Below are 72089 nucleotides of genomic sequence, written 5' to 3' on the forward strand. Positions count from 1 at the left end.
ATAGGATATAGTCGACCGATAGACAAATAAAGTAAAAGTTGAAAGAAATTACTCCATACATGCAAATTAACTAGAATATAAGCAATATTTTATATTAATATTATAAACAATTATTTGGGCACTTGCATGTAGCACACTAACCGCGGGTCAAGCTTGAGATATGAAACAAACAAACTCCCCTTATTGAGCCGGCAACGGCAAATACAACATTAGACTAAATATCCGTTAGAATCACGCCACTGCGGCTTCCCTTTATAAGCATCCCATTTGGAACCAAAATTTTCGATGCTGATCACAGCAATCCCATTTGGGAAATTCTTTTCGAATTCATTTCGCAGAATGTACTTCGGGAAAGATCCCGAAGCACCAAGGAACAGAATCAGCTCAAGCCTGGGCAGTCGGAATCTAGCATAGGTTAAGATATAATGCCTTGCTAGATAAAAGAACGGGATACAAATTAAATCAAATAAATTTTTCACTTTACCGATCGTTTTCGGGAGCTTAATTTAATGTTTTAAATCTTGGTTTTAATACAAACAAGAACTTTTAGATTTCGATGTATTAATACTCTATTTATTTAACTGATTTGGTTTATATATATACAAATGGCATATGTGACAGATTTAGAATTAAAGTCGCGGGAGCGCGGCTCAACGCTTGATTCTGCGGAGCGTCCGAGAGATACCGCGAGGGACAACGATAGCGCATGAAGGCAGATGCAGGTGGCCTCAGCAGCATAATGAAGGGGAAGCAGGCACAATTTGTTGACTGGCCGCCTTGTAGTTCCGGACGCCGTCCTTAGCAGCTTACTCCGCCATAGTCGTCTTCATCCTCGTCTGGGTAATATATGATCCACAGCGCTGCACGAAGTGACGACGGCGAAGACGAGAACCCCCATATGACGGTTACTCCCACCTGGAACTTATTTAGAAGTTTTTCGAAAAGATCTGGAGGAAATATTGAATCTCAACCTAAAAATTCATTTGCCGAGTGACATAGAGGATGCAAACGCCATCCTCCTAAATAAAATCCACTTTGCTGCCCTTGTTGCCACTCCAAGAAACTCTACTCAAAACCGACTTCCGGAATCCAATCTCCCATCTACGATTGTTACCTTGAAGTGGGCAGCAGCCATAGAAGCCCTTACAGCGAAGGTGGATACCCACCAAGCCATGTTTAAAGAGCTGCAAGACACTTACCAGTTCCTTAGACAACTATGCTTCAAATTTATTAACTCTAAACGTCCACAATCTAAACCTTGGATTATGGAATGCTCATGGAATTGCTACGCATACGGGAGAATTGAAACAATTCCTTCAAGAACACAATCTCGACCTGATGCTAATCACCGAGACATGGCTTCAACCCAATAGACAAATCTTTATACCCGGCTACAACCTTCATAAAGCGGATCACCCTAGCGATAATAATAGAGGAGGTGCAGCGGTCCTAGTAAAACAGGAACTTCTAGAGCAGATGCGAGAGGCTCCTGCCTCTTGGAAGCTGTCCGGAATTCCCCAACCCAAATCCGAGCGACCGGCCATCCAACACATTACCCATATGCGCAAAGCTTCACTCCAAGTGCCATTGATTTCCTTCTTTTTAATGGTATTCGTTCCAATGAGCTGAGTATCAAAATAGAATATCGACTCTCCTCGGACCATCTTCCTCTAATAGTCAAATATAACTCTACGGCGAAGACGAGAACCCCCACAAGACGGTTACTCCCACCTGGAACTAATTTAGAAGTTTTTCGAAAAGATCTGGAGGAAACATTGGATCTCAACCTAGAAATTCAATCGCCGAGTGACATAAAGGATGCGAACGCCATCTTCCTAAATAAAATCCACTCTGCTGCCCTTGTTGGCACTCCAAGAAACTCTACTCAAAACCGACTACCGGAATCCGATCTCCCACCTACGATTGTTACCTTGCTAACACTCAAGAGAAGGCTACGAAGACAATTTTGTCGAACTAGGGACCCCGTCGTCAACAGAAAATATCGGAGGATTTCCAATCGGTTGGCAAAACTACTGAATCTGAACAAGCGAAAGCAGACCGATCTCTTACTAGAAGACATGTCAACGGATGCTTCATCTAACCACTCTCTATGGAAGATAGCGAGTAAATTTAAAAAACAGGTGTCTCCAAAATTTCCTATTAGGAGAGATGATGGCTCTTGGGCTAGATCGCCAAGTGAGCGCGCGGAAGCGTTTGCATACAACCTTCAAAATCGATTCCAGGAGTTTGAGTTTTCTTCAGCCGCCACTAGAAATGACGTACAGGAAGGAATAGATCAGCCGGGAAAAATGTGCCGCCCAATACGAGCCATCACTGTAGAGGAAGTGTCGACCCACATTAAGTCGCTAAAACCAAAGAATGCGCCAGGGGATGACGGAATAGATAACTATAAATTGAAGGCGCTACGCTTCAAAGCTGTCTTATTTTTGGTACTTATTTTTGATGCCGTGTTGAGGCTAGAATACTTTCCGAAACAATGAAAAAAAGCAAGAATCTGTATGATCCTTAAAACTGGTAAAAGTCCAAATAACTTAGACTCATAAACCTATCAGCCTTCAGTTACCTTCAGTAGCAAAATTATTCAAACGGCGCTTGTTTATCGGATATTCTGAAGAGCATACCTCCCTTTAAATTTGGATTTCGCAAATCTCACGGAACGCCTGAACAACTGAACAGAGTGGTAAACTTCATTCAGTTTACTAGAAATGACGTACAGGAAGGAATAGATCAGCCGGGAAAAATGTGCCGCCCAATACGAGCCATCACTGTAGAGGAAGTGTCGACCCACATTAAGTCGCTAAAACCAAAGAATGCGCCAGGGGATGACGGAATTGATAACTATAAATTGAAGGCGCTACGCTTCAAAGCTGTCTTATTTTTGGTACTTATTTTTGATGCCGTGTTGAGGCTAGAATACTTTCCGAAACAATGAAAAAAAGCAAGAATCTGTATGATCCTTAAAACTGGTAAAAGTCCAAATAGTTCAGTTACCTTCAGTAGCAAAATTATTCGAACGGCGCTTGTTTATCGGATATTCTGAAGAGCATACCTCCCTTTAAATTTGGATTTCGCAAATCTCACGGAACGCCTGAACAACTGAACAGAGTGGTAAACTTCATTCTGGAAGGATTCGAAGCCAAGGAATGTGTAGTGGCTTCATACCTTGATATAAAGCAAGCCTTCGACAGAGTGTGGCACTTAAAGACGCTTCTTCCACCCCAACTGTGGTTTTTAGTACGAAGCTTTTGTGGAACAAAGATTGTTCGCTGTAGTTTTGGATGGCGCTACGTCCAACACCAAAGAAATCCGTGCAGGAGTTCCACTGGGTAGCGCTTTTTCCCCACTTCTCTATTCACTGTTCACATATGACATGCCTGCAAGTCCGAACTGCCAGAATTTAATAACAGCAACCTTTGCTGAAGCCACTGCCATCCTAGCGAGGAACAGATGCATTTTCGCGGCCACGAATGCTATACAAGAGTACCTTGAAAGATTTGAACAGTGGGCCAAAAATTGGAACATTGGAATAAATCCCAACAAATGCACCAATGTGACCTATGCCCTGCGTCCACAATCCTGACCAGGAGTGTTACTCCTGGGGCAACAAGTGCCCCACGTAGCAGGTTACAAGTACCTTGGAGTTTATCTAGACAACCGGCTCAACTTCCGTACACACATAATGTCCATTACGAGGGCCATTAATGTGAAACTGAAAAGGTTAAGATGGCTTCTTAATTGTCGAAACAAACTATCCCTTAGAAATAAGATATTAATATATAAAGTACTAATTGCTCCCTCGTGGTGTTATGGGCTGCAAGTATACGGCATTGCAGCAAAATCAAACATGGATAAAATTCGAATTATGCAAGCCAAAACACTGCGTATGATTACCGGAGCCCCATAGTACATGCGCACCTCTAACTTAGAGATGGACCTGATGGTACTTGTTGAGCTATCAGAATTTTGATAGCGACCGAATTAATACACAATCCACAATTCGATTTCAATATTTTTATTGGGTCAATTTAACCCCAAAACAAATTCCGCCGCCGGACCGCAGCGGCTAGTTACACTGGGAGAATTAAATTGAAATAATTATGTTATTTGATGCTGGCACAAGTCCCAACAGTACTCAAAGTAGGCGACGTACTAAACGAGCAGGCTATAGCTGTAGGAAAATCAATATCCGATTAATTTAAGTTGTTTTATAATACTTTACTTTTATATTTACTTTTTAAATAAATTTTTTTGATTTTGTTGGTGGAATCTTCCGGCCCGAACGAGCCCGCGGCGAGATGTGGTGCACTTGTGAACCTTAATCCAATAAAACTCGGCAAGGCAGGAAGGCACGAACGAGTACATTGGATGTTGGCCAACACTAACTCAGCATTGCGATCCTGGGACACAACAGTGTTGATTGAGCGGGATTGCTTCACTACAGATACTGCCCCGATGGGACGTGAGAATCGTGCGGTTGAAACCTGCCATGCAAATTTCTCATGCAGCGAGTAAGACCGGGTCCCACTTGGTTAGCTGGTGGATACGCAGCCAAACAAATGTCAACGCTTTCGAGACCTTTGGTCTAACAATCGTGCCATGGACTCCCAAGATGGAAGGCTGTCGTTGTTTCCGGCGATAGTGTCTTCCCACTTGGCTTTTGTGGCAGGGACCAACTTCTGGAGGATAATCTTAATAAGCAAGCATCCTTGGATCTCGGCAGCTGATCCGGAACTGATCCGGGAGCTGATCCGGAGAGGCCGCATATGCCCATTGAACCGATCCGATAGCTCACGCAAATTACTCCTGGCTCGACCACACGAAGCTCAGGATCTCATTAATGTGAGACTGAAATATTACGCAGATTACTAAAACGATTGCGCAATAGGTCAAGTAATTTCCGGAGCTCTCATCGACTGCAAGGCTAACTCCTGCAGGCATAAAATGAGCAACCGGAGCTTTTCCATTTTCGTTAGGTGAGGATGGCTGTCAACCGTTGTCAATCGTGGGCGCAGAAATCCGGCCACTCGGCATAGCCGCCGCTGAATGTTGGCCTCGGCAACGGTGGCAACGAGGGGGCTGGGTTGTATGGCATTGCCGATACACTGGCACCGTCGAGAAGTGTGGAGTGGGCAGCGATTCTAATAGAGCGCTTGGCAACCTCCACCTGAATTTCCACCTGCACATGAGCCGCCAGCTGCGGGAATCTCCAATAAAGCTCACTCCCGATCTCGCTGAAGTTAAGCTCCTCCAACTCTTCTTGAAGCGCGGTGAACCGCTCACGCAAACATTTCTCCACTGACTCCAGCGCCATAATGGTACAATCCTCAGTCCGCGCCGCAGCCTTCACTTTATGATGCAGAGCCTCCATCTCCTGGTAGGTCACCTCTGCTCTTCTCCGCAGCATCCTTTCCCGGTTTGCGGCACCAGCTCCAATAGTCGCAGCTCCAGACTCCATTATTCGATTAAAATGCAACTTGTAACAACAAAAACAAGGGCGTTTCTTGGGACTTTTAATGCTGATCACAATAATCCGCCGGGATGACATCACCAATGTTGAGCTATCAGCGTTATCAGATAGCGGCCGAATTAACAAGACGAGGTTCAATTTTAATATTCAATTTATTGTGGTCAATTTAACCCCAAAACTATTTTCGCGGCCGATCCAAAACAATGCCGAAAAACAAGTGCATAAAACCTAAGAGCTTGCGCAGAAGCTCCACCAATGCTCCCAAAGTACATACGCTACAAATAACAGTAAAGCGCATGCGAAACTGGGAGACAAAAAAGAGAAGAATACATGCTGATAACAAAAGCTGCAGCTAAGCATTTTATGATTATTTTAAATTCATTTTTTTGGTCTCTGCTTGGCCCTACAGCTGTCTTATAACTGAATATAACTTAATTTCAACTGTATATAAACTTCGGCTCCTCCCGAAGTTAGGTTTCTTTTCTTGTGCATTTTCTTGTAAGTGTTTTACATTTACATTACATTAAAATTTTTAAAAGGCTTTTTTCACTAATTGTTTAATTTTGTTTGTTACAGCGATTTTGATGAAAATTCGAAAAATTTTACTCTAGAACTGATTATTAATTTGGACTTCCAAGCTTTTTCGGAAGACATTCAAGATATTTCAAATGCAGCTACCATGGAGTTGCAAATTGAAAATGGCATAAAAACTATAGCTTCAATTTGGAAAAAACAAGGCTTTGAAATGGCATTTTACCATGATGGTATATATCGAATAAAAAATGTCGATGATTGTTTTCAGCTCTTAGAAGAGCATATGGTTCAGATTTCTGCTATGAAGGCTACTCGTTTTGTCGAACCATTTATTGACATTGTTGATTACTGGGAAAAAACTTTGTCTTATATTAGCGAAACACTGGAGAAGGGCTTAACCGTTCAGAGACAATGGCTTTATTTAGAAAATATATTTCAAGGTGATGACATACGAAAACAACTTCCAGATGAGGCTAAACGATTTGCGACAATTACAGAAGAGTTTCGTACAATATCAAGTAAAATGTTTCAGGCGAAGACTGCCGTTAAAGCAACTCACTTAAGACCTCCACCATTTCTATTAAATCGTTTTAACCGCATGGATGAAAGGTTAGAACTAATACAAAGAGCTTTAGAGATATATCTTGAAGCTAAGCGTCAATTGTTTCCTCGGTTTTATTTTATTTCAAATGATGACTTGTTAGAAATCTTAGGAAATGCCAAAAGACCAGACCTTGTTCAAACACATTTAAAAAAACTCTTTGATAACTTATATAAATTAGAACTTAAACGTGTTGGAAAAACGCTGAGCAGATGGCAGGCTACTGGTATGTATGCAGATGATGGAGAGTTTGTTGAGTTTTTACAAGTCCTCTACATTGACGGGCCATCAGAACGTTGGCTCAAGCAAGTTGAAGAGTATATGTTTTCCGTTATGAGAGAATTGTTGAAGTTAACCCGAGGTTCGCTCAAAAAGCTTATTGGTAATAGAGAAAAATGGATATCCTTATGGCCAGGGCAAATGGTTCTTACCACAGCTCAGTTACAGTGGACCACAGAATGCACTCGTAGTCTCATTCATTGCAGTATGGTTGACCAAAAAAAACCACTTCGAAAACTTAAAAAAAAACAGATTAAAGTTCTTTCAAAGTTATCGGAAATGAGTCGAAAGGATCTTACAAAAATAATGCGACTTAAGGTAAACACATTAATCACTCTTGAAATACATGGGCGCGATGTCATAGAAAGAATGTATAAAGCGAATTGCAAAGATACTGGTCATTTTGAGTGGTTTTCACAATTGAGATTTTATTGGCATCGAGAGTCGGAACTTTGTGTAATTCGACAAACAAATACGGAACATTGGTATGGTTATGAATATACAGGTAATTCAGGAAGACTGGTTATAACACCTTTAACTGACCGATGCTACATAACTTTGACTACCGCGCTACATTTGCATAGAGGTGGAAGTCCAAAAGGGCCAGCAGGGACAGGTAAAACTGAAACAGTTAAAGATTTGGGGAAAGCTTTAGGAATGTGGGTTATAGTAACCAATTGCTCAGAGGGCTTAGACTATAAAAGCATTGGAAAAAATTTTTCTGGATTAGCACAAAGTGGATGCTGGGGCTGCTTTGATGAATTTAATCGAATTAATATTGAAGTACTTTCAGTTGTGGCCCAGCAGATCATGTCTATCATGGCCGCATTGTCAGCCAAATCTTCTGAGTTTATGTTTGAAGGTCAAATGATTAAGTTAAAGCATACCGTTGGTCTCTTTATTACCATGAATCCTGGATATGCCGGGCGAACGGAACTTCCTGATAATTTGAAATCTATGTTTCGACCTATTTCAATGATGGTACCAGATAATATAATAATTGCAGAAAATTTACTTTTTTCTGATGGATTTACTAATACTCGCAATTTGGCCCGAAAAGTATTTACTCTGTATGAGTTGGCTAAACAGCAACTATCTAAGCAGTACCACTACGACTTTGGGTTAAGATCTATGGTTGCCCTCCTTCGCTATGCGGGGCGTAAACGCCGCCAACTTCCAACAACTAATGAGGAAGAAATTGTTTATTTAGCAATGAAAGATATGAACGTGGCGCGATTAACAGCTAATGATTTGCCTTTGTTTAATGGAATTATGTCAGATATTTTTCCTGGGGTCAGTGTACCTATTATTGACTACAGCGAATTTAATGTCGCTATTCATGAGGAGTTTAAAGAAGCTGCTCTTCAGCCAATGCCAATAGCTGTAAAAAAGGTTATAGAGCTCTATGAGACTAAAAATTCTAGACACTCGGTTATGATAATTGGTGATACTGGAACAGCCAAATCTGTTACTTGGCGAGTATTGCAAGGAGCGTTTTGTAGAATGAACGCACAACGCTACCAAGGCTGGGAAGCTGTAGCTGTACATCCGGTAAATCCAAAAGCTTTAAATTTAGCTGAACTGTATGGAGAATACAATTTATCAACTGGTGAATGGCTTGATGGTGTACTTAGTTCAATAATGAGAATTATTTGCGCGGATGAAGACCCAATGCAAAAATGGTTATTATTTGATGGTCCTGTAGATGCCGTGTGGATTGAAAATATGAATTCAGTTATGGATGATAATAAGCTTCTTACTTTGGTGAATAGTGAACGCATAACTATGCCTGCACAAGTTTCACTTCTATTTGAAGTTGGTGACTTAGCTGTAGCATCACCTGCAACGGTTTCTCGATGTGGCATGGTATACAATGACTATAATGATTGGGGATGGAGGCCTTATGTAAACTCGTGGTTGCAGCGCCAAAAGGTTAAGGAGTTCGCAGACTTTTTGCGTACTCATTTTGAGTTTATGCTTGCAAAGATTCTTGAATATAAAAGAACTCGCTGTAAGGAACCCGTGAAAACTAATGAGCTAAATGGGGTTATGTCTCTGTGCAAATTACTTGAAATATTTGGAACTAAACAAAATGGGATAAATGCGCACAACATGGAATTGTTAGAAGAAATGACTAGGTTATGGTTTATGTTTTCTCTTGTATGGTCAATTTGTTCGAGCGTTGATGAAGATAGCCGTTTGAAACTTGATAGCTTTATTCGAGAAATTGAAAGTTGTTTTCCTATTAAAGATACTGTTTATGATTACTTTGTAGATCCAATTGAAAGAACATTTCTGCCATGGGATTGCAAGCTTTCCAGTTCTTGGAGATACGATGAAGAGTAAGTAGTTTCATTTAGATTTGGATCTACTGCTTTTTATACAATAAATTTTATTAATTAGGTCACCCTTTTATAAGATAATTGTACCTACTGGCGATACAGTTCGCTACGAATATGTTGTATCAAAACTTTTAGCGGAAGAGTACCCAGTAATGCTGGTTGGTAATGTAGGAACAGGGAAAACTTCAACAGCAGTTAGTGTCATGGAAGCATGTGACAAACATAAATTTTGTGTGCTTTCAGTTAATATGTCGGCACAAACTACAGCTGCCGGTTTACAGGAATCTATTGAAAATCGTACCGAAAAACGGACAAAAACACAATTTGTGCCCATTGGGGGCAAACGAATGATATGCTTTATGGATGACTTTAACATGCCTGCAAAAGATACTTATGGATCTCAGCCTCCACTAGAACTTATACGGCAGTGGATTGATTACAAATATTGGTTCAACAGGAAAACACAACAAAAAATTTATGTTCAAAACACATTACTAATGGCGGCTATGGGTCCGCCTGGAGGTGGACGTCAAAACATATCTCCGCGTACACAAAGCCGGTTTGTTTTGTTAAATTTGACTTTTCCTACCCAGGAAACAATTGTCCGAATTTTCGGTACCATGCTTTGCCAAAAACTGGAAGCTTTTTCTAATGAAGTTCGAGAAATGTGGCTTCCAATCACTTTATGCACAATTAACTTATACGTGGCTGTAATAGGTAAAATGTTACCTACTCCGAACAAATCCCACTACCTATTTAATTTAAGAGATATTTCTAAAGTATTTCAAGGTCTGTTAAGATGTTCCCTGGTTCTTCAAACAAAAAAAAACCTTTTTTTGCGTTTATGGATTCATGAATGTTTCAGAGTTTTTTCTGATCGACTTGTTGACGATGCTGACCAACTTTGGTTTTTAAATACTATTAATGATACATTAGGAAAATATTTTGAAGTTACATTCCATAGTCTATGTCCTTCAAAACTAGCACCTCTATTTGGTGATTTTGTACACCCTCAAGGATATTATGAAGATTTCCAGATAGATTCATTAAGATCTTATATGAAAGTTCAGCTTGAAGAATATAATAATTTTCCTGGGATGACTCGAATGAATCTGGTATTTTTTAAAGAAGCAATTGAGCATGTTGTTCGAATATTGAGAGTAATCTCTCAGCCGAGGGGCCATATTCTTAACATGGGAATAGGAGGTTCTGGCCGCCAAGTCCTTGCTAAGTTGGCTGCATTTATTTTAGAAATGGGAATTTTTCAAATAGAGGTCACAAAGAAGTATAAAACTAGCGATTTTCGAGAAGATTTAAAAAATTTATACAAGGTTACAGGAATAAAACAACGAATGACAATTTTCATCTTCAGCAGTGAACAAATTGCAGAAGTTTCGTTTTTGGAAATAATAAATAATATGCTAAGTACTGGAGAAATAAATCTTTTTAAATCGGATGAATTTGATGAATTAAAAACAGAACTGGAACGGCCAGCAAAAAAAGCTGGAATAGTCCTAACGACTGAAGCGATGTATTCGTTTTTTATGCTCAATGTTCGAGACTACATGCACATAACACTTTGTTTTAGTCCCATCGGCGAAAATTTTCGAAGCTACATTAGGCAATATCCTTCATTGCTAAGCTCTACAACTCCAAATTGGTTTAGATTTTGGCCTCAAGAGGCTCTTTTAGAAGTAGCTTCTCATTTCTTGCATGGCTTTCAATTAAATGTTGTAGTACCTGGAAAAGAGGATGAAAAACATCGTGACAGTTTAGTTATGACCACTGAAAGTGTTCTTCAACGTGATATTGCTCAAGCATTTTCAATAATACATTCTAGTGTCGCAAAAATGTCCGAACTTATGTTATTGGAAGTAAAGCGTTATAACTATGTAACATCACCAAATTACTTACAACTGGTAAGCGGATTTAAAGAACTTCTTGAAAAGAAACGTTTGGAAGTATCAACAGCAGCAAATAGATTACGAAATGGTCTTTCAAAAATCGCTGAAACTCAAGAAAAAGTATCTTTAATGTCCGAGGAATTAAAAATTAGCTCCGAACAAGTTAAAATTCTCGCGCGTGAATGCGAAGAGTTCATTACAATGATTGAAATTCAAAAGTCGGAGGCGACTGAGCAAAAAGAAAAGGTTGATGCCGAAGCAGTAATTATTAGACGAGAAGAAGTTATTTGCCTTGATTTAGCTGCAACAGCACGCGCTGATTTAGAGGTGGTTATGCCTATGATAGACGCTGCCGTGAAAGCTCTAGATGCTTTAAATAAAAAAGATATTTCGGAAGTAAAGTCTTATGGACGCCCACCCATGAAAATAGAAAAGGTTATGGAAGCAGTTTTAATTTTACTTGGTAAAGAACCAACTTGGGAAAATGCTAAAAAGGTTTTGAGTGAATCAACTTTTCTGAATGATTTGAAAAATTTTGACCGTGATCATATTTCTGATAAAACATTAAAACGCATTGCTATGTATACGAAGAACCCAGAACTAGAACCCGATAAAGTAGCTGTAGTATCACTGGCTTGTAAATCGTTGATGCAGTGGATAATGGCAATTGAAAATTACGGAAAAGTTTACCGAATAGTTGCTCCAAAACAGGAAAAACTAGACAATGCAATGAGGTCACTGGAGGAAAAGCAAGCTGCATTAGCAGCAGCAAAAAAAAAGTTGGAAGAACTACAAGCAGTTATTGAAGAACTTTATAGGCAGCTTAGTGAAAAAACAGAACTTTTAAATGAACTGCGCGCAAAGGAAGAACGGCTAAGAAAGCAATTAGAGAGAGCAATTATATTAGTAGAATCATTATCAGGCGAGCGTGAAAGATGGATTGAAACTGTTGCTCAGTTAGACCTCTCTTTTGAGAAACTTCCTGGGGACTGTTTACTGTCCATTGCATTTATGTCATATTTGGGCGCATTTGATACAAAATATCGCGAGGAATTGGTTACAAAGTGGTCATTGTTAATTAAAGAGCTTCTTATACCAGCCACTGCTGAGCTAAAAATTACAAATTTTCTTTGCGACGCTGTTTCAATTAGAGAGTGGAATATACAAGGCCTTCCAGCGGATGATTTAAGTACTGAAAATGGTGTCATAGTAACACAAGGAAGTCGTTGGCCTTTAATTATAGATCCTCAAATGCAAGCAAATAACTGGATTAAAAATATGGAAGAACGTAATCAACTTTTAATTATAGATTTTGGCATGATGGACTATTTGAAACAATTAGAACGAGCTTTAAAGGAAGGACTACCAGTCTTATTACAAAATGTAGGAGAATATTTGGATCAGGCAATTAATCCAATTCTGCGACGAAGTTTTACCATTCAAAGCGGAGAAAAATTACTTAAGTTCAATGACAAATACATTTCATATAATGATCAATTTCGATTCTACATAACGACAAAAATAGCTAATCCCCATTATCCTCCAGAAATATCCTCTAAAACTACCATTGTAAATTTTGCTTTAAAGCAAGATGGACTTGAAGCACAACTGTTAGGAATTATAGTCCGCAAAGAGAAGCCGGCTCTTGAAGAGCAAAAGGATGAGTTGGTGTTGACTATTGCTAGAAACAAAAGAACTTTAATTGATTTGGACAATGAAATCCTGCGCTTACTAAATGAGAGTCGCGGGTCTTTATTAGACGATGATGAGTTATTTTCCACACTACAAAAATCCCGACAAACTTCTGTATTAGTTAAGGAGTCTCTTAGTATTGCCGAAGTCACTGAAGTAGAAATTGATGCTGCGCGTCAAGAGTATAAACCAGCCTCTGAACGCGCAGCAATTTTATTTTTTGTTCTAATGGATATGTCTAAAATTGACCCAATGTATGTATTTTCTTTGGCAGCTTACATACTATTATTTACTCAGTCCATCGAACGAAGCCCTCGCAACCAATTAGTTCACGAGCGAATACAAAATATAAATGAATATCATACATATTCTGTTTACCGTAATACATGTCGAGGACTTTTTGAACGTCATAAACTATTATTTTCGATTCATATGACTGCAAAAATACTTGCAAATGCTGGAAAACTTGTGGAAGAAGAGTATGACTTTATTTTAAAAGGTGGTATTGTGTTAGATAAGCAGGGCCAAGCTCCTAACCCGGCTCCATGTACGTATTTTGAGTTTTGGAATATATATAATGTAGCTTTATAGATAAGTACCGCTTGCAAAAACTTTCATCAATTTTACCTTTAAATGTCGGATAAAATGGTATTATTTATATAATAATCCTTATGGAACCCTTACAAACTAGGTCTGATAAAAGTGTTAAGAATGTTGTATTTTATTTTTTTTTATAAGTTAAAAGCGTCAAAAGCGTAAAATTCATGCAAGAGTGAACATATTCGATTAAAAACCAGCAGCAATGTGAAAGGCAGTCTACGTAGTTGAGAAGAAATAAAAATCCTTACATTAGAATAACTATAACCACAAGTAAATATGTCGTTTCTGACATAGAGAGATTTCATAAAACTATTAATCCTGAGGATAATAATTCTGAAATCCTGAAAATATAATAATTAAATTTGAAACAATTGTTTAAAATTAAAAAAACATAGTTCTACAGGCAGAACACAAGCTGACATTTTTATATTCTCCAGGTTATAATATTCAGAAAGTATAATAAACTCGGAAAGTAAACAAGCTTAATAAAAATCGTCATACATTCGATATTGATACAAGGTATAGACAAGCCCCACTTATAAAATCTAAAACAATAAATCCTTTTAGGAATACAGGCCAAATTACACAAACTGACGAAAAATATTATGTAGAAAAAAATAGAGGCAGAGAAATTACACGCACAGAGGTAGGAAAAACAAGAAAGGAAAGTTAACTTCGGGCGGAGCCGAAGTTGATATACCCTTGGTTGATATACCCTTAAGGATGCTCTATTTCCAATCGTTCAGTTATATAGCGTCTATAGGATATAGTCGCCCAATCTTTATGAAATTTGGCAGATCGGTTTATATTGCCTAAAATGAAATCCCCAGTCCCATCATTCTAGCTTAAAAACAGCAAAGTTTTGCTAATTCCGATCCTTATGATTTGTCAAATCGAATTATTTTGCCCAAAATAGAATCTGCAACAAGTCCCAACCATCTAACTTGAAAAACACCAAAGTTATGGCATTTCCGATCAATCAGTAATATGGCAGCTATAGGATGTACTCGACCGATCCCGGCCGTTCTGACTTACCTGCAAGGAAAAGAAGGATATGTGCAAAGTTTCAACTCGATAGATTTAAAACTGAGAGACTAGTTTGCGTAGAAACCGACAGACAGACGGACATGTTTATATCGACTCGGGAGGTGATCCTGATCAAGAATATATATACTTTATTGGGTCGGAGATGTCTCCTTCACTGCGTTGCACACTTTTGACCAACAAATTATAATACCTTCTGCAAGGGTATAAAAAGAAGAAGAAAATTAATACCAGTAATCTAATATATAAAATTCTCGTGTCACAGTTTTCGTTACCATACTCCTCCGAAACGGCTTGACCGATTTTGATGAAATTTTTTGTGCTTATCCGGTATCTATGAGAATCGGCCAACATCTATTTTTCATCCCCCTAAATGTTAGGGGTAGTCCACCCCTAAATTTTTATTTTTATTTTTTAGACAAACAGAGAGACAGAGAGACAGAGAGACAGAGAGACAGAGACAGAGACAGAGACAGAGACAGAGACAGAGACAGAGACAGAGACAGAGACAGAGACAGAGACAGAGACAGAGACAGAGACAGAGACAGAGACAGAGACAGAGACAGAGACAGAGACAGAGACAGAGACAGAGACAGAGACAGAGACAGAGACAGAGACAGAGACAGAGACAGAGACAGAGACAGAGACAGAGACAGAGACAGAGACAGAGACAGAGACAGAGACAGAGGTAAATTAGTGATGATTAGACAGAATGTATTTTAACAGTGTGTGTCTGTAAATATCAATGAAGTTCAATAAAATAAGAGGGTACTCTTTAATTTTTGGGATTGAAAATGATTAAAATGATAGCTCCGCGAAACTTAATTTTAGCTATCTTCAGTTCTTACTGTATCAGATAATTTTTTTAAGTTTGAAAAATTTTAAATTTTGTCACAAAAGAAGATTCTGAACGCAACAAAAAAAAAAAACAGCTGGCAGTACGAAGTCTGCCGGGACAGCTAGTAATAATATAATAATTCCAGATTTCAACCGGAAGGCAACCCAGCTTAATAAAAGTATCTTTTATATAATAACTTTATTATGTCTTATATTATATATCAGGGCTGGTGTCAGATCATAGATATTAATCCAATTCAAGCAAAAAATGGATACTTAATTTTTCAAACAGGTAATATAGATATGCCCACTAATTATGAATATCATATCACAGTCAATTTAAATAAAACTGAAAGAACTTATAAAAATCTAATATCCCTATCTATATAGTCGGCTGATCCTTATGAAATTCGGCGTTTCGAATTATTTTGCCCAAAGAGGAATCCATTGAAACTCTCATCCTTCTAACTTTCCGATCAATCAGTTAAATGGCATCTATAGGATATAGTCGATCGATCTCGGCCGTTCCCCCTTATATACTGCCTGCAAACAAAAGAAGAATGTGTGCAAAGTTTCAACTCGATAGCTTTAAAACTGAGAGACTAGTTTGCGTAGAAACGGACAGACGGACTTGCTCATATCGACTCAGGAGGTGATCCTGATCAAGAATATATATACTGCGTTGCACACTTTTGACCAAAATTATAATACCCTCTGCAAGGGTATACAAATTAAATAGAGAAATGAGGACTTCCAAATTTCGTAGGTAACTTTTATAAATATTAATTTGGCACAATAGATCAACAAGATAGGAAAGAATTAGTATCGAAAATTGAAAACTTGTCTGAAATTAGTATACAGATCAACGAGTTAAATAAAGTAATCGTTAAAGTAAAGTAACAGTTAATCGTTTCAATAAAAACCAAAACCAAAACCAAAGGTTACAAATTCTTATTTTCAATTTACAAGAATTTACAGAATACATTGAAGATATTGAATTACGAATTCAAATTACAAGATTAGCCATATTCAACCCAAAGCGCCTAAAACATGACACGCTTAAATATATTAATTCAGAAAAATTTTTAAATATCAAAACATTTACTTGGTTACAAGTTAATACTAACGAAATACTGATAATTTAAAAATCAGCAAGTCTTTAAAGTAAAAAAAAAAAGCAGTAGTAAATAATAAATTTACAATAGGTCTCTTAAGACAAACAAATACAGAATGTAGATATACAAAAAATTACAATAGCTTCGAATTAAATTATATTGAACCCAACCTTATAATAACCTTATAATTACATGGATAACATAACAATTAGCCAATAACTTTGTTAAATCAGAATTGTATAAATAAAGATCTAATAGCAGAAGGAAACATAATATAATAAAATCATTTAACTGTTCTATACAAATAGAAGATGTAGTTATAACAAATACTATGCATGATTACATCCGAACTATTTAAGTAAGGAACAACATAACTAAACTCGAACCATTATCTTATATCGTAACCAAAGAAATATTCCAAAATCACTAAAAACAATATTTTTTAACCCTCACAATTTTATTAATACTACTAGAAATAATATTTATTATTATAATCATATATTTGATTTAAAAATTTAAGAACCTCCCATGAAGGATAAAAGTTAATTATAAAAATCAAAAGGTTATTAGTCCCGAAGAATTATAAAAATTATAATTATAAAAATCAAAAGGTTATTAGTCCCGAAGAAGAAACTAAAAGTTCACAAAATAAAGAAAATGAAATACAGTTATACCCCAAAATAACCGCCTAAGGACAGGATAGATTCTTATGGTTGGGGAAGTAACATATCAACAAAATTTCTTCAAGTATATATTAGTAAATTTTGTAATTGAAATTCGTAATCAAACTGCAAATAGCCTCATTCCAATTTTTGTAAAAACATAAACATTTAATTATTCCAATTCGACTGAAAACAGCCTTTTTTCAAATTCCCAATTTCTAAGAGTCTCTTCAGATTGAAAACCAAAACAATATTTTGGTAAACTGGTATTTTGGTAGAATCCCGACTCAAATCTATCTCACTTCTTTTAAGTGAAATAAAACTATACAGTTTAAACCGTTCTTAAATGGGCACCCACTTCACAACAAAATTTCTTTAAGTCTATATCAGTAAATTTTGTAAACCGAAGCTGAAGCCTTTTGTATTGAAATTCGTAATCCAGCTGCAAATAGCCTCATTCCAATTTTTGTAAAAAACATAAACATTTAATTATTCCAATTCGGCTCAAAACAGCCTCATTTCAGATTTCCAATTTCTAAGAGTCACTTCAGATTGAAAACCAAAACAATATTTTGGTAAACAGAATCCCGACTCAAATCTTTCTCACTCCTTTTAAGTGAATTAAAACTAAACAGATCATACCGTTCTTAAATGGGCACCCACTTCACAGGAAATTTCACATTTCCCTCAAGGAATAGGTTCCGACGCAATCGATTCTCTTCAGAAAACAAAGCCTCTCAGAGAGAAAAGCTTCTTTCGAGCTTTGATCTGCAAAAAGCTTCAAGGGAAGCTATAAAATTGATTTAGAGCCCCAAAGTTAAGTTCTGAAATTCTAAAATTCTAAGCAGTTTAAAAGAATCACACTGTTTAAAATACGGAACTCAAATAAAAAATATATTTTTTTCAAAACTATTTTTAAGAAGATATTAAATTTTATAAAATTTAAATTCTTTATTTTTTAGACAAACAGAGAGACAGAGACAGAGACAGAGACAGAGACAGAGACAGAGACAGAGACAGAGACAGAGACAGAGACAGAGACAGAGACAGAGACAGAGACAGAGACAGAGACAGAGGTAAATTAGTGATGATTAGACAGAATGTATTTTAACAGTGTGTGTCTGTAAATATCAATGAAGTTCAATAAAATAAGAGGGTACTCTTTAATTTTTGGGATTGAAAATGATTAAAATGATAGCTCCGCGAAACTTAATTTTAGCTATCTTCAGTTCTTACTGTATCAGATAATTTTTTTAAGTTTGAAAAATTTTAAATTTTGTCACAAAAGAAGATTCTGAACGCAACAAAAAAAAAAAACAGCTGGCAGTACGAAGTCTGCCGGGACAGCTAGTAATAATATAATAATTCCAGATTTCAACCGGAAGGCAACCCAGCTTAATAAAAGTATCTTTTATATAATAACTTTATTATGTCTTATATTATATATCAGGCCTGGTGTCAGATCATAGATATTAATCCAATTCAAGCAAAAAATGGATACTTAATTTTTCAAACAGGTAATATAGATATGCCCACTAATTATGAATATCATATCACAGTCAATTTAAATAAAACTGAAAGAACTTATAAAAATCTAATATCCCTATCTATATAGTCGGCTGATCCTTATGAAATTCGGCGTTTCGAATTATTTTGCCCAAAGAGGAATCCATTGAAACTCTCATCCTTCTAACTTTCCGATCAATCAGTTAAATGGCATCTATAGGATATAGTCGATCGATCTCGGCCGTTCCCCCTTATATACTGCCTGCAAACAAAAGAAGAATGTGTGCAAAGTTTCAACTCGATAACTTTAAAACTGAGAGACTAGTTTGCGTAGAAACGGACAGACGGACTTGCTCATATCGACTCAGGAGGTGATCCTGATCAAGAATATATATACTGCGTTGCACACTTTTGACCAAAATTATAATACCCTCTGCAAGGGTATACAAATTAAATAGAGAAATGAACGGAATCAAAGTTTCTCAACGAAACAAAAGAGGACTTCCAAATTTCGTAGGTAACTTTTATAAATATTAATTTGGCACAATAGATCAACAAGATAGGAAAGAATTAGTATCGAAAATTGAAAACTTGTCTGAAATTAGTATACAGATCAACGAGTTAAATAAAGTAATCGTTAAAGTAAAGTAACAGTTAATCGTTTCAATAAAAACCAAAACCAAAACCAAAGGTTACAAATTCTTATTTTCAATTTACAAGAATTTACAGAATACATTGAAGATATTGAATTACGAATTCAAATTACAAGATTAGCCATATTCAACCCAAAGCGCCTAAAACATGACACGCTGAAATATATTAATTCAGAAAAATTTTTAAATATCAAAACATTTACTTGGTTACAAGTTAATACTAACGAAATACTGATAATTTAAAAATCAGCAAGTCTTTAAAGTAAAAAAAAAAAGCAGTAGTAAATAATAAATTTACAATAGGTCTCTTAAGACAAACAAATACAGAATGTAGATATACAAAAAATTACAATAGCTTCGAATTAAATTATATTGAACCCAACCTTATAATAACCTTATAATTACATGGATAACATAACAATTAGCCAATAACTTTGTTAAATCAGAATTGTATAAATAAAGATCTAATAGCAGAAGGAAACATAATATAATAAAATCATTTAACTGTTCTATACAAATAGAAGATGTAGTTATAACAAATACTATGCATGATTACATCCGAACTATTTAAGTAAGGAACAACATAACTAAACTCGAACCATTATCTTATATCGTAACCAAAGAAATATTCCAAAATCACTAAAAACAATATTTTTTAACCCTCACAATTTTATTAATACTACTAGAAATAATATTTATTATTATAATCATATATTTGATTTAAAAATTTAAGAACCTCCCATGAAGGATAAAAGTTAATTATAAAAATCAAAAGGTTATTAGTCCCGAAGAATTATAAAAATTATAATTATAAAAATCAAAAGGTTATTAGTCCCGAAGAAGAAACTAAAAGTTCACAAAATAAAGAAAATGAAATACAGTTATACCCCAAAATAACCGCCTAAGGACAGGATAGATTCTTATGGTTGGGGAAGTAACATATCAACAAAATTTCTTTAAGTATATATTAGTAAATTTTGTAATTGAAATTCGTAATCAAACTGCAAATAGCCTCATTCCAATTTTTGTAAAAACATAAACATTTAATTATTCCAATTCGACTGAAAACAGCCTTTTTTCAAATTCCCAATTTCTAAGAGTCTCTTCAGATTGAAAACCAAAACAATATTTTGGTAAACTGGTATTTTGGTAGAATCCCGACTCAAATCTATCTCACTTCTTTTAAGTGAAATAAAACTATACAGTTTAAACCGTTCTTAAATGGGCACCCACTTCACAGGAAATTTCACATTTTCTTGGCAACTCGACTAGTTGAGACCCAAAGCCTTCTACGTCAACTGACACCTCAAGGAATAGTATAGTATACATATAGACCAGAGTATAGTCGCACTAACAGCGGCGTACACAGTTACGGCACATAAGCTCATGCGTTTCTCCCCCTGTTGTACCCGATTGGCTGACGGCCAAAATATATATAGTAACATATCAACAAAATTTCTTTAAGTCTATATCAGTAAATTTTGTAAACCGAAGCTGAAGCCTTTTGTATTGAAATTCGTAATCCAGCTGCAAATAGCCTCATTCCAATTTTTGTAAAAAACATAAACATTTAATTATTCCAATTCGGCTCAAAACAGCCTCATTTCAGATTTCCAATTTCTAAGAGTCACTTCAGATTGAAAACCAAAACAATATTTTGGTAAACAGAATCCCGACTCAAATCTTTCTCACTCCTTTTAAGTGAATTAAAACTAAACAGATCATACCGTTCTTAAATGGGCACCCACTTCACAGGAAATTTCACATTTCCCTCAAGGAATAGGTTCCGACGCAATCGATTCTCTTCAGAAAACAAAGCCTCTCAGAGAGAAAAGCTTCTTTCGAGCTTTGATCTGCAAAAAGCTTCAAGGGAAGCTATAAAATTGATTTAGAGCCCCAAAGTTAAGTTCTGAAATTCTAAAATTCTAAGCAGTTTAAAAGAATCACACTGTTTAAAATACGGAACTCAAATAAAAAATATATTTTTTTCAAAACTATTTTTAAGAAGATATTAAATTATAGATATTATTCTATAATCACTCGGAATTATAAAAATTTGCATATATTATATATTATATATTATATATATTATATATGTATATTATATATATATATTATATATTATATATTATATATATTATATATGTATATTATATATATATATTATATATATATATTATATATATATATAATATATATAGTAGATTAGGTTAGGTTAGGGCGGTGATGCAAGGGGGACATAGAAGACCCCCTCGCTTCCACTTGAGCCGCTAGGGCTCCTTGTGCTGCCGCTGGAGCAAGGGTTTCACCGAGATGCTACCCCCCCCCTTCCTGTCTACCAGGGTGCATATATATGCCTATACTATCTGTGGCGGTCCATGGTCCCAGCCTGCTTTTTTAATGAAGGCAACCAATCCGCGTGGAGAAATCTCTCAGAGATCGTTAAGGTCCGAGAGTTCTTCAGATCCGAAGTGTTTGAGTCTGCTGCGTCGGAGTGCCGGGCAGTAGCATAAGAGGTGCGTTACCGATTCTACCTCCTCTTCATCCCTGCAGCTCCTGCCGAAATCATTGTGGGGGACTGCAAGCCTGGCCGCGTGTTCGCCTATCAACCAGTGCCCAGTAATTGCCCCAATCGCTAGGCTGCATTCTGGTCTGGTGAGAGCAATAAGTCTCGCCGATCTTTTCTGAGAGCGTGTCGGCCAGATCAGACGTGATGTTCTACAGGTCTGGAGATTACTCCATTTCCTATTGGCTGCCAGGTCGAAAAACTCTCTGCACTTTAGCCTGCAAGTAGCCAAGGGTATGCCTACAAGTTCTTTCTCCGGTAGGAGAGGGTTGGTAGTCCCTGCCCTAGCTAGTTCATCTGCAGCAGTGGTCGCTTACGCCAGCCGAACGCTAATAGGCGCGGAGAAGAATTACTCGGCATCGCAGAAAGAGTGCCTGGCAATAATATGGGCCATTCGGCAGATGAGACCATACTTGGAGGGGTACCAGTTCGACGTGATCACGGATCACATGCCGCTGAAATGATTGAACAATATAGAAAGCCCACTTGGAAGGATCGCGAGATGGGTCTTTGAGTAGCAACAGTACGATTACGTTATTAGCTACAGAAAAGGCAAGCTAAACGTAGTCGCGGATGCACTTTCCCGCCAGCCGATAGTGGAGAAACTGAGGAGTGCCACATGACATGAGGCAACAGGTGCTGAAGGAGAACCACGACGCACCAACAGCGGGACATCTAGGCGGAAGGAAAACGATTGCGAAAGTAGCAGCAAGACACTTCTGGCCAGGGATGCAAAGGGACGTGAGGAACTATGTCAGGAAATGCGAGACATGCATGCGGTATAAACCGAGCCAGTCATGATCGATCGATTTTCCAAATGGACAGAAATGGTCCCAATGCGAAAAGCCACAACGGAGACGCTGCAAAAGGCAAAAGTCAGTTCACCGCACCATACACGCCGCAGGAAAACCCGACGGAAAGGGCTGGCGGTAAACTCGAGCATGTCGGACTCCACGGGGTACTCTCCATGCTTCATCACCCAAGGCAGAGAGCCAAGAATGCCGAAAGCAATATTCGACCAAGGGGCATTGGAGACAGGACAAGGACAAGCCACTCCCTCAGAAAATGCAGAAAAATTGCAGGAAGTGTTCGAACAGGTGCGGAGAAACATGGAGCGCGCGGCGCAGGAGGCGGGAGTGGAGCCCGAAGATCGGCAACACGGTGTGGGCAAAAGAACACCATTTGTCCAAAGCGGCTGAAGGTTTCGCGGCGAAACTAGCGCCGAGATTTGACGGGCCATACAGAGTGACGAATTTTATTTCGCCGGTGATCGCCGTGCTACGTCACGGGAGCACAAAGAAAGAAAAGAGAGCCCACGTAAGTGAGCTAAAAGCTCAGGTGGAGGAATCGGCACCGCAGGCGTAAGACAGAAGGAAAAGGAGAATGTACAATCACCAATAAGGCAACAATAAAAGAAAAAAGAAAACACAAAAAAAAACCACAGAACACATACACAACCACGGAACTCTGGCGGTCCGTAAATGCACCTGTAACTCAGAGTTGATAAGGTAGAGTCCCCTGTGACCGGGAACCCAAATGAGGTAGATGTCATGCTGTTCAGCCATCTCGTTGAGAGATCTGCGACAGTCATTGACTGTCCTGGAGTTGGATGAGAATCCGTCAAGAGCCTTGAGCGCTGCCTGACTATCTGAGAAGATACATATTGTACCCCGATTGCCCCTTAGAGCTGGGGATTCCAGTGCTTCCTTAATGGCTACTACCTCAGCCTGGAAAACACTACAGTGGTCGGGGAGTCTGAAGGACTCCTTTATGCCGCCTCCCACCTGGCCGTTAAGTTTTGATCCATCTGTGTAGATATGAATGGAGCCCTCCGGTCCCGGTATCCGGGCATCCCATTCCTCCCTAGAGGGGATTAAGATTTTGAAGTTATAGGTGGGTTGGTCGACGGGCACACAGTAATCCGTACCCCCTCAGGCATGAAATGATGTAGGTCCAGTCTGGTATGACCGAAACTATTCTTACTCCATAGATTTGCCTCTCGTAGTCTTATTGCGGCCAGAGTGGCCGCAGAGTCTTTACCCCCATCAGTTCCACTGGTAGTAGGTCGAGGATAGTGTCAAGGGCATCACTAGGCGTAGTGCGTAGACTGCCTGTTATGCAGACTTCCGCCATGCGCTGTGACTTCCTGAACTTTTCCCTGCATGTGGAGTTGTCCATGATCGCTGGTCTGATGATAGCTGTGTATAACCATCTGACCATCTTGGGGGACATTCCCCATTTCAGGCCTACCGCCTTGCGACAGGCATAGAGTGCTATTGTCGCTTTCTTAGTCCTATCAGCGGTATTCAGCTTCCAGTCCAGTTTCCTGTCTAGTGTGATGCCTAGGTACTTCGCACTATCACTAAGAACTAGTGTTTCTCCTAGGAGCTTCGGAAGTCTTAGGTTTGGTATTTTGTACTTCCTGGTAAACAGCACGAGCTCTGTCTTGAACGGATTTACTCCCAGCCCGTTCCTTTGCGCCCAGGCCGACAGAACTTCGAGCTTCCCTGTCATTAGGTCGCATAGCGTCTGTGGGAATTTCCCTACGAAGGCAATAGCAACATCGTCCGCGTACGCAATGATCTTACAGCCGCCACCCTCTAAGGATCGCAGTAGGCTGTTAACCGCCACGTTCCAGAGTAGTGGTGAGAGTACACCTCCTTGCGGGGTGCCCCTCTTGACGTATCTTCGAATAGTCTAACCTCCAAGAGTAGCCTCGACACTCCTGTTAACCAGGATCTGCCGTATTAGGTGAGTTGATCGGTTTTCTATTCCAAGTCCCGTCAGTGCGTCGATTATTGAGCACGGCAAGATGTTGTTGTGCGTAGACTGCCTGCTATGCAGACTTTCGGAATGCGCTGTGACTTCCTGAACTTTTCCCTGCATGTGGAGTTGTCCTTCTATAGCCCCTACATACACATAAAATCCACAAGTGCGTATTCCTTAGAGTTGATCGCACGTTCGGCAATCATAGTGATATCGTGCAGGGCTGTTTCTGTTGATCTTTTGTAAGCATGCTGAGAGCATGAGATGTCATTTGGGTTAATGTTTTGTTGTAGATGGAGACTTAAGAGTCTTTCCATAGTCTTAAGGAGGATGGAAGACAGACTTATAGGTCTGAAGTCCTTGGGTGTGCAGTGGGATGGTTTCCCCGCCTTGGGTATGAATACAACCTTCGTGCACAGCCACGCCTTTGGTATCATACTAGTAGTAAAGACTGTGCTGAAGATTTTCTTAATCCATTTCCTTAGGTTAATGCCGGCTCTGGAAAACTGAGCCGGTAGAATACCGTCCACTCCCGGAGATTTGAAGGGTTTAAAACTGTCTATTGCCCATTTAAGATTTCTGTCACTAAGTAGGTAGTTGAGTGGGCCTGGTGACCCTAGCTACGCATCACCTGGGTTGTTCCTTCTGATGAGCAACCCGGGAAGTCTGCGTTGATAAGGGTCTCCAGGGATTCCTTGAGGTTGTCCAGCGCCCCTCCGTGTTCTTAATGTAGCCTGCGATGGGGGCTGTAGTAGAGAGAATCTTTCTTAGGCGGGCGGCCTCTGATGTCTCCTGGATGTTGGTGCAGAAATTGGCCCAGGCAACCCTCTTTGCCTTGCGCAATTCTTTGTTATATTGCCTAAGTTCAGCTTTATAGGCTTCCCACGCCTCGTCTGTGTTGGTACGGTGCGCGTCGTTGAAGGCCCTACGTGCCTTTTTTTTGTAGGCGGCTAAAGACGAGGTCCACCACGGAGGCTTCTTCGATCTGTTGCTACCTATTCTTTTCTTGGGGCAGGCCTTGTGGTAAGCTTTTGCACTAGTCGCAGTAAGCTTATCTACCATGGCGTTGAGCCCCTCATAGGTCTCGATGGTCTCTGAAGGCGGTTCGCCTAAGGATCTATCTAGTATATTTTTATAGAGCTCCCAGTTTGCCTTTCTAGGATTTCGTACTGCTTGCTTGCTGAAGTTTTCAATTCAATTCAAATCAAAATTTACTACTATCTCAATATAGCGATGGTCTGAAAATGAGTGTTTGTCAAGGACTCTCCAGCTTGTGATTGCATCAGCCAGGGAGTGCGAGAATAATGTGACATCAAGAACCTCCCTTCTGTTCTTGACGACGAAGGTGGGTTCTGAACCTCTGTTACCCACTAGAAGCTTAGAGCTGAGGATAAAATCGAAGATTGACTCACCCCTCTCGTTTGTGTCAGTGCTTCCCCACTTATTGTGATGAGCGTTGGCATCGCATCTACGTCCGCGTACGCAATGATCTTGCAGCCGCCACCCTCTTAGGATCGCAGTAGGCTGTGAACCGCCACGTTCCAGAGTAGTGCGGAGAGTACACCTCCTGGCGGGGTGCCTCTCTTGACGTATCTTCGAATATTCGAACCTCCAAGAGTAGCCTCGACACTCCTGTTGACCAGGATCTGCCGTATTAGGTGAATTGATCGGTCGTCTATTCCAAGTCCCGTCAGTGCATCAATTATCTAGAAAAGCAACAATTGCGTATTCCTTAAAGTTGATCGCTCATGCAGGGCTGTTTCTGTTATGGCTATCTCAATGTAGCGGTGGTCTGAAAAGGAGTGTTTGTCTGGGTCTCGCCAGCTGGTGATTGCATCACCCAGGAAGTGCGAGAACAATGTAGTGTCAAGAACCTCTCTCCTGTTCTTGACGACGAAGGTGGGTTCTGAACCTCTGTTACCCACTAGAAGCTTAGAGCTGAGGATAAAATCGAAGATTGACTCACCCCTCTCGTTTGTGTCAGTGCTTCCCCACTGATTGTGATGAGCGTTGGCATCGCATCCTATTATTAGGCCGATTTCCTTCCTTTCGCTGTCTTCCACAAGCCGCCTGAGTAGCGAGTGCGGTGGAGGTCCTAAGTGGTCATGACCCATCTATGCCGAGCATATTCTTAGATGGCCGCCTGGGCCCTCTATCGATGCGGCTACGTGATCTTCATTGCTGAAATTTGGTAGCAAGAAGGTATTAAGGCTTTTCTTTGCGAGTATGCATGCTCGCTTTTTACCTGTTACATCGGCTGTGTACAGCCTGAAGTCCGACGCCCCCAAACCGAGAATCCTGTCTCCGTGGATCCAGGGTTCTTGGATGAGGGCCACGTCAGCTCCACTCTCTGCAAGATGGAGCAGTAGGGTGGCGGAAGCCACCTTACTGTGATGGAGGTTTATCTGCAGGAATGTCAGGGACATCCTTTAGATTCTCCACCACAGTAACCTCCGCCTCGGTGTCGGATCCCAGCAATGAGTCCTCCTCCATACCGACGCCACCAAGAGCCCTCGCCAGGTCACTCTCCTCTGAGGTGTACCCTTCCAGAATGTCCTCCTCGACATCTGACATTCCTTTTGGGCGGACCTCTTCGGTCGGTTCCCCCAAGTCTAACTCTTGTGCGTCTATCTCCAAGTCGATGCCTCCAGGCTTACTCTTCGCATCCGACTTGTAGATCCTCACCGCAACGTGCTCGAACCCGTACTTAATTCGGCTACCAGCACCCTCCAGGATCCTCGCAGTCTCCTCATTTAAAGTGAGGTCAACCTGCCTTCTTAGTCCCACTGCTTCCACCACCTTGGCGACTCTCCAGTCCGCCGTAGGGAGTGTGGGATTACACATTTTGAGCATGGCCAGAATGGTGGCAGGGTCCGCCGGCTTCTCTGTCAGCCATACGCGGGCCCTCGGTTTGCTAGGGATCTTGTCCCAGTCCACCGCCTCCAGACTGGCTCCTGGGTAAACCTCCCCAAGCGACGCAATCATACGCTTGTAGAGGCTTACAGACCTCGCATCTTGGCACGCTATCACCTTGATGCTACCCTGGTATCACCCTGCGTCTTCGCAGTCCGGTGGAGGTCCTCCGCTCTTGAGCATCTCCTCCATGAAGCGCCCATGCAGCTCGTTCACCACCTTCCGCCAAAGCTCTTTGGGGATCAGGCCATCTTTGGAGCCATTATCAACGACCCCAATGATGGTCCTGCCCTTAGTAACTTCGGCGAAGGATCTGTTACTTTGCTGTGTCTGCACCTTCTTCTTCTTAGCTAGGGGAGCTCCACCGTCGGTCGACCTCTGCCTTTTCGCACTTTGTGCACTCTCCTTTGCAGAGTCGCCTACTCCTGTCGGCTTCTTTGGGTCCAATCTGGCCCCCGTTCGGTGATCCCATAGTGGGCCCCGTTTTGGGGGTCGGGGCCTTGGCATCTCCCCCTACACCGGCGCCGCTCGCCTCGGATGTTGTCCCTCAGTGGGGAGCTTCGCCATCCCAGCATCTCTTTGGCCTCTATCTGCCTTGGAGATTGACGGATCCGTGATCCCATTTTCGGACTTTCTTAGGGAGTTCCGTTCTCCACTATTTGTTTTTAATTTTATATTGCAGTTCATTTTTGGACCCACGAGTAGTCGGGAAGGGGTTCGTCCATCATGACATAGCCCGCTTGTCATGATAAGCCTGATTAAAACTGAGGGGTCGGCCGGTCCCCCAGAGTCCGCATATTAACGTCCGTGCATCCCCCGGACATGCATCCCTCGGCATATGCTGTTCCACCTTGGATTGGGGGAATTTGAGGAAGGGAGTTTTTTTCTCCCCGCCCGACTACAATTCGCCAGCGTCCTCGGCCGAGACATGACCTTACCGGGACCTGTTACCAGCCGCCCTCACGTGGAGAGTATAGTCGCACTACCATCGGTGTACACAGTTACGGCACATAAGCTCATGCGTTTCTCCCCCTGTTGTACCCGATTGGCTGACGGCCAAAATATATATAGTAACATATCAACAAAATTTCTTTAAGTCTATATCAGTAAATTTTGTAAACCGAAGCTGAAGCCTTTTGTATTGAAATTCGTAATCCAGCTGCAAATAGCCTCATTCCAATTTTTGTAAAAAACATAAACATTTAATTATTCCAATTCGGCTGAAAACAGCCTCATTTCAGATTTCCAATTTCTAAGAGTCACTTCAGATTGAAAACCAAAACAATATTTTGGTAAACAGAATCCCGACTCAAATCTTTCTCACTCCTTTTAAGTGAATTAAAACTAAACAGATCATACCATTCTTAAATGGGAACCCACTTCACAGAAAAATTCACATTTTCTTATCACCTCTATTAATTGAGACCCAAAAGCTTTCCACGTCAACTGACACCTCAAGTAAGAGGTTCCGACTCAATTTATTCCCTTCGGAAAACAAAGCCTCTCAGAGAGAAAAGCTTCTTTCGAGCTTTGATCTGCAAAAAGCTTCAGCAAGGGTAGCTATAAAAAGGACTAAGAGCCCCAAAGTTAAGTAAGTTCGGACATTCTAAAATTCTAAGCAGTAGTTCAGAAATTCTAAGCAGTTTTAAGGAATCACACTGTATCAAAACCGAAACTCAAATAAAAATATATTTTTTCAAACTATTTTGAAGAAGATATGTAATTGGCGCAGCCGGTAGGATGTGTAAAAGTGACCAGTGATCAATCGAGATCATAGAACATCGTAGAAGTATTTTATGCTAATGCAACTGCTGCTACTCACATCCGCAAAAGAACTTACGTGTTAGTTTCAATTTGCAGCCCACTTTTCGAAGTGTGACCGCTACCGAAAATATACAAAACAATAAATAAATAAGAAATACAAACATTACAATGGCTGATCCAGTGGCAGAAATCCAGTTACTTTCCGAGCTACACCTTAATCCGGCTTTAAGCCAGATTAGGCAAGTTCTCAATTTTAATGGAAGCACCAGGGAATTAAGTGCATTCATCAGACGGATCGAATACATTTTAAATTTGTATCCATCAACTGATCCGCGTCAAACAGCTGTATTCTTCAGTGCAATTGAGATGCAATTATCAGGAGATGTCCCGCGAGTATTCCAGCTATCAGCAGCAAACAATTGGCACGATTGCTCTCATCGATGAGTACAAAACCGAAACCCCATGCGAGGAATTACTAAGACGACTTCACAACACCCCTTTCAATGGAAGTATTCGTAAGTTCGTCGAGGATCTAGAATGTAAAATATTTTTCGTAACAAAAAAATTTTTTTTTTATTAAACTTTGCTTTTATATATTGGATCTTCTCTTAATTTTGACACTAACAATAAGTTTTCAAATCTTAACATTAACATTTAACTAACAGTAGACTAAGACTGCATTCTGGTTGCACGTTCCTCAAGACGGTCGCTGGGTGGGTAGGTCATTGCGACGAAGTCGTGATTGGTTGCTCAACCTTGTTAGACCTCTCGCCAGGTGGTTAGGGTGCGACAATAGCTTGCTAAAGTACTTTTCCTTCTGTTCTGCGATCACATCTTTGACTGGAAGAATGTTTAAGTCGCGATGTATGTTTTCGTTGCGAACGTACCACGGTGCCCCGGTGATTGTTCTCAAGATCTTCGACTGAGCTCGCTGGACTAAGTCAATATTGCTATTGCTGGCATTCCCCCATAACTGGGAGCCGTACATCCATATAGGTTTAAGTACCGAGTTATACAGCAGCACTTTATATTCAAGGCAAAGGGGAGACCGAGCGTTGATAAGTCAATGAAGGCTGCTGGCTTTAAGCTTTAGGTGGGTTCTTTTAGCTTCTATGTGCCGACGCCATGTGAGTCTTCTATCGAGGTGTACTCCTAGATATGTTACCTCGTTTGCTTGCGGGAGTAGGGTGTTGTTTAGCGTAAGGGGCGGGCAGTTTTGCCTATTCAAGGTGAACGTAACGTGCTTGCATTTTTGTTCGTTTACTTAGAGCTAGTAAGAGCTAGCTGCGCAGTTGCTTGCATCGGGCATTTTGAGCGGCTAAGAATAGCTGTATCATCAGCAAACGTAGATGTTGTTAGTCGTGTGCTTGTCGGGATGTCTGCTGTGTAGAGAACATATAATGTTGGTCCGAGTACACTTCCTTGAGAACTCCAGCTTCAATAGTGAATTCGTCAGATATATCAGTGTTGCACCTCACAGCAAATTTTCTGTCGTAAAGGTAAGACTCTAAAAGCTTGTGGGTATTACAAGGGAGCATTGTCTTGATCTTGTACATTAGACCTTCTAGCCAGACTCTATCAAATGCTTGAGAGACATCTAGAAATATTGCGGTACAGTACTCGCGTTTTTCGAATGCATTCCAAATTTCTGCTGTTATCCGGTTGACCTGCTCAATTGTTCCGTGCTTTTCACGAAACAAAAACTGATGTGACGGGATTCCTTCCTGGATCCTTAGGTATGTGTTTATTTGAGTCAGAATGCATTTCTCAAAGAGTTTAGATAAGCATGAAAGTAGGCTTATATGTCTATACGACGTGGGAATTGTGCGGTCTTTTCCCGGCTTTGCTATCATTATTATAATTGACTTTTTCCATCTCGCTGGAAAGTGGCCAAGTTTTGCGATGGCATTGAAGAGCTGGGTGATAGTGCAGACGGCGCAGTATGGAAGCTCAATGATCATTTTGGGAGTTATGAGGTCGCAGCCTGGTGATTTTTTCGGATTTAGTTGGTTTTTGATGATATTAGCGATTTCGTTTGGGCGACACTCGATTGGTTCATGTTGAAGCTGAGGCTCATATGGTAAAGTCGGCAAAGTAAAGGCACTAGTGGCCGGATTTGGTTGGAAGATATTTTTAAGGTGATTGGCAAACGTGCTGGCTCTGTCTGCATCTAAACGCCGCTTTTCGAGGACGAGCTGTTCGATTTGTAGATTTGTCTTTTTATTGCTTTGTGTATTTATAGTTTGCGATGTTGAGGCTCGAGCTGCAGAGACGAGTACAGACTCAAGTGAATTAACAAAGCTGTCTACGTTGGCTTCATCGTGGAGATGAGGACTTAGCTCAATGTGTGAGCTGATATATTTTCTGTACTTAACCCAATTGGTTTTCTGTGAGGTCAATTTTGATGGTTGTTCCAATGTTCCTGGATGTCGCAGTAAATTAAACAGGACAGGCGAGTGATCAGATGAAAGATTCGATGGGCAATTGGCGCTTATCAGATTTTTAGGGATGTTTTTGGTAATCGCAAAGTCTACTAAATCTGGTAGTTTCCTTGGGTCTGCCGGCCAGTATGTTGGTGTGCCAGAAGAAACATAGTCGAGCTTGTTCTTGGCTTTGATAATTGCATTATAGAGCTGCTTTCCTTTTGGAGTCACGAGACGGGATCCCCAGTGTGTGTGCTTGGCATTGTAGTCTCCTGCTGCTATGAAGTGGTCTCCAAGTGTGTTGAAAAACTGCATAAACTCATCTTCAGCTATATTGAAGCGAGGGGGGCAGTATACGGCGGCTAGTGTAAGTTGGTTGCCAGTATTTAGTTGTATATTTATAGATGTGGCCTGTAGGTAGTTTTTAGCAAATTTGTTTTGATAATGGTGCTTTATGCGGCTTCTGATTAGAATTCCAGTCCCACCATGTGCTTTACCATCTGGATGATTTGTTCCGTAGAATGAATATCCTCGTAGTTGAAAATTGTATTTGTTTGTAAGGTGTGTTTCCGAAAGGAGCATTACATCGATATGATTGTCGAGTAGGAATTGAGCTAACTCAAGTTTATGTTGCGAAACGCGTTAGCGTTCCACGTAGATATCCGTAGGGAAGCCATTATTTGGATTGTTGTGAAACCAGCATTTGAATCAATAGATTTTGGTTTCGCATTAAATCTTGCATAGTTGTGCGCATAAACGACATAAATTCCGCCAGGCTTTGTTGTAGGCTGCTTATCATAGCTTCAAAGTTGCTTTTTGGCTGCTCTGTTGATTGATGTTGCTGAGCCGTGTTCGGTTCTTGGTATGCTGATTGCAGAAATGAGCTTCTTGAGGCCGGTGTCGCCGGTCCTGATTTTAAGGCGCTTGCGTATGTCACATTTTTGTCAGAACTGTTTTGAACTGTCCATTTTGAGTGCGGGCAGCTATTCCTTTTCAGCTCCTTATAGACTGGGCATCCTCTATAATTAGCAGTGTGGTTGCCACCGCAGTTGCCGCACTTTTTCGAGTTGCTGTCATCTTTGCTCGCTGGGCAGTGTGCGGAGTCATGAAGCTCTCCGCAAACTACACACACCGGGCGCAGTTTACAGTATGACCTTGTGTGGCCATATTCCTGGCAGTTCGCACATTGTACCGGGCCATTGCGTTTGTGCGGTTCCTCAACTGTAATTCTGGGGTGCAGCAGGTACTGAAGATTGTATATTGGGTGCACTTCGTATTTCTTCAGGAGCTTGGTTTCTGGTTCGAGCTCAACCTTAAAGAGTGGCTGCGGCTTTCTATCCCTGTTAAGAATATTAATGACTGTCTTGGCGCTAAAACCCTTCTCCTGTAGCGCCTTTTTTGCTCACGTTGACGTTGTGTGCGAACGTCGTTTAAGCTCATTGCAGTCGAGGTTGATTTAGTTTGAGTTTTAAGAGTTGTGTTTTATATTAATTAATTAATTAATTAATCAATATAAACATAAGCGATTTCATCGCAAAAAGCGTCTTTTCGCGTTATTGTAGATTTCTTAGACCAGTCACTGCACTTTTATGATTTTATTGAATATTTTTTCCCGGAGCACAATAAAAAACACGTCTGCATGCGAGCAGCTCAAGTCTAAAACAAACAAATTTTCGTTAGAAAACAATAATTTAAATACAATGATTTATAATATGATAGGTTATATCATAGGTTATGGAGCAGGTAAAATTATGCGTGGAGGAAAAAAAAGTAGGAAATTGTCGGCCTGTGTAATTAATTACACAGGCCAACAGCAAAAAATTTCCACGCATAATTTTACCTGCTCCATAACCTTTAGGCTCCCCTGAACCAAAGTCCAGAACAAACATAGGTTCTATCACCCACCGTTTCCGCGGTACACCTAAGAGAAGAAATTGATCAAATTTTACCATATATTGAATTATGTAGGCCGTGAAATGGCTACGACCATCATTGTTTCTAGTACATATCATTTTTGAAATGTATGTGTACCAACTAAAATTAAAAATTGGTATCTAGCAGTTACCATATCTTTGGAATACGCATCCAAAGTTGAAATCTCAGATTTTCTACATTAATTTTTGGTCTTCTATGATTTTTCCCCAAACATTTTTCTATGGAAGATTTTTATTTTCTTATTGAAATCAGTAGATCATACCATGTTTTAATTTCGGATTTAAAAAAAAACTCGAAATAATTTTATTGAATTTAATATAGGTGGTTCAACAATATTTTCTTAAATTAAATTGGAGTTTTTAATCTCATATTTTCAAAAAGTCATGGCTATCTAAAACTGTTTCTATATTCAAAACGTATCTATTGCAGGTTCAGCTTGTTTAGTAAAGCTTTACAGAAGTTGTAGATAGCCATGACGTTTTGAATAAGAAAATAAAAATCTTCCATAGAAAAATGTTTGGGGAAAAATCATAGAAGAGCAAAAATTAACGTAGAAAATCTGAGATTTCAACTTTGGATGAGTATTCCAAAGATATGGTAACTGCTAGATACCATTTTTTAATTTTAGTTGGTACACATACATTTCCAAAATGATATGTACTGGAAACAATGATGGTCGTAGCCATTTCACGGCCTACATAATTCAATATATGGTAAAATTTGATCAATTTCTTCTCTTAGGTGTACCGCGGAAACGGTGGGTAATAGAACCTATGTTTGTTCTGGACTTTGGTTCAGAGGAGCCTAAAGGTTATGGAGCAGGTAAAATTATGCGTGGAGGAAAAAAAAAGTTGGAAATTGTCGGCCTGTGTTATAAACAGGAAACAGTCACTTTGAGCGGATTTGTTTTTTCCATGATATATAACCACGAAGATTTTAAGAATTCCGAAATGGAAAAATTGGCAGATTATCTCAGTCCACCTTCATCTGAAGATATATCTTTTAATTTTGCAATTAATAATGACTTAGAAGAAAATAATAAAATTCCAATAAATCATCTTAATAAAGAACTAGATTAAATAACATTTTATTTGAATTTAGTGATATCCACTACAGGGAAGGTGAAAATTTGACCTTTACCAATGCTGTAAAACATTCAATCCAAATCAAACATGAAGATCCTATTTACAAAAAACCTTATAAATACCCCCAAGCTCATGATCAAGAAGTCGAAGTCCAAATAAAAGAAATGATAAATCAGGGAATAATACGTAAATCGAAATCCCCTTATTGTTCTCCAATATGGATAGTCCCAAAGAAAGAGGACGCATCAGGGAAAAAGAAATTTCGAATAGTAATAGACTGTCGAAGTCTAAATGAAATAACTATTGATGATAAGTATCCGATACCAGTTATTGATGAAATATCTGACAAACTTGGAAAGTGTCAATATTTTACAACAATTGACCTTGCCATGGGTTTTCATCAAATTCAAATGGATGAAAATTCTATTTCAAAAACATCTTTTTCAACTAAAAATGGACATTACGAATTCACACGAATGCCATTTGGTCTGAAAAATGCGCCTGCAACTTTCCAACGTTGCATGAACAATTTTTAGAAGATTTAATATACCAGCATTGCCTTGTTTACATGGATAACATAATTGCATTTTCTACTTCATTAGAGGAACACATATTGTCTATAAAAAAGGTGTTTTCAAAACTTCGAGAAGCTAATCTTAAACTTCAACTTGACAAATGTGAATTTATGAAAAAGGAAACCGAATTCCTTGGACATATAATAACAACAGAAGGAATAAAGCCAAACCCCGAAAAAATTGAAGCAATACAAAAATTTCCAAAACCAAAAACCCAAAAAGAAATAAAATCATTTTTAGGTCTCTGTGGATTTTATAGAAAATTCATACCTGATTTTTGGAAAATTGCAAAACCCATGATTGTAAACTTAAAGAAAGGTTCCACTATAAATTCAACAGATAAAGAATATTTAGAAGCATTTGAGAAATTAAAACTTCTCATTACATCAGACCCAATTTTAATTAACCCTAACTTTGAAAAATTATTTTCTTTAACAACAGATGCTAGCAATGTCGCCGTATTATCACAAAATCATAAACCCATTTGTTATGCTAGTAGAACTTTTAATAAACATGAAATTAATTATTCAGCAATAGAAAAAGAGCTTCTGGCTATAGTTTGGTCCACTAAATATTTTAGGTCTTATCTCTTTGGTAGAAAATTCGAAATTCTTACCGATCATAGACCATTAGTTTGGCTTCATAATATAAAAGAACCAAATATGAAACTACAAAGATGGAGAATACAATTAAACGAGTTTGACTTCACTATTAAATATTTGCCGGGAAAAGAAAACCAGGTTGCTGATGCTCTGTCAAGAGTGAATCTAGAAGAAAATTTTTTTGAAGAATCACCGGATAGTATTCAGTCATTACCCACAATGCACAAGAAGACAATCAGAATTACATATATAGAAATAGCGGAAAGACCTTTAAACTATTACAATAGACAAATTGAATTTCAGAGAGGAAATTCAAAGGAAGTTTGAATTAAAACATGACCCGCTTAAACATATTAATTCAGAAAAATTGTTAAATATCAAAACATTTACATGGTTACAAGTTAATACTAACGAAATATTGATAATTTCTCATATTCCTCGTACTATCATTAAAACAGTAGCGTAGATAGGGGGGGGGGGGGGGGTCAGGGGGATCAATCCCCCCCCCTTGGGTCTGAGAATTATAAGATGATATAATCTCAAAATTAAAAAAGAAACACATTTTTACGCAATGACTGTGCAGTACAGCATTATTATTATTATTATCGCAGATTGCGGATTATTATCGCAGTGTAAAATAAAACTTACAAAAAACAGGATAATTTTCTGAGTCATATCGCCCCCCCCATATCAAAAAGCTATCTACGCCACTGCATTAAAAACCTGAAAATTTTACCGTATCCGGATCAGAATCAGAATATAATAACCGATACATTGCATGATAAATATTACATAAAAAATCAGCAATTCTTTTAAGTAAAAACAAAAAAAATAGTAAATAATAAATGTATAATAGGTCTCTTAAGACAAACAAATACGGAATGTAGATATACAAAAATGTACAAGAACTTCGAATTAAATTATATTGAACCCAACATTATAATAACATGGAATTTGCCAAAAACTTTGTTAAATCAAAATTGTATATATCATATAAAAAAACCTCTTGACGAGGTAAAGTTCCGGTGACGAACCTGCATGCGAAACCCAAAATATCTGATATCAATTTTAATGACGAAAATATGCTATATAGGTGTACAAAATTGCATATAAAAAATGTTCTTGTTCGGCACGTGACTGATTTTTTTTTGTTTTTCTTGCACGTGCCAAACAAGAATATTTTTTATATGATATCAGTTGTTTTTTGTATATTGTGATCTTCAATTATTTAAAATAGAACGCATAACATATAGAATATATGGAAGTAACCTCTGGACAGGCGATTTACACAATTAGCAATACTTTAATTGTAAGGATAAACATCAAAACTATTTTTTTTTAACTCAATAGATTTTGACATTCAAGAAGGTGGAATAATTAAAAACCTTTCCAAAGACGTAAAGAATTTTTCAATAGCTTCAGTGGCTCTGAAGTTATACGTATTTTTAATTTACAAAGGTTTTGGAATTTGGTTAGTTTAAAAATTTTAATTAAAAATTTGCCCAAAAATGTATTTAAAATCCAAAATTGTTTCGTAGTTGTGGGAAACCAAATTATTTTAACAAATTAACAGATGAGAGGCCTATCCTTATGAGAGTTCTCTATATAATAAATTATTAAAAAACAAGAAAGGAAAGCTAACTTCGGGCGGAGCCGAAGTTGATATACCCTTGCAGTTCAGTCGCAGTCCGCTAGGTGGCGCCACGCATCTTATATTATTAGATATATAGCGGATCGTATATAGTCGGCCGATCCTTATGAGATTTGGCATATCGAATTATTTTGCCCAAAAAGTAATCAGTACCAAGTCCCATCTTTCTAACTTAAAAAACACCAAAGTTATGCCAATTCCGATCGTTCTATGACAGCTATAGGATATAGTCGGCCGATCCTTATGAAATTTTGTACATAAGATATTTTGGTCAAACATAACATGTGTGGAAAGTCCCGCTAACTTAAAAAACACCAAAGTTATGGAATTTCCGATCAATCAGTTATATGGCAGCTATAGGATATAGTCGACCGATCCCGGCTGTTCCGACTTATATACCTGCAAGGAAAAAAAGGATGTGTCCAAAGTTTCAACTCGATAGCTCCAAAACTGAGAGACTAGTTTGCGTAGAAACCGACAGACAGACAGACAGACGGACATGCTCATATCGACTCAGGAGGTGATCCTGATCAAGAATATATATACTTTATAGGGTCGGAGATGTCTCCTTCACTGCGTTGCGCACTTTTGACCAAAATTATAATACCCTCTGCAAGGGTATAAAAAACAAGAAAGGAAAGCTAACTTCAAGCGGAGCCGAAGTTGATATACCCTTGCAGTTAAGCAGAAGCTTATGTTATTATATATATCGGATCCTATATAGTTTTCCGATCCTTATGAGAATTTCACCATCAACAAAATTTCTAATAAAAATATTGGAAACAGCCCCAAGCATCTTCAAAAATAGAAAGGTTGTGCCATTTCCGATCGTTCAGTTATATGGCAAGTATAGGATATAGTTGGCCGATTCTTATGAAACATAGGATTAGATTGCCCAAAACGGAAACCATAGATAGTCCCATCATTCTAGCTTCAAAAACAACAAAGTTAAGCCAATTATCCTAATAAAATGTTGCAAATCGGATAAGATTTCCCAAAATGCAATCTGTACTAAGTCCCATCATTCTAACTTATAAAAAAAAAACAAAGTTATGGCATATCCGATCAATCATATAATAAACATATATTATATCTAACATAAATGCGCAAAGATAAAAAATTAAAAAAAAACTGGAAATTTCGTTTTTCCAGTTTTTCTAGTTAAACCAATTGTTGAATGTAACAATTTATTTTGGGTGTGCGTTATAAAATAATAAATATTAGAAAAGTATTGGCGGAGTTGGTTTGCCTGGTTTTTTTTTTTAGCTTTTAATCCATGATTTGGCCCAAAACGGTGGTGGCTGCATTTATTTATATGCATTATATGCTCAGTGGGGGCATATGCATATAAAGCGTAAAATTTAATGCATAGAAAAAAAATAAATGCATATAAATAAAATTTTGCATTCTTCTCATTAAGACATGAGACACTGAAACATAAAGCAGAATTACATCAAAATTTGCCATTAAGCAACAAAGTTTGAGATTAGCCGAGTGGAGAGCGTTGTGGTTTCTAACACGGGAGGGCCTGAGTTCTAGTCCTAGTTGAGTCAATGTTTTTTATTTGGATTTTATTTTTGAAATATTTGAAAATATCTTATGTACAAACTTTCATAAGGATGGGCCGACTATATCCTATAGCTGTGTAAAGTGCCGCCCTGTGCATTATAGAAAATGCCGCCCTTATTATTAATTGAAATTGAAAACTTCCTAAATCAAATGTCGGGGAAACCGTGAACTATATACATAATTATTAACAGATTAAATAAATGTATATCGTTGGTTGAATTCATTTATTGTTTTATGATATAAAAATATTCACATAAGGTTTATTCAAAAAAACTAAAACTTGACTTTAGCTAATACCGTAATTATTAATGTCACAATTCTTTTTGTTGACTTCATTGGAATACATCGTTATTTCTTACGGAATTGTAGGATTCCAATTACTTGTTTTAATCAATTAGATTTATTTGTTTTTTTAAATTTTGCTGCCCCCCGAAATTTGCCGCCCTGTGCGCGAGCACCGACTGCACATAGTGAAAATCCAACGCTGCATAGAACGATCGGAATTGGCATAACTTTGGTGTTTTTTAAGTTAGAAAGATGGGTACAGATTCCATTTTGGGCAAAATAATCTTATTGGCCAAATTTCATAGGGATCGGCCAACTATATCCAATAGCCGCCATATAACTGAACGATCGGAAATGCCACAACTGCAAGGGTATATCAACTTCGGCTTCGCCCGAAGTTAGCTTTCCTTTCTTGTTTTTCTTTGGGACCTCAAGATTGGTACCTCAACCGACCCGTCCGACATTTCTTTCAGAAGTTATTCAAGAAATTAGATTTTTACAGCTTTTTCAAAAAGTTTTAGAACAATAATTGCTCATATCATATGAGTCATATGACATTAACAAAAATCTCCAATTTTATTCAGTATTGCAAAGAAAAAAATATAGACAAACAGACTATTGAAATATGCGTATTCAAATATGCAAGAGTAACATAGACAGTTATGCTATATATTCACTTGAATGTAAGGATGTAGCAAGTGTATACACACTATTAATGTGTTCCTTGTTTCTCGCCTATTTGTTGATATCTTGTCCTCTTGACATTTTACTTCACTTCATTTCTGGCATTGAGAGCGTGTGGTTTATAAAATCTTTATTGTGTGTTTTATTTATTCATTGAGGGTTTCTGGTTAATACTTAATTGTATTACTTATTTGTTAACAAAAACCAATAGGTTATGGGCCCAGACACAACTACAGTGAATAAGTAAAGCATACCTATATACATTTAATCAATTCGCGAGTTTTTTTTTCTGGAAACGCTTTGACAAATTAGCCGCAAATCACCACGTAGCGGCAGGACGGTGTTACAAGATAGTGCTACGATTGAGAAACGTTATTGCTGTAAGAAGTTGCTGGAAATTGTGGCTGTGAAATTTGCTTTTGTGTGATAGAATCTTACAATGGATAAAGGGAAAAGAAATATCAAACCGTTTGACGGTGAGAAATATTCAATATGGAAGTTTAGAATGAGAGCGTTGCTGGAAGAGCATGATCTTCTGAAGGTTATAGATGAAACGCATGAAAAAGTGACTGATGAGATAAAAAAGGCAGAACGAAATGCAAAAGGTTTAATAATTGAATACCTAAGTGATGCATTTCTATCTTTCACTAACAGTGAGAGCACTGCTAAGCAGATTTTTGCAAATTTAGATGCAATTTACGAGAGAAGAAGCTTGGCATCACAACTATCTCTGCGAAAAAAAACTTTTAGCCATGGAGTTAAAAGGTGACACTTCACTCCTGAATCATTTTAATTCATTTGATGACCTCATTACCGAACTTATCGCATCAGGAGCAAAATTAGATGATATGGATAAAATTTCCCATTTACTTCTAACTCTTCCACCCAGTTATGATGGTGTTATAACGGCAATAGAGACTCTATCAGAAGATAACTTGACATTGGCTTTTGTAAAAACACGACTTCTTGACCAAGAAATAAAGCTTCGGAATATTAGTAAGGATACGAGTACTAAAGTCTTGCAAGCAGTAGGTAACAAGGAGTTCAAAGATGCAAAATTTAACAATAATCCAATGCAAAAGTTTAAGAAAAAATTTTTCAAGCCAAGTTTCAAACCGAAACCAAAATGTTTTCATTGTGGTAAGCCAGGACATTTAAAGAAGGATTGTTTCTTTTTGAAAAGACAGCCAAATCAGAATTCTAACGAAAACAAAAGAAAGGAAGGGCAGGCTCAGATGGCAACAGCAGCAGCAACCCAACCAGAGCGTAGTTTTGCCTTCATGTTGAGAAATGCAACTTCCAATTCAAATACAAACGAGGCTGAGTTTATACTAGACTCAGGAGCATCAGACCACCTAATAAATGACACAGCATTGTTCTCCAAATATGACCATTTGCAATCAAATGTGCCCATCGAGATTGCCAAACGCGGAGAGTTTATCTACGCTACAGCCAAAGGAGTTGTCAATATTACCAGCTGCGGAAACCAAATCACCTTGCAAAACGTTTTGTATTGCAAGGATATTCCACACAACCTACTATCGGTAAAGAAAATGCAGGATGCAGGTATGACCATTGAATTTAATCCTGGAGGTGTAAAAGTATCCAAGGATGGTAAATTGGTTTTTAATGGAATCCGTGAGTTCAATGTACCTATTATAAAATTTCAATTAAACAGTAAAGTATTGATGTCTAAAATTTCAAATAGTGCTGAGTATCGATTATGGCATGAAAGATTAGGCCACATAAGCGTAGGAAAATTTTTAGAAATAAAGCGAAATAGTCTTTTTGAAGATACTAATATTTTAAGCAATATTGATTTAAATCATGAATTATGCGAGGCTTGTATAAATGGCAAGCAATCTAGATTAAAGTTTCAAAAATTTAAGAATAAGGAAAATATTACACGACCTTTGTTTGTTGTCCATTCCGATGTTTGTGGCCCAATAACACCCACTACCATTGATAATAAGAACTACTATGTAGTTTTTATTGATCAGTATACACATTACTGTGTAACCTATTTAATAACTTATAAGTCGGATTTTTCTGTTTCAAGGACTTTGTAGCGAAGAGCGAGGCTCACTTCAATTTAAAAATTGTGAATTTGTATATCGATAATGGAAGGGAATATCTTTCTGGTGAAATGCGTGATTTCTGTGTTGAAAAAGGCATCAGCTATTATTTAACGGTTCCTCATACTCCAGAGTTGAATGGTGTATCAGAACGGATGATACGAACTATCACCGAAAAGGCTCGATCTATGATCAATGGTGCTCAACTTAATAAACATTTTTGGGGTGAGGCTGTTTTAACATCAACCTATTTAATTAACAGATCCCCAAGTAGAGCATTGCAAAAGATAAATAAAACACCATTTGAGATGTGGCATAACAAAAAGCCAATGTTAAAGTATCTGAAGATTTTTGGTTCGACGGTATATGCATTGAATAAAGTAAAAAAAAGAAAGTTTGACGAAAGGTCAATTAAAGCTATTCTTGTTGGATATGAACCAAATGGTTATAAATTATGGAATGAGGAATCGAGGAAATTTATGATAGCAAGAGATGTTGTGGTGGATGAAATAAACATGCTAAAATCGAGAGTTTTACATGGAAAAGTTTCGGATGTTCAAAGTAATACTGTTGAACAAAATAATGAATCTCTAACTAAAGAGAATGAAGAGTTGGATTTTCCTTTGGTGGAAAATAATGAATCTGTTGATTGTGAGTTAAATGAGCAACTCAATGAAAATTCCACATATCTTGAGAATGCCGATCCAGTCGTTGAAACTGGTGATAAATTAAAAGAAAATAAAAAGAAAGAAGAAATCAGACGCAGTGAAAGAATTAAAAGTAAACCCAAATTATCATATCGATTTTTAGAAAGATGTCTTATGAATACTCAAACATGCTTAGATGATATTCCTAATACTTTTGAAGAGATTAAGTTTCGTGAGGACAGATCTTTCTGGGAAAATGCTATACAGGATGAACTTAGATCTCATTTTCAAAATAATACTTGGACCTTAGTGCATAAGCCAGATAATAAAAACATAGTTGATTGCAAATGGATATTTAGTATTAAAAAAGATGAGTTTGGGAACTTAGTAAAGTACAAAGCTAGACTGGTAGCGCGGGGTTTCACTCAAGAATATATGACTGATTACGATGAGACATTTGCACCAGTTGCACGAATTTCCAGTTTTAGATTTTTGTTGGCACTTTCAAATCAACATGATTTAATGGTTCATCATATGGATGTAAAAACCGCTTTTTTAAATGGAACTCTAAAGGATGAAATCTACATGAATGTTCCAAAAGGCCTGAATCATTCTTATGAGAAGAAAGTGTGTAAGCTTAATAAAGCTATATATGGCCTTAAGCAAGCTGCTAGATGTTGGTTCGAAGTCTTTGAAAGTGTATTGAAGGATGTTGGATTTCAAAACTTAGGAGTTGATAGGTGTATTTATATTTTGGATAAGGGAGATATTTCGAAAAATATATATATCCTGTTATATGTAGATGATATAGTAATTGCAACAAGTAAATCAGATACAATGTCAAAATTTAAATCTTATCTGCATGATAAGTTTCAAATGATCGACTTACGGGAAAATAGACACTTTATTGGCATAAAAATTGACAGATCTGATGGAGAGATTTGTTTTAGTCAATCAGCATATATTAAAAGAGTATTGAGAAAATTTAATATGGAAGATTGTAATTCAGTTAGTACTCCCCTCCCAAGTAAGTTGGACTATACGGCTCTGCAATCGGAAGAACTATGTGATGCACCATGTAGAAATTTGGTTGGTTGTTTGATGTACATAATGTTATGTACACGGCCTGACTTAAGTACTTCAATAAGTATTCTAAGCAGGTATGCAAACAACATCAATAAGGAACTATGGCAATGCCTTAAGAGAGTTCTTAGATATCTGAAGGGAACTGTTAATCTCAAGCTAAGATTCAAGAAAGAAACTAATTTTAATAGTATTCTTACAGGATATGTAGATTCCGATTGGGCTGGAAATGAAACTGACAGAAGAAGTACCACTGGGTATTTATTTAAAATGTTTGAAAGTTGTTTGATTTCATGGAGTACCATGAAGCAAAAGTCAGTTGCTGCTTCATCTACTGAAGCTGAATACATGGCCTTGTTTGAAGGTGTAAGAGAAGCTCTTTGGCTTAAATCACTAATAAATGAGATTAGTCTAAAATTAAATGGTCCTATAGAGATTTTTGAAGACAACCAGGGTTGTATAAGTATTGCAAATAATCCTACTTGCCATAAGAGAACAAAGCACATAGACATTAAATATCATTTTACAAGAGAGCAAATTGAAAGAAAACTAATTTGTGTAAAGTATATTCCCACAGATCTGCAACTAGCCGATATACTGACGAAGCCATTACCAACAGCACGGTTTATTTCCCTGCGAAGCCAGCTGGGACTTGCTGAGTAAATCAACAAAACAAAAAAAAGTTTTTTTTTGTTATTAATTTCAAACTTATGGAACTTATTTTGTTATCTAAAACTTATGTTACTTATGTTAATATTTTTTTTTGGTCTAGTTGGGTTTTTACTGGGTTTCCCCAACTCTTGCAGCAAATGCTGGACCTAATGTATCCCCAGAATTAAATGAAAATATGAAGTTTTGAAAGAAATGAAGATACTAATTAAAATTAAAGCACAAACTCATGTCAAGAATCGTAGTGATAATCAATGTAACTTTTGAGGCGGCGTATTGAAATTTGCGTATTCAAATATGCAAAAGTAACATAGACAGTTATGCTATATATTCACTTGAATGTAAGGATGTAGCAAGTGTATACACACTATTAATGTGTTCCTTGTTTCTCGCCTATTTGTTGATATCTTGTCCTCTTGACATTTTACTTCACTTCATTTCTGGCATTGAGAGCGTGTGGTTTATAAAATCTTTATTGTGTGTTTTATTTATTCATTGAGGGTTTCTGGTTAATACTTAATTGTATTACTTATTTATTAACAAAAACCAATACAGACCCACTGGCTTCATTTTGGAAAAATCGAATTTCTTGAATAACTTCTGAAAGAAATGTTGGACCGGGTCGGTTGAAGTACCAATCTTCTGAGTCTTCTCATTAAGACATGAGACACTGAAACACAAAGCAGAATTACATCAAAAGTTGCCATCAAACAACAACGTTCGAGGTTAGCCGACTGGAGAGCGTCGTGGTTCCTAACACGGAGGGCCTGAGTTCGAGTCAATGTTTATGTTTTACTTTTTAAGCCCTTTTTTATTTGGATTTTATTTTTAAATGTATAAACTAAAATCTGAAAAGATATACTCCATTTTTTTTTTAGGGTATTGACCAAATATATGCAGACTCCAAAAAGCAAAGTTGCCATTCAAATACACACACATGTATAAGTAAATGCAAGCTTCACAGGAGGCTGTACACAATGGGTAGCTGCACTTACAGGACTATATCTTGAGTTAACGGATTTTGCCAGATATATCCACGTGCAATATAAAAAGGATCAGTCGACCAAATTTTGAAAAAAAATTTTTTTCTTAAAAAAAAAGTTTATTTTCAGTGTATTTTTTTTTGTGTACTATATAGACGTTTGGTCTCAAAGAAAGTGAAATTGATATTTAAAAAACGGTGATTGATATTTAAACCATTTCAACGGTGTAAAGCTCTTTTTAATATCTTTCTTAATTATAAAGTTATGCATTTTTTCATTAACAAAGTTTTTTCAATTTTGTGACGTAAGCTTAAGGTATTTCAAAAAGTTGTAGAACAATAGTTGCTCATATGATAGTAACAAACATTTTCCAATTTTTTTCAGGATTTTTAAGGAAAAAATAGTGCAAACAGACAAACCGAGAAACCGACGCAAACTGGCTTCATATTGAAGAAGAAGAAAAAATCGAATTTTTCGAATAACTTCTGAATGAAATGTCGGATCGGGTCGATTGAGGTACCAATCGACGCGTATTTAGCTCTAGAATGCGAATATTCTATCTGGGGACTAAAAAGTGTCCACCAGCCCCACTTTAGTGATAAAAAAATTTTTTACTTTCACCCTAATTTCTCCCAAACCAAATAACTTTTGGAATATGTTTCGACAAAACTTATCTAATTGAAACAATACCTTTCGATTGGTATATCATTCATTTAGATCGGTTGCCTACAGAAAATTTTTAATTCTTCGGCTATATATAGAGTTTCCTCGCGCACGCCTAGGCATGCAGGTCGTCACCTCGTGGACTTCCGTCCACAGTGATAAAGATCTAATAGCAGAAGGAAACATTATAATAAAAGCATTCAACTGTTCTATACAAATAGAGGATGTAATAATAACAAATACTATGCCTGATTACACCCGAACTATTTATGTAAACATCAACATTACTAACATCAACATCCAAAACCACTCAAAACAATATTTTACAACCCAAACAATTTTATTAATACTACTAGCAATAATAATTATTATTGTTGGGCCAAGCAGCCACCAAAAGGTGCATTTAAAATAATCATAAAATGCTAAGCTGCAGCTGTTGTTATCAGCATGTTTTCGTCTCTGTTTTGTCTCCCAGTTTCGCAAGCGCTTTATTGTTATTTGTAGCGTATGCGCTTTGGGGAGCTTTGGTTGAGCTTCTGCGCAAGCTCTTAGGTTTTTATGACTTGTAATTCGGCATTTGTTTTGGTTCGGCCGCGGAATTTGTTTTGGGGTTAAATTGACCCACAATAAATTGAAATATTAAATTGAACCTGGTCTATTAATTCGGCCGCTATCAAAACGCTGATAGCTCCACATTGGTGACCCCGACGTGATTTCATCCCGGTTTATTATTGTTATAAGCATTAAAAGTGCCAAGATAACGCCCTTGTTGTTGTTGCTACAAGTTGCATTTTAATTGAAGAATGGAGTCTGGATCTGAGATTATTGGAGCTGCTGCCGCAAACTGGGAAAGGATGCTGCGGAGAAGAGCAGAGGTGGCCTGCCAAGAAATGGAGGCGCTGCATCATAAGGTGAAGGCTGCGGCGCGGACTGAGGATTCTTCCATTATGGCGCTGGAGTCGGTGGAGAAGCGTTTGCGTGAGCGGTTCACCGCGCTTCAAGAAGAGTTGGAGGAGCTTAATTTTAGCGAGATCGGGAGTGATCTGTATTGGAGATTCTCGCAGCTGGCGACTGATGTGGAAGTGGAAATTCAGTTGGAGGTTGCCAAGCGCTCCATTAGAATCGCTGCCCACTCCACACTTCTCGACGGTGCCAGTGTATCGCCAATGCCAAACAAGCAAGCCCCCTCTTTGCCACCGTTGCCGATGCCAACATTCAGCGGCGGCTATGCCGAGTGGCCGGATTTCTGCACCCTTTTTAAGACCACGATCGACAGCCATCCTCACCTAACGAAAATGGAAAAGCTCCGGTGGCTCATTTCATGCCTGCGCGAGTCAGCCTTGGATACGGTGAGAGCTCTGGAAATTAATGACGCGAACTACGATGTGGCCCTTGACTTATTGCGCAATCGTTTTAGTAATCGTCGTTTAATATTTCAGTCTCACATTAATGAGATCCTGCAGCTTCGTGTGGTCGAGCCAGGATCTGTTACTACTTTGCGGGAGCTATCGGATCGGTTCAATGGGCATATGCGGGCTCTTCTGAGTTCCGGATCAGCTGCCGAGATCCAAGGATGCTTGCTTATCCAGATTATCCTGCAGAAGTTGGATCCTGCCACAAAGGCCAAGTGGGAAGACACTCTCGCCGGAAGCAACGACAGCATTCCGTCTTGGGAGTCCATGGCACGATTCTTGGAGCAAAGGTGCCGGACTCTTGAATGCGTCGAGTTTTCTTTGGCGGCGTCTCCCCCAGCTAACCAAGTGGGCCGAGGTAGATCTTGGAATAACCGATCTTCGTGCATGGTTATTAACGCCCGTCCTGCTCTATGCGCCCTGTGTGGCATTTCGGAGCACGAGCTTCCTTCTTGTTCAAAATTTAGTGCTTTGACAATTGAGGAACGGTACGACGAAGTGCGGCGTCTGGCTCGATGTTTTGTTTGTCTGGAGGATGGCCATCTCGCTCGTGGATGCTCAGCTTCCCGCTGCTCGACGTGCAATCACCGTCATAATATTTTGTTGCACCCTCGCGGGCAGATTTCACCCGCACGAGTCTCCCGTCCCATCGGTGCCGTTACTGTTGCGCACCCATCCCGCTCAATCAACCCTGTTATGAACCAGGATCGCAATGCTGAGCTAGTGCTCCTGCCAACAGCCAATGTACTCGTTCGTGGTCAATCTGGAGCCTTCTTGCCTTGCCGAGTTTTATTGGATTCCGGCTCACAAGTGCACCTCATCTCGTCGCGGCTGGCGAATGAACTTCAGCTTGGCCGTTCCAAATGCTCCACTACGGTGGCAGGTTTCGGCGGCGCTGGGTTTAATACGGATGGAGCATCCGTTAATGTGTGCTTGAAGTCCCGCCTTAGCACGTACTCAGTGGAAATTGAGGCTGTTGTAGCTTCACATATAACGGACTATCAACCTAGCCAGGACATAGATGCTTCGCACTGGAAGATTCCTGGCAATTTGGATCTAGCTGACCCTAACTTCTACAAAACGCAGCGAGTGGACCTGTTGATTGGAGCCAGCTTATTCTTTGACCTATTGTCGGCTGGTCAAATCCAATTAGGTCACGGGCTTCCCATTGCCCAGAATACGCGACTTGGCTGGGTGATTTCTGGACGCGGTGAACTATCACGGGATGTGTCGTCGCTCTATGCTAGGAAAGACAACCCAAGGAATACCCACTGGAATGATGTGACTGCTGCCCCTTCCAACAGTGTTATTGAAGGCCCACCCTTCAATGGGGGAGGATGTTGGGCCAAGCAGCCACCAAAAGGTGCATTTAAAATAATCATAAAATGCTAAGCTGCAGCTGTTGTTATCAGCATGTTTTCGTCTCTGTTTTGTCTCCCAGTTTCGCATGCGCTTTATTGTTATTTGTAGCGTATGCGCTTTGGGGAGCTTTGGTTGAGCTTCTGCGCAAGCTCTTAGGTTTTTATGACTTGTAATTCGGCATTTGTTTTGGTTCGGCCGCGGAATTTGTTTTGGGGTTAAATTGACCCACAATAAATTGAAATATTAAATTGAACCTGGTCTATTAATTCGGCCGCTATCAAAACGCTGATAGCTCCACAATTATTATAATCATATATTTGATTTATAAATTTAAGAACATCCCAAGAAGGATAATAATTATTTATAAAAAACAAAAGTTCCGAAGAAGAAACTAAAAGTTCAGAAAATAAAGAACAGGACCTACAGTTACAGACAGGCAAAATTCTTAAGGATGGGGAAGTAACATATCAACAAAATTTCTTTAAGTGTATATCAGTACATTTTGTAAACCGAAGCTGAAGCCTTTTGTATTGAAATTCGTAATCCAGCTGCAAATAGCCTCATTCCAATTTTTGTAAAAAACATAAACATTTAATTATTTCAATTCGGCTGAAAACAGCCTCATTTCAGATTTCCAATTTCTAAGAGTCACTTCAGATTGAAAACCAAAACAATATTTTGGTAAACCGAATCCCGACTCAAATCTTTCTCACTCCTTTTAAGTGAATTAAAACTAAACAGATCATACCATTTTTAAATGGGAACCCACTTCACAGAAAAATTCACATTTTCTTATCACCTCGATTAATTGAGACCCAAAAGCCTTCTACGTCAACTGACACCTCAAGTAAGAGGTTCCGACTCAATTTATTCTCTTCAGAAAACAAAGCCTCTCAGAGAGAAAAGCTTCTTTCGAGGAGGAGCTTCTTACAGGAGCATTTTATAGACCGAAAGGCATTCTACTATGCTGTTTTTATACCGGAGGGTATTATAATTTTGGTCAAAAGTGTGCAACGCAGTGAAGGAGACATCTCCGACCCTATAAAGTATATATATTCTTGATCAGGATCACCTCCTGAGTCGATATAAGCATGTCCGTCTGTCTGTCGGTTTCTACGGAAAGTAGACTCATAGCAGGTTAGAGAGTTGGGACGTTCCACACATGTTATAGTTGGCCAAAATATCTTATTTATAAAATTTCATAAGTATCGGCCGACTATATCCTATAGCTGTCATAGAAGGATCGGCATTGGCGTAACTTTTGTGTTTTTTAAGTTAGAAAGATGTGATTTGGTACAGATTCCATTTTGAGCAAAGTATCTGATTTGCCAAATTTCATAAGGAGCGGCCGACTATATCCTATAGCTGTCATATTGTTTTTATTATATCGAAATCTTGAAAAGAGAAATCTTCGATGGGAAGAGTGCAAGTTTTGACAAAACAAAGAAAATTTGGAGAACAAATAATAGGGTCGTTTAAAATATCTTCGCGATGGCTTCGAAGAGACTCAACAAAAGTCAAGGACTTTTCCTCTCTTGAATTTTGAAGTTCGTCTTGGACATTTGGAGCTCTAAATCTGGTTGGAGGAACAAAGTCGCCTAAAAGGAAAAGTCCCGCTAGTGACTCTACTGCATCCAACATATAGCGAAGCTCGTTTAATGCCTCTTTTAAGATGCACCGCGACTTTGCTATATGTTGCTATATGTTGATGGTAATAGCCTCAGCAGGAACAATTGGGAACTGTTTTCTGTCAACAGAAGCATGCTCTGATCTTCCACGCTGAAAAACTCGAGAGGCTTTTATTGTAGGAGTCCATTCGGGATCTGGACTATATCGAACTTTTGATCACGGGATCGAAAAAATTTATCCAAAGTCGCGTTATTAAATTTGAGCCATTAACTACGCAATGGTTAATTTGCTTTAGCTGAACAGTTTTTCCATTTAAAAGTCCGTCAATTGTGTCAATATTAACGGTAACCATATATTTAGCTGGTGTTTTGAGATGAAGAACATACGATAAACCCTGACTTTCAGAGTTTTTCATATTTTGAGCATATCTTGACGTATTTTCGCTATTTCTTGCAGATCTTCCGTCAAAATTTGCGCAAATTTAATGGAGTTGAAATGGTTCACTTTTTCGTTAGAAGAACATAAATGAATGACATCATATGGAACTTCGCTGGGTGAATCAACTCTTTGTTTTAGGAGCTCTATGTCTGCAATTGTCATACAAGCCTCAGATAAATTATTTAAGGCTTGTGCAAGTGCACGATCGCCTCTTTGGAGCATTATTTCTGTGAGCCCAAAATACTTAAAGTTGCTCCATAAGCTACGAAGCCTTTGATCCAAAAATGAAATCATTTTTGAGCCAATTTTTGGGGAAATTTTATCAATTATAATTAATTGGAGATCTATTAATTTGTAATGAATTGTATTTAAGCTATCATTGCTTAAAGGTCTTAGGTAAGGACCTGAGGCCTGATTCGTTGGTAGAGAAAACACTTAATGAAGAGTTAATCCTCCAATTCCAAAATCAGCTTTTCCAGTTGGAGCACATAATAAAACTTTTGCCGAATCCGTAGCACCAAGAAGCTTAATGGCTCGCCAAGTCACAGACTAATATATGGTTGAAATCAGTCTGCTTTTCCCCAAACCAGCTCCTCCACCAACATATTGGTAAAATATATGTTTACATCAACATAGTCTATTTAATTGAAGTTCGTCATCTTCTTCAGGATTATTCGTTGCATTGTCATCCTGAAGAATATTTACGTTCCGCTCTATACTGAACACTGCTAAAGCTCTAAGTTCTTCGTCTAAAAATTGGGGGGTAGTTTCTTCCAAATTGGGATTATTATCCCCGCTATCCTCTTGCAAATCTTCGCGAACCGTTTCTAACTCATCAACACATCATAGTTTCTCTTTATGATCTTAATTGATTCATGATTAGTTCTGAATGTGTTTTCAACGTCGTTGGAAAGAAGTTCAGCTTCTTCATTTCGCCAAGGATAGAAGAGCAATAAATGCTCTCGGAAATAATCCGATGGTGAAGAGTTAATGCAAAAGCGAACCCATCTAAGTATGAGGGGATACTTACGTCTCTTAACGTAACCAGAAACGTCGATCAGTGGATAGTTTTGCACAGCAACTTTGTCTTCAACATCAACCTCCAAATCATTTGCTTCATCATAGACCGTCGAGCTTAGGAGCAACAGCAAGCCATTGCATGCCTTGAGAATGCGGAGATCCTCTGTGCTAAAATTCGATTCTCCAAAAAAAAAAAAAAAATGGGAAAGATTGAAATCCCCAAATATTCTCTCGAAGGGATTCTCGGTGAAATAAGGTGCTCTTCCAGGCAGGTGAGTCCATTTAAGCACTCGGGTATTTCTGGAAAGTCGAAACCATTCGAAAGGCAGAGTGATGGGAGTTTGCCTAAAGAGATGGCACGACGGCAGGTGTTGCAAAAATTATATTTGCCGGATGGACTGGGTAATTTTATCGATAAATAGAAATCGTTCCCAACGTTTAGGAGGAAATTTAGAGGAGATAGCAAAAAAGTATAATCCACTTACCTAACGGAACCACGTTCCTGCACAGCAGACACAAATTTCCGTTGGTCCTTCCTTTATGTTTCTGTGATAAATATCCCTCGCCGATGATCGTCCCATGACGCTGTAGTTATCGTTCCTGTTCCATTTCATCGTCCGAAAGTTCTGCTCTTGCCTCCATATTCCGTAGTGACTGCCTTTGGGAGGCATCCAAACGGTTTTGGGAGTCCATCCTAAAGTTTATTAGCCGATCCTCTGCCATTTGTCGTCCCTTCTCGCTGCCTATCTCGCTTCCTGTCTTCCGGATTCCTTCGTCGTTGTCGGTCCTCCTCAGTATTTTTCTCCTGTTCCCTCGCATTTTCTTCTGAATCCTGCCGAGGATCAGCACGCGCTGCGGCATCCCGAATCCGATCAGGAATTCGGTACTCCGGGTCGGTCCTCCGAGCGGCATGGTCAGCAGTGTTTTGCACCTGGGTCGCGGGTCGCGCGTGCCTCCATATCCCGAAGCCGTTCGGGAACTCGATAGCTCGGAATGATCCTCCGAGTGGCATGATCAACAGTGTTTTGAACCTGCTCTTGTCGGCGCTCCTCGGGGTCCTCTCGGCTCGTCGCGCGTACTTCAGCATCCCGAATCCGCTCAAGGTTACGAATCCTTTCACTGCGTCTCCTATGGGCTTGCGCTATGGCATCCTGTGCCCGACTTTCGTCCCGATATTCTGGGTTATTGGCGCGAATCTCCGCACCCTTATTTGTGAATTATTTTGTTTGTAGCGAGCCTTGCTTCAATTTAAAGAAGCTTGTTGGCGTTGCTCCTGTGACAATCGTGAAATACGTGTTATTTTTTTTCCGTGCTAATTTAAAACATTTTGAATTAAGAAAATGGAAAATTATGGAAATTAATTATTTGGAAACGTAAATAATAAGAAATAATAGGACATAAGAATTGTTAGGATGAAGGTTAATGGGTGATTAGACTTACCAAATTGTTTCAAATGTAATTTAAAAACTATTTTTAAAATACACTATTTAGTAATTTTCACTTTTATAAATATACTCGTACTTTGTATTGTACCATTGTACCTTAACCCTTAGAGTTACGCAATTTCATCCGTTTTTTAAAAAGCAATAAAAACCATTTCTACCTGTTCTACCTGTTGTGCAATTTTAGAGTTAGAAATATTTGCAGTCCAAATTTTTAGGATCATTTTTATCCAAAGTGCCGTGTTGTGTTACGGTTCATACCTGTGATTCCTTTTATGCAATTTGTCCCTTGCACGTGCCCTTGCATTGACCCTTGCATATGTTTGGGTGTGTTTAACTGAATGGGCTAAATATGTTTTTTTTAAATGGATTATGATATGAAAAAATGTACCATATGAATATTTAAGTTGATGGAAAATTCTGTAAGGGTATATCAACTTCGGCTCCGCCCGAAGTTAGCTTTCTTTTCTTGTTTTATGTTTGATTTCATTTGTGAAGATCAAATTATCACCCTCATGATACTGAATATCAAAGAATTTGGACATTAGTGAATAAAGTGCCGATTTTCCTCACTGTTGAGTATATCATCTCGAATATAACAAGTTTTTAATTTGGTTTAAAATGCTTAAATGTGTTCATCTTCTGTTATGTTCCTTTATTATATTGATCATTGGAAATTTGTTATTATTTAGTTTATCAATACTCTTTCCAAAATCAATTTTGGCTGATGTAAGATCTAGAATATTTCGTCCTAAAAGAAAATCGTAATGATTGGAAAATTTAAATTTATTATTTCCCTTATTATTTAGATTTAAATAATTTTTGAATTATGAATTCAATGGAATTATTCAAAGTGACTGAACTTTTATATTATTCTCTTTAATTGTATATTTTAGGAAATTTTCATTGATTAAACTTATACTAGAACCTGTGTCAATAAGGCAAATGCATGGTCTATTTTCAATTTTTATTTTTATTGCTTTTGTGTTTCTTCCGAGGCTTGTGTCTGAAAATGTTCAACTATTTCCATTGGTTCTGGTCTATTCTGCTGATCTAATAGTTTTTGAGGAACATTAGAAGATCGATTACAATTTGGAGAGTTGTGACCTGAAGCATTTTGAGAGTATCTATAATTATTATAAAAATAATAAAAATTTATAATATATAAATTTTATAATAGCGAAAATATAATAGTGTTTGTTGCATTATTTTTTTTTTTTTTTTTTTTTATTTATTTCTATTACTCCGCTTGGGAGCTTAGGGCATCCACATGTGTATTCTACCGGACCCTCTGTTCTCTTTGCCAAGTCCCCAGGTGATGTATTATTGTCTGCGAGTTCGCGTATTGTAGATCGGCGCCAGGTTAGCTTTTGCTGCATTATTATCTAGACTTAACTTATTACAAATTTTGCTTGTCTGTTTATCTAATTCCGCAATAAACTTACGTAAACTATTTTGATATTTAATTTTATGTAAATCCATGATCATGAGGTATTGGGGTTTTGATGAGTTGAATTCGCTGATGAGTTACGTTCTTAATTCATTCCAGTCTTAAGTTGAATTCCTAAGAAGTATTGTACATGCAGGTCCAACGATGGGGATGTGGAGGCCCAACGAACAGGATAGCTCCTTGAATGATTTCATTCTGAGTAGACAATGTTGTTTTGTATTGGGTAATCCCCAATACAATCAACACTTTTTCAGTATTATCAACAATGTCTTAATTATATTAATAATTTCATTTTATTTGTTTATTTCAAATAGACATTAGAAATTCTCATTCGTGATTTGACTAATGCTGAGTTCATTGGTATTAATTTTTTTATGTAATGTTTGTTGCACTTCACCCTAGAAATCCTTCACCCTAGAAATTCATTAATGTTTTGAAATGTTTATAGATTCGTTTTGGGGATACAATAAATTCGCGGTATCCTACCGACTGCGCCAATTATATGTTTTAAATAACGATTTAAATAAAAAAAAATAAAAATTATTATTTTTATTTTATAAATTTTATTTTTAAATATCAAGAATGAGTTACAAAGATATCCTATTGGATTGACCGTTGATTATAAACTGATTTTACAAATTCAATTTTTTTATAACTTTGGCTTTTACCGGTGTCAGCGACGCTGACAGCATAGATGGACTTTGGTTGAATAGTTTTGATTGGTCAGAGTTTTATGGTGACATGTAGGTTCCCAGGATGGGCACTTGTTTATGAATTTGGAGCAAAAGGGGTTTGATGTTTACGTATACTGTCGTCGATAAAGGCGTTTGAATAGATTATGTCTACGTTTATGTCTGGTTGCCAATGATAATGCCATGGGAAAGGGTTTGTGTCTAGCCAATTTGAATAATTCCCACAGTAGGCTCTGGAATGTTGTTTATATATGATTTGATAGGTATGGCAGTGTATATTGGTTTTATGAAGGTTTCGTTATCTAAGATATTTGCAGATACATTTAGTGTAATTGCAGATACACTACTAGCATGATTTTTTGCGGTAAAGTTCTCATAAATGTAACAAACGGTAGCAAACAGTTAGTTACAAGTTCTGCTTATGAGTGTCTCGTCAATACCAGTAATTTTTACAAATATTTCTTGTTCACTAAATGTTTGCGCTGTATTGCCATCCTTAGTGCTTCCAAAAAATAATGTAGAAAATCTGAGATTTTAACTTTGGATCCGTTACTCATTGGAAATCCTTCACCCTAGAAATTCATTAATGTTTTGAAATGTTTATAGATTCGTTTTGGGGATACAATAAATTCGCGGTATCCTACCGACTGCGCCAATTATATGTTTTAAATAACGATTTAAATAAAAAAAAATAAAAATTATTATTTTTATTTTATAAATTTTATTTTTAAATATCAAGAATGAGTTACAAAGATATCCTATTGGATTGACCGTTGATTATAAACTGATTTTACAAATTCAATTTTTTTATAACTTTGGCTTTTACCGGTGTCAGCGACGCTGACAGCATAGATGGACTTTGGTTGAATAGTTTTGATTGGTCAGAGTTTTATGGTGACATGTAGGTTCCCAGGATGGGCACTTGTTTATGAATTTGGAGCAAAAGGGGTTTGATGTTTACGTATACTGTCGTCGATAAAGGCGTTTGAATAGATTATGTCTACGTTTATGTCTGGTTGCCAATGATAATGCCATGGGAAAGGGTTTGTGTCTAGCCAATTTGAATAATTCCCACAGTAGGCTCTGGAATGTTGTTTATATATGATTTGATAGGTATGGCAGTGTATATTGGTTTTATGAAGGTTTCGTTATCTAAGATATTTGCAGATACATTTAGTGTAATTGCAGATACACTACTAGCATGATTTTTTGCGGTAAAGTTCTCATAAATGTAACAAACGGTAGCAAACAGTTAGTTACAAGTTCTGCTTATGAGTGTCTCGTCAATACCAGTAATTTTTACAAATATTTCTTGTTCACTAAATGTTTGCGCTGTATTGCCATCCTTAGTGCTTCCAAAAAATAATGTAGAAAATCTGAGATTTTAACTTTGGATGAATATTCCAAAGATATGGTAACTGCTAGATACCATTTTTTAATTTTAGTTGGTACACATACATTTCAAAAATGATATGTACTAGAAACAAAGATGGTCATCGAATAAAACGGCCTACATAATTCAATATATCGTAAAATTTGATCAATTTCTTCTCTTAGGTGTACCGCGGAAACTGTGGGTGATAGAACCTATGTTTGTTCTGGACTTTGGTTCAGGGGAGCCTAAAGGTTATGGAGCAGGTAAAATTATGCGTGGAGGAAAAAAAAGTTGGATATTGTCGGCCTGTGTTATTGGCGTCTCTTTTTCATTCTCGCTGCCTGTCTTCCGCATTCCTTCGTCGTTCGTTGTGCTCCTCAGTATTTCTTTAATGTTCCCTCGCATTTTCTTCTGAATCCTGCCGATGAGCAGCGCGTGCTGCGGCATCCCGAATCCGTTTTTGGGAATTCGGTACTCCGGATTGGTCCTCCGAGTGGCATGATCAGCAGTGTTTTGCACCTGCTCTCGGCGGCGCTCCTCGGGGTCCTCTCGGCGCGTGCTTAAGGCTCCCGAATCCGCTCAAGGTTACGAATCCTTTCGCTACGCCACCTATGGGCCTGCGCTATGGCATCCTGTGCCCGACTTTCCTCCCGATATTCTGGGTTATTGGCCCGAACATTGTCGATGTGCTGAGAATTCCGCACCCTTATTTGTGAATTATTTTGTTCGTAGCGAGCCCGGCTTCGATTTAAAGCAGCTTGTCGGCGTTAATCCTGTGGCAATCGTGAAATACGTGTCATCTTTTTTCCGTGCTTGTTTAAAAATTATGAATTATGAAAATGGAAAATTATGGAAATGAATTATTTGGAAACGTAAATAATAAGAAATAATAGGACATATAAATTGTTAGGATGAAAGTTAATGGGTGATTAGACTTACAAAAGTGTTTCAAATGTAATTTAAAAACTATTTTTGAAATATGTACACTGTTTAGTGTACATTGTATCTTACATTGTATCTTAACCCTTTAGGGTTACGCAATTTCATCCGTTTTTAAAAAGGCAATAAACCATGTTTTATATCTATCTAATAAGCTACTACCTGTGATATCTTTTATGCAATTTGCCCTTGCAAGTGCCCTTGCAATGACCCTTGCATGTGTTCATTGAAACGAAGGATAAATTCCATGAGTAAAATGAAATTTATTTAAATTTTATGATTGTTAGTCCCACAAAACACCATTATTCGGTTTCAATATTTTGATAACCCTACTCTGGGTGGGTTAAACAGAATGTGCCAAATATTTTTTTTAAATTAAAATATTTACCATATGAATATTTAACTACGGCTTCGCATGAAGTTAGCTTTCCTTTCTTGTTTTATGTTTGATTTAATTTGTGAAGGTCAAATTGTCACCCTCATGATACTGAATATCAAAGAATTTGGACATTAGTGAATAAAGTGCCGATTTTTCCGCACTGTTCAGATTATCATCTCGAATATAACCAGTTTTTAATTCCGTTTCCAATGCGTAAATATGTTTTTCATCTTCTAATATGTTTGTATAATTCTTGTTATGTTCCTTTATTATATTATATTACTCATTGGAAATTTAAAACTAAATTAATTATTTAGTTTAACAATATTCTTTCCTAAAAGAAAATTGTAATGATTGGAAAATTCTTTGACAAAAAGTTGTTGTTTAGATTTAAATAATTTTGGAATTATGAATTCAATGGATTTTTTCAAAGTGACTGAATTTCCTACTGTTTGAACTTTTATATTATTCTCTTTAATTGGATATTTTAGGAAATTTTCATTGATTAAACTTATACTAGAACCTGTGTCAACAAGGCAAATGCATGGTCTATTATCAATTTCTATTTTTATTGCTGTTGTGTTTGTTCCGAGGCTTGTGTCTGAAAATGTTCAACTATTTCCATTGGTTCTGGTCTATTCTGCTGATCTAATAGTTTTTGAGGAACATTAGTAGATCGATTACAATTTGGAGAGTTGTGACCTGAAGCATTTTAAGAGTATCTATAATTATTATAAAAATAATAAAAATTTATAATATATAAATTTTATAATAGCGAAAATATAATAGTGTTTGCTGCATTATTATCTAGACTTAACTTATTACAAATTTTGCTTGTCTGTTTATCTAATTCCGCAATAAACTTACGTAAACTATTTTGATATTTAATTTTATGTAAATCCATGATCATGAGGTATTGGGGTTTTGATGAGTTGAATTCGCTGATGAGTTACGTTCTTAATTCATTCCAGTCTTAAGTTGAATTCCTAAGAAGTATTGTACATGCAGGTCCAACGATGGGGATGTGGAGGCCCAACGAACAGGATAGCTCCTTGAATGATTTCATTCTGAGTAGACAATGTTGTTTTGTATTGGGTAATCAAGTTATCAACACTTTTTCAGTATTATCAACAATGTCTTAATTATATTAATAATTTCATTTTATTTGTTTATTTCAAATAGACATTAGAAATTCTCATTCGTGATTTGACTAATGCTGAGTTCATTGGTATTAATTTTTTTATGTAATGTTTGTTACACTTCACCCTAGAAATCCTTAATTCATTAATGTTTAGAAATGTTTATCATATAAAAAAACCTCTTGACGAGGTAAAGTACCGGTGACGAACCTGCATGCGAAACCCAAAATATCTGATATCAATTTTAGTGACGAAAATATGCTATATAGGTGTACAAAATTGCATATAAAAAATATTCTTGTTCGGCACGTGACTGATTTTTTTTTTTCTTGCACGTGACGAACAAGAATATTTTTTATTAGAATAATAAAAAATATTATTATTTTTAGAATATTTTTTATTTTTATATATTAGTTGGCCGATTCTTATGTCCTATGTTCATGTTAGATTGCCCAAAACGGAAACCGTAGACAGTCCCATCATTCTAGCTTCAAAAACAACAAAGTTAGACCAATTATCCTAATAAAATTTTGCAAATCGGATAAGATTTCCCAAAATGCAATCTGTACTAAGTCCCATCCTTCTAACTTATAAAAAAAAAACAAAGTTATGGCATATCCGATCAATCATATAATAAACATGTATTATATCTAAAAAAATGCGCAAAGATAAAAAATTAAAAAAAACTGGAAATTACGTTTTTCCAGTTTTTCTAGTTAAACCAATTGTTGAATGTAACAATTTATTTTGGGTGTGCGATATAAAATAATAAATATTAGAAAAGTTTTGACGGAGTTGGTTTGCCTGGTTTTTTTTTTTAGCTTTTAATTCATGATTTGGCCCAAAACGGTGGTGGCTGTAATTTAAGTAAAGCAGAGTTTTATTTATATGCATTATATGCTCAGTGGGGGCATATGCATATAAAGCGTTCTACTCATAAAATTTTGCATTCTTCTCATTAAGGCATGAGACTCTGAAACACAAAGCAGAATTACATCAAAATTTGCCATCAAGTAACGAGTTTTGAGATTAGCCGAATGGAGAGCGTTGTGGTTTCTAACACGGGAAGGCCTGAGTTCTAATCCTAGTGGAGTCAATGTTTACGTTTTACTTTTTAAGCCCTTTTTTATTTGGATTTTATTTTTGAAATATTTGAAAATATCTTATGTACAAACTTTCATAAGGATGGGCCGACTATATCCTATAGCTGTCATAGAACGATCGGAATTGGCATAACTTTGGTGTTTTTTAAGTTAGAAAGATGGGACTTGGTACAGATTCCATTTTGGGCAAAATAATCTTATTGGCCAAATTTCATAGGGATCGGCCAACTATATCCAATAGCCGCCATATAACTGAACGATCGGAAATGGCACAACTGCAAGGGTATATCAACTTCGGCTTCGCCCGAAGTTAGCTTTCCTTTCTTGTTTTGCTTTGGGACCTCAAGATTGGTACCTCAACCGACCCGTCCGACATTTCTTTCAGAAGTTATTCAAGAAATTAGATTTTTACAGCTTTTTCAAAAAGTTGTAGAACAATAATTGCTCATATGACAATAACAAAACTCTCCAATTTTATTCAGGATTGCCAAGAAAAAAATACAGACAAACACTGGCACACTGGCTTCATTTTGAAAAAAACTGTAAAAATCGAATTTCTTGAATAACTTCTGAAAGAAATGTCGGACCGGGTCGGTTGAAGTACCAATCTTGTGAGTCTTCTCATTAAGACATGAGACACTGAAACACAAAGCAGAGTTACAACAAAAGTTGCCATCAAGCAACAAAGTTCGAGGTTAGCCGAGTGGAGAGCTTCGTGGTTCTTAATACGGAGGGCCTGGGTTCGAGTCCAAGTTGAGTCAATGTTTACGTTTTACTTTTTATAAGCCCTTTTTTTATTTGGATTTTATTTTTAAATAAATAAACTAAAATCTGAAAAGATATACTCCATATTTTTTAGGGTATTGACCAAATATATGCAGACTCCAAAAAGCAAAGTTGCCAATCAAATACACACACATGTATAAGTAAATGCAAGCTTCACAGGAGGCTGTATAAAATGGGTAGCTGCACTTACAGGACTATATCTTGAGTTAACGGATTTTGCCAGATATGAGCGATATATCAACAGTTGCGTCATCTCAAAAGCTATATCCACGTGCAATATAAAAAGGATCAGTCGACCAAATTTTGAAAAATATTTTTTTTTCTTAAAAAAAAAGTTTATTTTCAGTGTATTTTTTTTTTTTACTATATAGACGTTTGGTCTCAAAGAAAGTGGAATTTATATTTAAAAGGTTAAGGTATTTCAAAAAGTTGTAGAACAATAGTTGCTCATATGATAGTAACAAACATTTTCCAATTTTTTTCAGGATTTTTAAGGAAAAAATAGTGCAAACAGACAAACCGACGCAAACTGGCTTCATTTTGAAGAAGAAGAAAAAAACGAATTTTTCGAATAACTTCTGAATGAAATGTCGGATCGGGTCGATTGAGGTACCAATCGACGCGTATTTCTCTAGCTCTAGAATGCGAAAATATAAAAATATTCTATCTGGGGACTAAAATGTGTCCACCAGCCCCACTTTAGTGATTAAAATTTTTTTTACTTTCACCCTAATTTCTCCCAAACCAAATAACTTTTGGAATATGTTTCAACAAAAATTATCTAATTGAAACAATACCTTTCGATTGGTATATCATTCATTTAGATCGGTTGCCTACAGAAAATTTTTAATTCTTCGGTTATATATAGAGTTTTCTCGCGCACGCCTAGGCATGCAGGTCGTACCCTCGTGGACTTCCGTCCACAGTGATTGAGACGTCCAGATTTCTAGTACAGTACTTTAGATTCTCAAACGCCTCTTGGTGTCTCGTCGTCCATTCTCACTTTGTTCCCTTTCAAAGAGACCGTTTAGTGGTTTGGCTACCCCTTTGAAGTCTGGGACGAATCGCCGATACCACGACGCCATCCCAATTAATTGCCGCACCCCCTTCACGTTTGTTGGTATTTCAATACCGTAATCGTTGCTACCTTTATTACCTTTTCCCATGACATGGTCTAAAGCCCTTTTAAACGTTGCCGAGGCTGAATGTAACCCGACCTTTCCCTGGTACCGTAACGGTCGTGTATTTTCTGCTTCCTTCCTCCAGTGGGATTTGCGAATAGCCATTGGCAGCTATCTTTAAGGTCGGAGCTGCTGAAAAACTGATTTTGCGTTTATTAGTCGGAAGTCGACGTCCAAGCTATGGACATCCTATCCTCCAGGCATCCGCTCCATCTTTCTCTTCTCGGGATCGTGACATGGTGGCCTGCGCAGTTTATCGAGGAAATCCCATCCCAGCACCGCGCTGTCTCCCATGCCTGGCAACACCAGACTGTTGTCTGGGGTACCATTAGATTCTGTGTGGCTCTTGTTGGCCAACTTTACCAGTCTCCTTGTTGTTCTGCGCTCTCCGACGATTCCAGGGTTCTCCGCTAGCTTGTCTGAAATGAAGCTAGCCTTTGCCGCGGTGTCTATCATGGCCTTCACTTCTGCACCTCCAACTTTGACAAACCGCCGCCATCTGTTGATCGTCTCCTGATAATCCTACATCTAGTTCTGAGAGGGCAGCACCTTGCGATCTTTGCCTTCCTCTCTAAGGCTAAGATCGCTGCGCGTTTCCCGCTCTTTGCCAGTATTCTGTGCTCCTTACCCGTCTTGCGCCGCACATCCTGCAGAACAAAATTCTGGGGATCCTGCACCCAGTGGCCCAATGGCCCATGTCTCCGCACCTATTGTATACCTGCGCTGGGTCCCTGTCTAGGCGTCCCTGCCCACTGCAGATTCGGCTGCCTCTGACTTTGGCTTGATGCCCATTGTTGACTCAGCTGCTGTTGCCTTGGGTCTACCGAACAATTTTGGTTCGAGTGCGGCTGCCGTACTTGGCGTCGATCCTCCGTCTGCCATCTCTGTCTCTATCTGGTCTGCCAGTTTCTCAAAGTACCCTTTCGGCAGGAAATAGGCCTCGAAGCTCCTTCTAAACTCCTTCCATGTGGGCCACTCCTCATCATTCATTATGAACTATCTTTGCGCTATGCCCTGGAGTAATTCTGGCATCGCCCGCGTTTGTGTTTATTTCCAATCCGTAAGTTTTAGCGGACCATGCTACTCGGTCTACGAACTCGAGAGGATCTCCTGTTTCGTCGAATCGGAACGACCACTACCGGACTTGTTTCGCCACTTTCGCATAGCCAACGTTCACTTCTGCACCTCCAACGTTGACAACCGCCGCCAACTGCTGATCGTCTCCTGATAATCCTACAACTAGTTCTGAGAGGGCAGCACCTTGCGATCTTTGCCTTCCTCTCTAAGTCTAAGATCGCTGCGCGTTTCCCGCTCTTTGCCAGCATTCTGTGCTCCTTACCCGTCTTGCGCCTCACATCCTGCAGAACAAAATTCTTGGGATCCTGCACCCACTGGCCCAATAACCCATGTCTCCGCACCTATTGCATACCTGCGCTGGGTCCCTGTCTAGGCGTCCCTGCCCACTGCAGATTCGGCTGCCTCTGACTTTGGCTTGATGCCCATTGTTGACCGGGACTGGCTTCCGCACTTGTGGCTCCATGCTCTTTATGCTCTTCATTTCTGGTACTGCCAGACTTTGAATGAGCTTATCCGACTCGTTCACCGCCCTTTGTCTCGGCGTGGACCTCTGCGTGTATTTCTTCTCGAATCCACGCGTGATCGCCATCACTTCGCCAACTCCTCCTTGCGAAGTAAGTAAATACAGTTCTCCGAGTAAATCCCATTCTTTCTCCCCAACATGAAGCTGCGTTACTTCTAGACTCTAAAGCAATCACGTAGTTTGTGCGCCAGGTGTAACGAACTGTTTTTGCTAACTTTTGCTCGCAACAAATGCCGCGGCTAGCACACAGAGTTTGGGGGTTCGTTCCACCGAATTTATATATTCGACGTGATACGACGCCCGAGCCCAGAAGTAACACAGAGTGCTTTGTTTTATAAATATCATAAAAATATACATAAAATATCCCCTTTATTTCGATAAAGTTACAAAAGGGTGAATCTCACTTGTTCTCTGTGCCAGGCGGCCGGATCAGGGCACGAAGGGACTACCTACCCCACAGGACACGCCCCCGGTTGCGTTAGCCACTCACCTCCAAACACCTGCGTGCCTACGCTCCGCAGGATCTATTACAGACCAGCGGTTTTGGCGTCGCGTCTCCTTTAACTCCAGGTGATACGCTGTGCATTCGCCCCATCGCCTGGATTAGGATTCTATTGACTTTACCGGGGTGTTCCTGTTTGGTTTTACTGTTGGGCTTGAGTTCCCGCGATGGCTACCCCTCGCTTTACACGATCACACCTAGCCTTAACGGAAAGGAATCGACAAGGCGTACTCCAGGCCGATATCGCCGCTATGACACCAGGATACCTGTCGTGTCCGGGAATAACCCAACCCGACTCGTGTACCCTTGGGCGGAGCGAGTACTTCTCCCCTATGCGCAAGCTTACCGGCTAAGGAAGATCGGAAAAAAATGTTTGCTAGTTGATTGTTGCTAATTGCTAGTTGAAAAAAATTGGTTTTTGTTTTTCCCAACCATGCTTATTGATTTTTACTAAATTCGAAATGAGTTGTTTGTCATATTTATTTATTATTCATTATTATTATTATTTATTAATCTTATTTATCTTTAACTTAACTTAAAAAGCTATAAATAAAACGGAAAAGATAAAAAAGAAATAACAAAAAGGTGAAAATAAATTAAAAAGAAAAACAAATTATTTAAGATTTCTACAAATAAAGATATTGAGAAGTCCAAATTTCTAGTACAGCCAAAACTGAAAATATTCGTTTAATGAAATAATGTTTATTAATCATTATTAACATAATAAAATAGGAATAATTGAATGAACACAGCAGTAAACTTACCATTTCACAATAATAATACGCACAATGCGATGCACTATGAACAACCCAATGTGACCTTTTCGATTTGGGTTGATTTATCATAAAAGCGCTGCACAAAACACACACTAATTACGCGGGATATTTTTTTTGCTGCCATCAGTTAATGTAAAAACACAAATTTCTTATTTAAATAATATTTTTCATTAAATATTGAGCTATGTTTAAATTTTGTACTGCAATAAAATTATTACAGAACATAAATTGGTAAACGTAAATAAAATACGTTGAATTGTTCATGAAATAATTTTTTCTAAGTTAAAAGTCCCAAGCGAGATAAAAATTTTTAAGTCCAGTTTTTTGAGAGCAAAGTCTATGTTGGAAGAAAAAATTTCCTCTCTCAACTCGGGGTGGGTGAGACAAGCTACGAAAGATGCTTGCCGCAATGCACCGAAACACTGCTAGCACAAAATAAAAATAACAATGTGCCTCACACTGCATGCACGGCCGTATCGTATTCCCGAAAATGGAGTGGGGAAACAAAATGGAAAAGAAAAATAAATAACCAAGACTGCGCAGCTAATACCAAGAATTTTTGTGTAACAAAAGAGACATATAAAATCTGAATTAAATGCACACAATTATATGAATTATTTTTGATTGGAAATTAAATTTTGAGTTAGTGATTCTTTTGTCTTGGTTAAGAATTTTTTTATTCTGCAACTTTGTGTTGTTGTAAAAAAATGTTTATTTGAAAAATAATACAGAAAAATAAAATGCAAACAATATTGACAAGTAAATAGTCCCACTAAATTGGTTTATAAAAAAATTATATAAAGATACAATGCTAAGCGGTTAGCCAATTAATGGAAATTGACTAATGTAATAAAAGTTAAAGGGCCTGCAGTTTTTTAGCCCTTAGTGTAAGGAACACAATTTCACTACTTTTTTTATTTAAAAAAACTAATGCAGACGTGAAGGATTTATGGGTGAAAGTGCTCACTTAGATGATTTTACGATGGGCGCCAGTTAATTAAGTTAGGTTAGGTATTTTTCCGTTGCTGATGACGATGTCCTTAGGTGGTAATGTGTTTATCCCTGGCGGTTGCCTAGGGGGTTCTTCCTTCTTGCTGGAAGTTATGGTGGAAGTTACTAACTCCGTTTTTACTGCCCTTGAGGCTAAGTAACCAATTTTGCAAATGAATTGACTTTTACGGTTTGTGCCGGAGTATTGATATAAGACTTCTTTATTGTATGAAGCTCAATTATAAACTGAAACTAATATAAAGTAAAGCTACAAATATATTTCATAGCGGCCACGAAAATATGCAGTGTTCACCGGCTATGCACGGGCATCCGGCCAGACGCTGTGTTAGCAGTTTGGCCAGACCGAGCTCTTAAGTAATCGGACATTGCCGTTGCGCGGTTAACTTAAGTAAACTTATAAATTCTTGATCAGGATCACCTCCTGAGTCGATATAAGCATGTTCTACGCAAACTAGTCTCTCAGTTTTAAAGCTATCGAGTTGAAACTTTGCACACACCCATCTTTTCCTTTGCAAGCAGTATATAATTCGGAACGGCCGGGATCGGTCGACTATATCCTATAACTGCCATATAACTGATTGATCGGAAATGGCCTAACTTGGTTGTTTTTCAAGTTAAAGGGATGGGAGTTTCAATTGACTCCTCTTTGGTCAAAATAATTCGATATGCCAAATTTTATAAGGATCGGCCGTGTATATAGGATCCGCTATATATCTAATAATATAAGATGCGTGTCGCCACTTAGCGGGCTGCGACTAAACTGCAAGGGTATATAAACTTCGGCTCCACCCGAAGTTTGCTTTCCTTTCTTGTTTTTCGGTAAAGTTCTCATAAATGTAAAAAACGATTAACGATATACAAGTTCTGCTTATGAGTGTCTCATTCATACCAGTAATTTTTGCAAATATTTCTGGTTCACTAAATGATTGCACTAAATGATTGCGCTGTTTCTACCAATAAGATAGATGGCAATAATTAGACTCCTCCTGTGTGTTTTTGTAGCCGTGAGCCATCAATTGCCCAAGTCTATCTGAACTCTTTTTCTGCGAACAAGAGAAGCCTTTATATTTTAATTATATTTGCCGGACGGACTGGGAAATTTTCTTGATAAGTAGAAAGCGTTGCCAACGTTTAGGAGGGGAAATTTAGAGGAAATAGCAAGGAAGTATAATTCACTTATCTGCGAACGGAACCACGTTCCTCCACAGCAGACACCAATTTCCGTTGGACCTTCCTTTATGTTCCTGTGATAAATATCAATCGCCGATGATCGAATCCTGTGACGCTTTAGTTCTCGTTCCTGTTCCATCTCATCTCATCAAAGTTCTGCTCTTGCTTCCATATTCCGTTGTGACTGCCTTTGGGAGGCATCCAATCGGTTTTGGGGGTCCATCCTAAAGTTTATTAGCCGATCCTCTGCCTTTTGTCGAATTTGTTCCTCCCGAATCCTCCGTTTGGCCTGTTTGAGATGTGTTCCTGTGTTGCTCCTGTGATAGTTCCATCCGTTGCTCCTGTGATAGTGCGATGGGATTTCTCCTGTCTTCCGCATCCCTTCATCGTTGTCGGTGCTCCTCAGTATTTCTTTCCTGTTCCCTCACATTTTCTTCTGAATCCTGCCGATGATCAGCGCGCGCTGCGGCATCCCGAATCCGTTCCGGAATTCGGTATGGGCCCTATGGGGCTTTCCTCCCGATATTCTGGGTTATTGGCCCGAACATTGTCGATGTGCTGAGAATTCCGCACCCTTATTTGTGAATTATTTTGTTCGTAGCGAGCCCTGCTTCGATTTAAAGCAGCTTGTCGACGTTGCTACTGTGGCAATCGTGAAATACGTGTCATCTTTTTTTCGTGCTTGTTTAAAAATTATGAATTATGAAAATGGAAAATTATGGAAATGAATTATTTGGAAACGTAAATAATAAGAAATAATAGGACATACGAATTGTTAGGATCCAAAATAATAAAACATTGTACCGTAACCCTTTAGTTTTACGCGATTTCATCCGTTTTTCATCCGTTTATTGCCAAAAAGGCAATAAACCATGTTTTATATCTACCTGCTGTACAATTTTAGGGTTAGAAATATTTGAGGTCCAAATTTTTAGGATCATTTTTATCCAATTGGAACCATCAGAAATAAGCTACTACTTGTTATTATAGGTGCCAATGTGCCGTTGTTAGGAGGAGCCCCTTAAATAATGGTGTTACTCCAATGAGTTCCGTTTAAAAACTGTTTTTATTTCTTACACTTCTTTACAAGAAACATACATGAAAATCTTAAATCTACTTAAAACTACTTATCAACGGACTGCACGCTGGCATGCTATGTGACCCTTTCTTAAGTGCTTCAAGTGCACCACATAAATATTTGGTTAGACTGCAGGAGATCGTCTTTCAAAAAATGCTGTTGACTACTTATTCCCATGGGTCCGATCTCTTACATTCTATGTTTGGAATTCGTATCACATCCAATGCTTGAACATTATGCAAGGGGCCCCTAAAAGGTGTACATTTTATATATTCTTTAGATTCATTGTATTGTCCTTTGATAACACTACATAGCGGACTGTATGTATATATGTACTTTTGCTTTTATAAAATTATTTTCTTCAGTATTAGAAAATTGTTATTATTATAATTCGACAACAATATGTTGTTAATTATATAATTCTATTTCATATTTTTAAATATTTTAACATATTTTAAGTTATTTTATTAGCTGCCTTGTTCAACTTAATGTTTGAACATCCTGCAAGGGGCCACAAAAGTGCTTGGCTTGTGTTTACATTTTTAAATTAATTATTATTTTCATTCGATTTTTTAGTGGACTGTAATATATATTTTTTTCTAACTTTTGTTTTTAGTGGACAAATTGAAAACTTTTATCATTCGATTTTTTAGTGGACTGTAATTTTTAATTATTTTGTTTCTTATTTTTTTTCAATATAGCTTTTTTTTTTGATTGATTACTTAATTAAATGTATAAAACCATTACATTATACAATTAACATATAAAATAAACATTTTTTTTAAGCATTTTTTTTTAAACATTCGGCAATGGGGCTGGCAATGCTATAGCCAATAAAAGTATTCTCGACTTTAATTTTCTTAAATAGGATATAATAATTACAGTCATGATTATCATTACCAAAATAAAGGAGCTATGACCTGACACATGATGAAAGTCGACATTTTTTAAATTTAAATTTTGTGCTTTCAAATCGTCTATTTGTTTGGCCAGGTGAGCTATCTCCGCTGTATGATTCATAACAGGAGGCTTTAGAGGATCCCAAGCAATTCTCGGAATATCGTTTATTTCTTCTATATAAACCGAAGCTAATGCTTTTTGACTTTCCTAGAGGCCACCTTGCTGGATGGCAACTATCATCTTTCAATATAACTATTTGACCTTTTTGTATATTCGAAGAATTTCTACTCCATTTGTATCTGTTTTGCAAAGTATTTAAATAATCATCCGGATCTTTTTTGGTAACTTTTTTAAAATTCGTTTCACCTATTTCTGTTTCTAAGTCATTGCTATCTTCTTCTACCTCCCAATATCGGTATATTTGTTTGAGCACGATACTGGTTGCTACAATTGACTTACAACACCTGGATTTCGTGCATCCAGACACTGTCCATCCAAAGATAGTTTTTTGCCCAAGAAGCATACCCTTTTGGGTTATCTCCGGCAGTAAAATTTGTGGATATAAATCCGCACCAATTACCAGGTCAAGTTGACCAGGTTTGTCTAAATTGCGATCCGCTAAATAGAATCCTTTCCAATCCGACTTATTTATAAAAATTTTATTTTTGGGAAGACTTTTCATTAATTTTGGCAAAACAATTGCGTTTGTGCTCACTTCTTTAGAATATTTAATATTATTCTTAATTGTCAATTTTAATTTGTGATTTGAAACACAGGCACCTGTTGCTGATATTCCACTTATTTCAGTGTGCGCTTTTATTTTTGGCATCTTAAGTTTTTGTGCCGCTTCTTCTGAAATTAGAGTGCTTTGTGACCCATTGTCAATCAATACTCTAAATTTCCCGAATTTACCATCTTGACCTTTAATCTGAACATACGCCGTGGCCAACAACGCTGGTTCAGAGGTCATGCATGTATTTACATTCTCTTTTTTAAAATGTAACATGCTATGGTGTAATTTTTGAAAATACGAGCATACTAGCTCGCTTGGACATTTTGAGTTTGAACTGTGCTTTAAACATCTGTAGCACCAATTCAATTTTTTAACAATATTCGTTTTTTCTTGTCGGGCACATTGGGCATGTTTGGTTATTTGTGTGATTTTTTTGTATTATTTTTCTTGTTGTTAACTCATTTCCAACTGATGTCAACAAACTAAGTCGCTGGTCTAAAAATTCTATGACATCTTTCAAATTTTGGATGTCATTTGACTTTTTAACTTGACCTTGTTGCAGAGCCTCAATAGTAAATTTCTTTATAATAATATGCGCAAAAATGCAATCTGATTCTTCGGTCAGATTTGCTTTGAGACGCGTCATATAAATTGATTCATTTATAGAATCAATTGTATTTTTTAAATGCCTGTATGAGTCCAAATTAATTTTTGGAAGATCAATCAGGCGATTCAAATGGTTTGAAAATATTTTTCTATTATTCTCATACCTTTTTATTAGCAACTCCCAGGCTGCATCATAATTATTGCCTGAGCCTAGCAATAAATGGGAGACCACATTTCGTGCTTCCCCTTTTAGAGCACTTTTAAGGTAGCTTAGCTTCAAGGATGGACTTAAATTAATTCTTGAATGCACAAGCTCCTTGAATAACTCATAAAAATGGTCCCAATCTTTGGAGTTTCCAAAGAAACTGGGAACCTCAATTTTTGGTAGGGTAGTTCGTCCATTTTAGGATAACCTTTTCTAATCGACCTACTTCGATTTTATTATTCATGATATTATTATTTAGCCCTTCAATATTTATTAAATCGGACACTGTTTCTACTTTGCTGAGAAACATTTTTAATTTTTTAATTCTTATCGGAAAGGTTTCAGCTTTCCTTTCCTGGATTTCTATATAAGTTTGCTCGAGGTAATCCTCGAGATTCTTTATGGCACCTTCAAGCTTAGAAAAGAGCTCAACCTGGCCAATGTTTTTTTTAAATTTTTTCCTTTGCGGATTTAAATTTTGATAGCAAGCAATCGAAATGATTTTTAGTAAAGTATTCGTGCTCTACAGCACCAAGTTGAACCAAATGATTATGGTTCGTACAGGCTCTAAGCTCGATATTTTTAAGTGACTCCCTATCCTCTTCTAAATAAGAATTTTTTGTGAGAAGCGCATCTACTTGCTGGGTGAGATGCACCTGGTCTTCTATAATAGCGATTTTTTCTTTTGTCGACATATTACCTTTTTTTTTAAATTAAAAATAAAATTTAGTTATAAAACTAAAAGACCAGACTTGCCGATGACTATTATTGCTGCTATTGGTTTGATGATTTTCTTGTCGCTGCGCTGTTTCCATTGTTGATTTGGCTGCTGTTGCTCCTGATGTTGCTCTCGCTGAGATGTTGCCTCTATTTGAGGTGCTCACTGCTGCTGTGACTGATGTTGCTTTTGCTGGGGTCCACACTGCTGCTTTGACTGATGATTTTTAAATTTTCCAATGTAGGGCC

At 38.0% G+C, this 72089-nt stretch overlaps 1 protein-coding gene across 1 annotated transcript; it reads left to right on the plus strand.

Moving 5' to 3' along the window:
* The first annotated feature begins 1338 nt into the window (after positions 1-1338).
* Positions 1339-41815, plus strand: LOC26514621 (dynein axonemal heavy chain 2). The gene is made up of 5 exons (XM_032452759.2): positions 1339-1581; positions 6069-9244; positions 9306-13387; positions 41447-41689; positions 41784-41815. The coding sequence occupies exons 1-5, from the start codon at positions 1339-1341 to the stop codon at positions 41813-41815; spliced, it is 7776 nt and encodes a 2591-aa protein (XP_032308650.2).
* Positions 41816-72089: the final 30274 nt, after the last annotated feature.

The sequence above is a fragment of the Drosophila ananassae genome (assembly GCF_017639315.1).
Source record: "Drosophila ananassae strain 14024-0371.13 chromosome Y unlocalized genomic scaffold, ASM1763931v2 tig00000140, whole genome shotgun sequence".
Lineage (NCBI taxonomy): Eukaryota > Metazoa > Arthropoda > Insecta > Diptera > Drosophilidae > Drosophila > Drosophila ananassae.

What these genes read in the sequence shown, in the direction of transcription:
- LOC26514621 (XM_032452759.2), top strand. Translation starts at nt 1,339, where the DNA reads ATGCTAATCACCGAGACATGGCTTCAACCCAATAGACAAATCTTTATA. An exon ending in TCTTGGAGATACGATGAAGA is followed by an intron (nt 9,245 to 9,305) that starts GTAAGTAGTTTC and finishes TTTATTAATTAG; the next exon opens with GTCACCCTTTTATAAGATAA. An exon ending in TGTAAAAGTATCCAAGGATG is followed by an intron (nt 41,690 to 41,783) that starts GTAAATTGGTTT and finishes AATTTCAAATAG; the next exon opens with TGCTGAGTATCGATTATGGC.